We start from the raw sequence: 72,089 nt of genomic DNA, 5'->3' as shown, positions 1-72,089 counted from the left end.
GTTACTCTCTCAAACTGAACAAATAACTCAACAGTATTATATGTTGGTACGTTGCTCAAATTATCGTAAATGAATTCAACATCGTCGTCGCTCGAAATAAGCATATGAGAAAACGATAGTGAAGCTTGGCCAAAGATAGGATACTTGTACACGATTCGGGTTATTCTGTCACCACTGTTTAGTTCAATAGCTGCTCGGATCTTAGATACAAGATTGTTATATGATGGTCTCCTTCTCAACTTAAGTCGTTTATTCCTAGCCAATGCACTAGACCAATCATATTCAAAACTGGCGCCAATAAAACTCATCTCCCCTCCCCAACTTATGATGTAATTAGTATATTCGGTCATTCTAAAATACCTACATAATATACAAATTAAAATAATATAAAAAAATGATCAAATATTGTCAAATATTCTTATAAGCTTAAAAAATCCACTCTACATTTTTATTTTATTATATTCATTACAATTTTATGGGTAAGATTCTTATTTTATGGTTATTATGTATAGTATATTTTATGGATAGTATTATTTTAATTTAATGGGTAGTAATATTTTATGGATAGTATTATTTTATGATTATTATGTATAGTCATATTTTATGGATAGTATTATTTTAATTTAATGGGTAGTAATATTTTATGGATAGTATTATTTTATGATTATTATATATAGTCATATTTTATGGATGAGATATTATGTACACTTTATGTGTATTTTGTGTAGTATTTTTTTATAGTTATTATGTATGTGGTTATTTTATTGATCGTATCATTTTAATGTTATGGATGGTATTACGTTAATTTTATAAAATTGTATTAAATTAAATAATATATTGACTAGTAATATAAATAATACATACTAAATAATAACAATATGAATGATTTTAGTGACTACGCTACATTTATTAATTTTATGGGTGGTATTACTTTAATTTTATAAAATTATATTAAATTAAATAATATATTGACTAGTAATATACATAATACATACAAAATAATAACAATATGAATAATTTTATTGACTGCGTACATTTATTAATTTTATGGGTGGTATTACTTTAATTTTATACGATTATATTAAATTAAATAATATACTAACTAGTAATATACATAATACATACAAAATAATAATAATAATATGAATAATTTTATTAACTACCTATATTTATTAATTTTATGGATAATTTTATTATTAGTTATCTAGTTATATACTACTTGAATGAAAAACAAATTCTATTAATAGCACTAATACTATCTAATTACATAAAAAAAATTAATACTATCTAACTTTATAAAATATTGATTTAATCTAACTTTACAAAATACTGATTTAATCTAACAACATAACTAAATATAAATTAACTGTAAATAGACATACCTGTTTAAACTGTAAAAACAATAACACAAGTACATAAATTAAATCAATAACAACATTTTATACAAAATCAAATAAATTAAAATACATACCTTTAATATTTTTACGAAAGTAATTCTTCAAGATGGTGGAACGAAAAGTAGAGAATTTAATTGTGTATAAGATAATGAAATAAGAAGAAGAATGAAGAGGGAAGAGTTTTTTGAAGAAAAGAGGGAAGAGTTTTTTTGAAGAAAATAGGGAAGAGTTAAGTTTGAAGAGTGTAGAGTAGAAATTGAAGAGTAAGAAAGAGTGAGAGTGAAGTGTATATATAAATTGAATTTGAAAAGTGTGTTTTTTTTGTAATTTTCGGAATTGAATGGGCAAAACATAATTTTGCCCCTTCACGGACTCTGCTTCCCCAAAGGAGGAAGCAGAGTTGGCGTGCGAATCTCACTAAAGTGAGACTCGCACGCAATCATGAAACCGGTGAATGAATCACCGGTTTCATGAAACCGGTGAATCATTCACCGGTTTCATGACTGCCATGTCTGCTTTTGCCAGACATGGCAGTGAACCCGGTAAATGATTTACCGGGTTCTTTGTTATTTTGAAACCGGTGATTCGTTCACCGGTTTCCACTAACCATGTCAGGAAAAAAAGAGCATTACAGGGGTCTTTATTTTAAACCCAACATTTAACCGAGGATTATTTGGATATTTAGCATTATTTTAAGGAAAAATCCTATATATATATATATATATATATTTTAATATACAGATGGATTTGGACGGACGGGTTTGAGATTCATATTTTAGGCCCGAACCGAGCCCGAACCCGACTAATTTTTTTACGGGCTGGGCTGGGCTTGGATTCGTCAGGCTTTATTAAAAACCCGATAGATCCAACCCAACCCGGTCCATACCCAGGTATAATATATATATATTAAGATACGTTTGATTCACTTGCTGTTATTTACTATTCATTCAAAACACTATATAAAAAAAAGATAATGTGAAAAAATATTTCTAACGTTTACAATCAGGAGCAATTTTATTCCTAACGTCTAAAATGATGTAATTTTATTCCTAACATTGGCAGTCATAATTGTTTTTTACTCCTAACGTTAACAACTTGGATCAAAGTGAGAAATAATTATCATATTGTTTTCTCAGTCATGAATCTTGTCATTTATACTTCATATGTGCGTCAGTTTATCACTAATTAGTAACATATTACAAAGATATAATTAGACGTGCAAAAAAATTAAAAAGAAAATATATTGTACTTTGTACGAGTTGAACAAAAAATATTTAAATATTTCACCGAATTTAAAAATATTAATCTCTAATTCAATTATTAAATTACAAAAAATATAAAATCTTTTTAGAATTAACATATACACAAATGGTACACAAATTGCTCCTAACTATAAGCATTAGGGGTATTTTTGCACCTTATCTCTAACAAAAATAAATGAAATAGTCGTGTATATATATACATGTGCCGTTTAATTTTCATTTTTATAGTTTATTTTGAATATTTTATTTTAATAGTAGATATAAAATATTTAATTAATATTAAAAATAATTATTAATAGCTTTTTATAGCTTTGCTCATATTTATAGGGAGCAAAATCGCGTAGCGGACCGTCTTGCGGTGGAAGGGCATTCTAGAATGTTGGGTCCCTCTATCTTTTCTTCTCCTTCGGTATTCATTTCTTCTATGATCTTGGAGGATGTGGTGGGGTCAGTTTTCCTAGGCTGATCCCGGGTTGAGCGGCTTTTGTTGTTTGTTTTCTTTTCCTATCCTACCAAAAAATAAAAAATATGCAAAAATGCCTCTAACGTTTATAGATATGAGTAATTTTACACTTAACGTCCAACATGATGCAATTTTACCTCTAACGTTGGTAGCAAAGAGCCAATTTACCCCCAAGATTGACAAGTTGGGTCAATTTTAGACATTATTATAAAACACATATATTTTATTCTTTTTTTGACAACCGATGAAGCATATATTAAGAATCAAGAAGAAGCATATTACAAATAAAATCAGGGGTACAGAAAACCACTCACCCCGATGTAAAGGTAAAATACTACTTCTAGCTAACAAATGAGCAACCGAGTTTGCAGAACGACAGACAAAACGAATAGAGCAATTAAAAGACTCGTTCAATGAAAAATGACAATCATTGGCTAAGGCGTTAAAAGGAGATGAAACCTCTAACGGGCGAGCCATATTTAAAAAAATCATATTTTTTATGATTTAATAATAGAATAAGATTAATATTTTTAAATTCGGTGAAATATTTGAATTTTTTTATCCAACTCATACAAAATATAATATATTTTTTTTAAAATTCACGTTTAATCATGTGTTTGTGATTTGTTACTAATGAGTGATAAAAATGATGCACATGTGAAATGTAGATGACAAGATTCATAACCGAGAAGATAATTTGATGAATAATTTTTTCAATTGACTCAACTTGTCAACGGTAGGAGTAAAATTACTCTTGACTGTCAACTTTAAGGGGTAAATTACACTCATGGCCACTAAACTTTACCCATTTTCATATTATGGCCATTGAACTTCATTTCTTCCCAATATGGCCACTGAACTTTACACTTTTTAACACCGGTGGTCACTCAATTTTAACTAACTTCTCAAAATGACAGTTAACGATTGTTAACGACCTCAAAATGAAAATATTCAAGAATTAAAGTTGTTCAGAACGACATTTACCATGAACCCACATTTTTTATTTTCGAAAATCACATTTTTTGGAGCTTTCTCTCTCTAAAAAAATCACTTTCTCGCTCCTACCTAAACAACACCTAAATGACCTCAAAATAAAAAATTTCAAGAATTAAAGTTCCTTAGAATATTATTAATGCTTTGGATTTTTTATTTTTAGCCATCAACGGTCGTTTTGAGGTGTTGAGTGGCCACCGATGTTAAAAAGTGTAAAGTTCAATGGCCATACCGGGAAGAAATGAAGTTCAATGGCCATAACGTGAAAATGGGTAAAGTTCAGTGGTCATGGGTATAATTTACCCCAACTTTAAGAGTAAAATCATATCATTTTAGACATTAAAGATAAAATTGCTCCTATATGTAAATAACAAATACTAATATTTATTTGTTAATAACAAATACTAAATACCAACAACTAAACTAAACAGGTTTTAGTATAAATTATACTTGTTGTATTTGCTTCTAAGTCTGGTAACAATTTTAAATAGTATTTGTAATAATACAGTTTAGAGTGGATGATGTCAAGGTAGAAGGATTGAGCAATAATCACTTATAAGAATAATGTTGAAATAGAAATGAACTAAATTTTATATCGAAAATTGAGAGAGATTGACAGGGGCTTATCAACGAGATCAATTTCTAATATTGTACACACAAGCGGACAATATTTACATAGTATTTGACGAGACTATTACAATTGGTATAAGGTTTGACTCTCCAAGTATGATATGTTGGTTCAGGGACAAACCAAAAAGAAGTTGGTGGACCTGAAACAACTTATATATATATATATATATATATAGAGGAGGGCTCTTGTGAGAACTCTTTCTTAGGTGAGGACACTTGCTTAGGTGAGAACCACCTAAAACTACGTATTTTTGAGTCTAAAAATTAAAAAAAAAAATGCTACTGCCATAGGGGTTTGAACTTTGGATCCTTTGTTTACAAACCTTATTACTTACCACTGAGCTAATTACTTTTCTTGTGTGTTATGTCACGCGCTGATTAATATACCACTGCACTTCTAGCTTCTATTGTTTAATATTTGACGCATGCACTTATTAATATCGATTAAATGTGCATTATAATGAATTATTAATAGAAAAAAAAGAAACGTGCATAATAATTAATTATTAATAGAAAAAAATCCAAGAACATGCTCTAATTTCTTATTTATTTAATTCCTCCATATTTTTGTAATTTATGTTTTAAAATGTTAAGGACGATGTTCTAAATATTGTTTAATATTTGACGCATTCACTTATTAATATCGATTAAATATGCATAATAATGAATTATTAATAGAAAAAAAAGAAATATGCATAATAATGAATTATTAATAGAAAAAAATACAAGAACATGCTCTAATTTTTTATTTAATTCCTCTATATTTTTGTAATTTATGTTATATAAGAAAATATACGTTATGTTTTTTCGAACATGAGTTATAAATTATATTATAAAACAAACACGAACTATAAAGTTTAGAACGTACGATATATTTTTTAGAACATACGTCATGTTTTTTTAGAACATGTGTTATGTTTTTTCGAACATGAGTTATAAATTATATTATAGAACAAATGAAAAAACGATCCAGATATCTACTGATTTTTTTAAAACATTATACTTAATTTTTGGAACATAAACTATAAACTTTAGAACATGTGTTACGTTTTTTCGAACATGAGTTATAAATTATATTATAGACCAAATGCAAAAATGATCGAGATATTTACTGATTTTTTAAAACATTATACTTAATTTGGAGAACATAAATTATAAAGTTTAGAATTATGTAACATTATTTAGAACATCGTCCTTAACATTTAAAAACATAAATTACAAAAAATATAGAGGAATTAAATAAATAAAAAATTAGAGCATGTTTTTGGATTTTTTTTGTTCTATTAATAATTCGTTATTATGCATATTTCTTTTTTTTTCTATTAATAATTTATTATTATGCACATTTAATCGATATTTAATAAGTGCATATGTCTAATATTAAACAATAGAAGCTACATGGATAATGGTATATTAATCAGCGCGCTCCATAATGGATAAGGAAAACAATTGTTGTTTAAAAAAACAGTAAATATATGGACCATTTTTGCATTTGTTCTATAATATAATTTATAACTCATATTCTACATAACATAACGTATGTTCTAAAGTTTATAGTTTGTGCTCCAAAAATTAAGTATAATGTTCTAAAAAAATAAGTAGATATCTGGATTGTTTTTTCATTTGTTCCAAAAATATAATTTATAACTCATGTTCGAAAAAACATAACACATGTTCTAAAAAACATAACGTATGTTCTAAAGTTTGTAGTTTGTGTTCCAAAAATTAAGTATAATGTTCTAAAAAAATCAGTAGATATTTGGATCGTTTTTTCATTTTTTCCAAAAATATAATTTATAACTCATGTTCGAAAAAACATAACACATGTTCTAAAAAACATAACGTATGTTCTAAAAAATATGTCGTACGTTCTAAACTTCATAGTTCGCGTTTTAAAAGTTAAAATATATGTTGTTTCAAAAAAAAAGTTAAATTATATGTTATAACGTATGTTTAAAAAAATATATTTTCTTATATAACATAAATTACAAAATATAAAGGAATTAAATAAATAAGAAATTAGAGCATGTTCTTGAATTTTTTCTATTAATAATTCATTATTATGCACATTTTTTTCTATTAATAATTCATTATTATGCATATTTAATCAATATTAATAAGTGCATGCGTCAAATATTAAACAATGAAAGTTACAGTGCGATGGTATATTAATCAGCGCGGCACATATTACACAAGGAAAGTAATTGGCTCAGTGGTAAGTAATTTGGAGTGTAAACAAATGGTCCAAGGTTCGAACCCCCATGGCAGCAGCGTTTTTTGTTTAATTTTTAGACTCAAAACTACGTAGTTTTAGTGGTTCTCATCTAAGAAAGTGTCCTCACCTAAGAGGAGGTTCTCACTTGATCCCTCCCCTATATATATATATATATATATATATATATAAATTAACATTAAGGTTCAAAAAAATATTAACATCATATTAGTAGTAAATATATTATGTGGGAACCCATTTTCATAACATTTTTTATTATTGGGGTTGGATCTTCTCTAAACCGGTGGAGCTTGTTGAGCTTGTAGCGGTTTTATGGTGGATTATTTGGTGTTATAGAAACGACATGGTGTGGAATCGGAAGGATTCACAAGCCTCGATCCTGTACCATTCGATCGGTTCCTTTCTGCATGCCTGGAAGAGAGCGTAGGCGTCGGTTTCTCCTTCAGGCAGTCCGGCTGTGCCAAGCCCGACGGTGTGGCAGCGTCCTCCAGTACGTTTTCTAAAACTGAATGTGGATGGTGCTTCATTTGCGGATGAGAATGTGGCTGGGTTTGGGTGTATCGTTCGGGACGAATTGGGCCGGTTTGTTGCAGCTAAAAATGGTATCTTGCAGAATTATCAAGATGCATCGTTCATTGAAGCGCTATCGGTCCGTGAAGCTCTTAGTTGGATCAAAGACCGTGGATGGAAGGATGTAATCATTGAATCAGATTCTTTGATCGTGGTACAGTCTATGGCTCGTCCGTTAGAGGTTTCATCTCCTTTTAACTCCTTAGCCAATGATTGTCAGTTTTCATTGAACGAGTTTTTTAATTGCTCTATTCGATTTGTCTGTCGTTCCGCAAATTCTATTGCTCATTTGTTAGCTAGAAGTAGTATTTTACCTTTATATCGGAGTGAGTGGTTTTCTGTACCCTGATTTTATTTGTAATATGCTTCTTCTTGATTCTTAATATATGTTCATTGGCAAAAAAAAAAAAAAAAAAAAAACTAAGTAAAATCATAAAAGTGTAATAAATGTTATATACACATATAAAAAAATATTGTTATATTATATACATAATTTCAGTTATGTTTTGCATTACACCAAAATTTTTTAATAACAGAAAACCAAACTACAACATTTTTAAAACCAAACAAAATTACAATTTCCATTCTGTTTTGGTTCAGTTATTCTCAAATCACTAAGAGCTTCCACGGTCTTTCTATTATTGAGGAGCCTTTTCTACTCCCAGTTTTCGTATTTCATTTTTATTAATAATTTATTATTGAGAAGTAATCTTTTATAAAATGATTCATACACATGGCAGAGTCGTAGTCCTCTAATTAAACGCCACATGTAACAAATTGAGCCTTCGGATCAGTTAGAAGCTTCTATGGAATGTTTCCCTATGGGAGAAACACTCATACGACTAAAGTATTACAAAAGGACTTGTCCTAGAACCAGATTCCTAATGGAAGAAGGAATCCTAATACATAAAGGATTCCTAAAAGATAAGGGAGTTGGCTCAACCTATAAATACACAGATATAGCCACATCATATGATACGTTAACTCAACAACTCACACTTAGTCCTTATTCTTCAACCCTTCATAAGCACATACTGACTTAGGCATTGGAGCGGGTTCGTCGGACTCCGGACCCCTCTAACCTTTCGGTTCTATTTTACAGGTTTGTCTAGTAAAATTCATCAAGAGGTTCAGACTTCGGCCCTCTCAGACTTCATAAACACAGTTATCAAGAAATCTCTCTCCTCTCACTATTTACATATAACAATACTTAATAATTTTAATGATAAAATAATAAATAAAGAGTGAATATGAGGAGTATTGCTGGAGATCATACAATAATAGGTATTAGTCACTCATTAGATTGGTAAAGTACATACGTGGTGTACAACATTTTCCCTATTTCACAATTTGATGTACAACCTTCAATTTTGCACACATAACTGTACAATCTTTTGGTGACTTCTCACTAAAGTGTACATCCGGTAATTGTGGCCGGTCAACGCGAAGTCAATGCGCCACTTCAGCAATTTGACCTCTCTAAAAGTTGACGGGTCAACGCGCCATGTCGGTAATTTTGACTTTTAGAGAGGTCAAATTTTTCACGTGGTACGTTGACCGATCATAATTACCGGATGTACACTTTAGTGAGAGGTCACCAAAAGGTTGTACAGTTTTGTGTATAAAATTAAAGTTTGTAAACCAGAGTGTGAAAAATGATAAATGTTGTACACCACGTATGTAATTTATCCCTTCTTAGATCACTAAGAATCAATTGTTTATATTATTTTTAAATAACGGATTAAGAGTCTCTTGGAGATGTTTGTAGTCCTTTATTTTAGGCATAATACCCATTTGGCTCCCCAAATTAAGGCTTCAAAGTTAATTAGAACCTTAAACTATCAAAATCATCAATCAGGCCCCTGAACTAAGCAAAAGTCATCAATTGAGTCTCATTCTAAACAAAAATCATCAATTGAGACCTCATCAAAAATCATTCAGTCGAATAGTTTCAGACCCTCCTCCTTAAACCCATTTTGAACCAACACAAAGATTATTATAGTCTATTCAAATAGTCACAATTTCTGATTTTAAAATAGAATAGAGACCCAATTGATGATTTTTGTTTAGTTCAGGGATCTGATTGATGATTTTGATAGTTTAGTGTCCTAATTGATTTCAAAGCCTTAATTTGGAAAGCCAAATGGGTGTAATGCTTTTATTTTAGGGATAAGGTACCAAAAATAGGTCTATGGTTTTTGGCAAAGTATCAATTTAGGCTAAACTTACAAAATAGTACCAATATAGGCTTAACGTTTAAAAATAGTACCAATTTAGGCCTCAATAACGGAACCAGACACCTAATTGATATTACCCCGTTAAGTTCTATCAATTGTACATGGAGGGACAAATCAGAACTTAATGGAGTAATAGAAATAACGTGTCCAATCCGTTCTCGATGCCTAAATTGATATCATTTTTTAAACGTTCAGCCTATATTGGTATTATTTTGTACGTGGAATCTAAATTGATACTTCTCCAAAAACCATAGATCTATTTTGATACTTTGTCCCTTTATTTTATTTATAATAGAGAGGCATTCTTGTAAATTGTTCCAACCCAATGTATGGTAATGGTATGTGTTCAATTAAAAAATAATCTTCTTCCATAATTTTCTTTTTTTGGTGATAAAGAAGAATTTATACTATCTTTATAATAATTTTGTTGATAAAGAAGAATTTAATTTAGCTTGTTCATAAAAGAGAAAGTGGGTAGGAAATGTAGGAAATGATGGGTATATGTTCCCACTTTACTTAGTGCCTATCTACTCTACCCCAAAATCATACAACTCAAATAAAATAATTTTTTGTTTTTGTATAATTTATGTTTGTCTCAAATTAGGTAATATTTTTCTAGAAAAAAAATTGTTTTCTTCCATTTGGTTCCTTTTATTGGTTAAGGTGCAAAAATACCCCTAACGTTTTGGATCAGGAGCAATTTTACCCCTAACGTCTAAAATGGTGCAATTTTGCCCCTAATGTTTGTAGCCAAGAGCAATTTTACCCCTAACGTTGGTAATTTGGGTCAATTTTAGACACTATTATAAAACACACATATTTTTATTCATTATTTTGCACAAATTGCATATCAATTCATTCTAAAAAAAAGGATTTCATGTTTTTTATAATTTAATAATAGAATTTGAGATTAATATTTATAAATTCGGTGAATTTTTTGAATTTTTTTTGTCTAATTCGTACAAAAGATAGTATATTTTTTTTACTATTTTTTTATTATTTTTTTCACATCCCAACATATGTTTATGATTTGTTACTGATAAAATGACGTACATGTGAAGTGTAGATAATAAAATTCATGACCGAGAAGACAGCTGGATGAATTATTTCTGAAATTGACCCAATTTATCAACGTTAGGGGTAAAATTGCTCTTGGCTATAAACGTTAGGGGTAAAATTGCACCATTTTAGACGTTAGGGGTAAAATTGCTCCTGGCCCAAAACGTTAGGGGTATTTTTACACCTTAACCCTAAATAAAACTACATTTTTCCATTTTTAAAACTGCAACGAACCTCCGAGTCTCGAAGCGGGGTAGGGGCCTTACTCCGCTCCTCCGACGGTTCATTCATAGCATGTCGTAGCCATCTCCTCCCACTAATTGAAGAAATCAGGGAAATTGAGGTGATTGCTCTACGCAAAGCTATATTATGGTGTGTTCACTTGAACTGTATTAATGTCTGTTTTGAAAGTGATTCCTTGATTGTGGTTAACAGTATTAGTTCTGTTGGTTTAGATTTCTCAGTTTTTGGTTCAATTATTCAGGATTGTAAGTTACTCTTAAGTAGTCGATACGATTATACAGTGTCTTTTTCTCCGCGCCTAGCAAACAGGGGGGCCCATGCCGTTGCACGGCATGCCCTGTCCAATGCTAGCGAGTTTGTATCTTTTTCTGCTCCATCCTGGTTACAGGAAATTATTTCTTCTGATTTGGTTTAATGAATGTGTTTTTCTTCAAAAAAAAAAAAACTGCAACGAACCAAACAAAATAAATAACCGAATCAAATCATAATTTTAGCTACCGATTATTGCTCAGACCTTCTACTCTAACTCTGCAACGAACCAAACAAAATAAATAACCGAATCAAATCATAATTTTAGCTACCGATTATTGCTCAGACCTTCTACTCTAACTCTACCCACTCCGGACCAGATCGTTATATATATATAAATCTTTTAAAATTGATTTTATGGAAATATATTCTCTTGGTCTAGTCCCCACCTCTCACTCTCCATGTTTGTCTTCAAATAACAAATGCCTACTATTTGCTAAGAATCTTTCTTTCTGATCTGAAAAGCTATGGTGCCAAAGAATTTGGAGGCTTATTTTTTTTTCATAAACTATTCTTTCTATTATTATTATTTTTAGAGAAAAATACAAGAATAACTCATGTGATTTATTCGATTTGTAAAAATAGTTATCGTGATTTAAAAGTTTGTAATCAGAGATCCGAGTTTTGTGAAATTTATAGTTAAAAGATATGTGAGTCGCTTTTTCGGACAAAAAATACTTGTGATTTAGTTAATTTGTAAAATTAGACCTTGTATTTTAAATAATCTGTAAAGTCATTCTTTTTAATTGCTACAAATAGCTCCATTTTGGGGTAAATAGTCGGGATAATAATTTTTTACAATGATATCGTATCAAATGAATCAGATATGTGACAATATAGGGGCCCTGAGATCAGCTGCCACGTGTTGCAAGTTGGACCTTCGGATCAATCAGGAAAGCTTCCATGGAACATTTCTTCTCTAATGGAAACCCCCATGCGGCTAGGTTAAAGACTCCGCATTACAGAGGGCTTTTTCTAAAACCAGGCTCCTAACATGATAATGAATCTTAATATAAAAAGGATTTCTAGAAAAAGAGGGGGTTCGATCTAACCTTATAAATAGACAGGTATGGTCACATCTAATGGTACGTTAAAACACATGTCCATGGGCCGGACCTATCGGGGTTTTATGTAAAAATCCTCAGTCCAAGTCCAGTCCAGCCCGCTATTAATTTAGGCGGGATCGGATCAGGTTCGAACTTAAAAATCAAATCTCAAGCCCAACTCATATAAGCCCACCTATATATATATATACATTTACTAAGTAATATTAATAGGCGGGTCGGGCTGGACCGGCCCGTGTTATTTTTACTAATCCCAAACCCGCCCAAAAAATAGGAGGGCTTTAGCAGGACTGGACCTACGAACAATTTTTATTGTTCAAGTCTGGTTCAAGAGACACAGGCCAGGCGGGTACCCAGACCCATGGACAGATCTAGTTAACAATATTATCTCACAACTAGTTCTTACTCTTCTAACCTTCCAAATCACCTACTGACTTAGGCATTAGAGCGGGTTTGTCGGACTTTGGCCCATTTCTAACCTTTGATTCTGTTTTACAGATTGACTCGGGAAGACGACAAGATATTCGGAATCTCAACCACAAATTCAAATACACAATTATCATAAAATAACTGAGTTTAGTACAAAGCACATCCTCCTATTTAAACTTTTAAATATAAAAAAGTTACAAAGTTTGTTTTTGTACTTTTTATTTTATTGTTATTTGCTATCAAATATTCTTTATGGCATGTTCCACTAATTCAAGGATCCTTTTATTTAAAATAATAATAATAATTGTTCCAATTGGGGGTCAAAATTGTCATTTCAAGTGGGGGGACCTTTGAGAACAAAAATTATGGACCATTTCTTCTCCATAAGCTGAAAATAGTTCATACCAATTTAAATGGCTACTGTGAGTAGCAACATGAACCTTCCTTTCCTTCAAAGGACATGTTTTTTTTTTTTTAAAAAAAAAATTGCGCACAATGCGCTTACATTAAGAAGAAAGAAAAATCTCCACCAGACCCGGATGTGATTTAAACCCATGACCTCCTAAGGCATAGGTAAGCTCTCAACCACTAGGTTAAAAGCTTCACCACAAGACATAGCTATATTTTTTGTTGCTAGCTGTTTACATACTGTTATTGCTAACTGTTTATTATTGTTATTAATAGATATTAATTAATTTTTCTTCCAAAATAGCTATTGTAAATTATTTTTTAAATCTAATCAAATATTTTATAGGAAAAAAATAAAAAAAAATCTTGTGGTATTTTTTAATATAAATTATCTCTCATTTTTTAAAGAAAAAAAGGTTAAGGTGCAAAAATGCCCCTAACGTTTTGAGTCAGGAGCAATTTTATCCCTAACGTCTAAAATAGTGCAATTTTATCTCTAATGTTGATAAATTGGATCAATTTGAGAAATAATTAATCAAACTGTCTTCTCGGTCATGAATCTTGTCATCTACACTTCACACATGCGTCATTTTATTAGTAACAAATCACACATATATATTAGGATGTGAAAAAATAAATAAAAATATATTATCTTTTATACAAATTGGATAAAAAAATTCAAAAAATTCACCGAATTTATAAATATTCATCTCCAATTCTGTTATTATAAATTATAAGAAACATGAAATCCATTTTTTTAGAACGAATTGATATGCAATTGGTGCAGAATAAAGAATAAAAATATTTGTGTTTTATAATAGGGGTAAAATTGCTCTTAGCTACCAACGTTAGGGGTAAAATTGCACCATTTTAGATGTTAGGGGTAAAATTGCTCCTAACCCAAAACGTTAGTGGTATTTTTTGCACCTTAACCCAAGAAAAAATTATCTTCAAATTTATAGGGATAAAATATAAAAATACCTTAACAATGACAATTATGAACAATTTTACTTCTAACATCTAAAGAGATATCATTCTATCTCTAATGTTGGCACGCAAAAGCAATTTTACATCTAACGTTGACAGGTTGTGTCAATTTGAAAAATAATCCATTAAATTGTATATGCATATACATAAAAAAAAATTGAAATTAAAAGTAAAAAATTATATTGTATTTTGTATACGTTGGACAAAAAAAATTAAAAATCTAAATATTTCGTCAAAATTTTAAAATATATTAATCTCAAATTCTGTTATAAAATTATAAAAGCAAAATCATTTTTAAGATATACACTGAGGTAGAATATGGAAACAAAATATTTGTATTTTTTTTAATAATTGTGAAATTGATCCAACATGCTAATATTAGGGGTGGTAATCGAGTATCTAAACTTCGCACACGTGTTCAAACATCTTGGTGATCTTTCTTGGTGTCAATTGTAAAACAGAATCGGAGGTCAGACGGGGGAGTCCGCGAACCCGCTCTGATGCCTAAGTCAGTTGACAATTTAGGAAGGGTTGAAGAGTATGAACTAGTTGTAAGATAATAGTTAACGTACCGTATCTTGTGACTATATCTATCTTTATATAGGCCCTGTTTGGGAATTAGTTGTTAGCTGTTAGCTGTTAGCTGATTACATTAGCTGATTTGACTAGCTGTTTGTGTAGACCTGTTTGGTAAAAATTAGCTGATTGATAATAGCGGTTTGTGCAAAAAGACGAATAAGAGCATTTCTTTTTTTAATACATAAAAATATACATAAAATAATTAGGGTTAAAGAAGTCCATTAATTTTAATATTGCAAAACGCTAATTGAAAAAGCTCCTTTTAGGAGCTTTTTCTAAATTAGCGTTTTCATCCCAAAACTCTCTTCCAAACCTTTCTCCACCAAACACTCCAATCAGCGGTTTCAGTGGTCAAACCGCTAAAATTGGTCAAAACCGCTCTTTTTATCCCAAAACGCTCTTTACCAAACAGGGTCATAGGTTTTTAGGCCGAGACCTTTACTAACTAGGAATCCTTATGAGTTGAGTATTTCCGTGTCCCATAAAGAATTTTTATCCTATGATGAATCCTTTATCATGTGGAACTCTAATGTTTCTCAAATGTTTGTTTGTTTATAGGAGACTGAAGCTTCTGAGACCGCCCTTAGGCAGGCTTCGCTGCACGTGACGTATTTGCCTAAAGGGGCGGTGCTGATGTCACGTGTGTGATGTCATTTTGCATGATATCAAGGGGTAAAATTATACTCCCTCCATTTTGAAATATATGTCATTTAAGTAAAATTCTATAAATTAAGAAGTCATTAAATAATGCTTAAAAGAGACAATATTATCCTATAATCTCCTCTTTAATGACTATTTCTCACACTATATTCACAATCTTCTCATTAATTACAATACAATTAAAATAGATAAATTTATAAAGTGACGTAATCTTCTCTTTATTCTCACCCGATATTCTCTCGTAAACTTTCTATATTCTTGGAAAGATACGTTATTACAGGAAAATTTTTAGTAAGAGAAAATTTGAAAAAATGAATAAAATTGAGTAAAAACGATTTATAATTCAGAATTTTTATTCATACTTTAACGTATAATTCAGAACGGAATGAATATTATTTTAGATGTTAATGTTAAAAGTATTTGTACACTTTATCCTAAATTTATATACTTGCTTTGATTTGAAAATCTAATCATTGTTTTTTTTTTCGAAAAGAAACTAATCATTATTTTAAGTATTATCAGGAAGAAATTATAAATAATATTATTCGAATTCGTATAAATCCATTTTAAGTAAATTAATAATTTTTTTCCTAATTTAAATTAGATGTAATTCTAAGGGATTCTTCATTATCTTTTCCTAATGTCCAGTGAATGAAAATATCCTAGTCAAACTTCCACACTCTATTAATTAATTAATTAATTAATTAAATGTTTTATAAAAAGAATTAATTAATTAAATGGATTTGATTAATCTTGATTGTACGTTTTTGTACGGTCTTTAATTTAATTTGGACTATATAATATACAAAATCTTTAGCATCTCATGGTGACAAAGTAAAGAACTAATGTCCATTTATTTTTCTTTTTCAGAATTACCTTTTCGGTTTTAATTCTAAACAGTGGAAAAAAATATTTGGTAAAATCGAAAGATTTCAACTGTTTGCGATTGTTATTAGTTGTTTAATTATTAATATTTAGTAAAATTATATTGAATTGATGTTGTTAGTATTTAAAAGGTCTTGAAAGATACAGGAGGTGTTTAGTTGTCAGGTTTTACTCAGAATCTGAGTTTGGGCTCTTCTTTTATTGCTGAGTTCTGATGTATCTTTTCTGGGTTTAGGGTGGTAGAGGATCTAGAGATTAGGAGGCTGCTCGTGGAGTCGGACAATCTCGAAGCAGTCAAGATGATTTCTGATAAAAGGATCATATGTTTAGGAAGCCAGAATTTAGCTAAAGCAATTAGAAGGATTTGCTCCTCCTTCGATTCTATCAACTTTTGTCATGTTTTCAGGAAGCAGAATCGGGTGGCAGATCGGCTTGTTGCAGAGGGCCATGAGAGGGCTTTGAGTGTCTTTGTTTTCTCTTCTCCTCCTGATTTCCGTCACTCCGTCGAAGTTCCGTTCCATCCTCCTCCACCAAACTCGAGAAGTTCCACCTCCAAGACCTAAGAGACGGCTTTGAGTCCGGTTAGCTAGTTCCAAGGGCCGATTCTTCCCTTTCTACTTGCTAATTAGCTTGCACTCTTCCTATGTACTAGGCTTGGTTGTATTCACATTTTTCCACTCCACATTTATAATATATGATTTGAAATTCCCGTTTCTCTATACGTGTTGGTGTTTACTACTTGTTTTGATATTTGTAATTGATTATTGTGTAGGGGGAGTTCGATACCCGGCGCCCTTTGTACAGGTCATCTTTAGGGAACCATATAGGCGCTACCCTACCGGGAGTAACATTCTGGAAATCGTAGGAATTGACAAGCCACGGAACTTACGGGCCCTAGTTTCTGATCCCTCGCATTAGACACGCCTTGACTAGGAACCACGTAGTCTAAGTACTTCACGGGGTCCACCGAACTACACGTAGTCGTCTTTGCAAGAGTAAACCACCAATCGTATATGTTCGGAGTCTTTGCTTATTTAATTTATATCTTATCATAACCCGTAGAGTTTTGGTTATATAAGTCTGTCTCACCATAGTTTAGGAGTAGTTTGTAGTTGTCACCAAAACCAACCTAAAGTATTCACCGCCTAGATAACGAATAGAACCGAGTAGTTTAATACTTGTAGATATAAATCCCGTGGATTCGATACCCGGTCTTAACCGGATTATTACTTGATACGACGGGGTACACTTGCCCCTACGTAGTAGCGTCTAGTAGAGTTTTTCATCAACGCACACATCACATTTATCATCACCCATATAGCATCCACACATCCCATTGTTACACATTATACTACTAGGCGCCGCCCATCACATGCGGCTAGGTTAATGACTCCGCATTACGGGGGACTTTTTCTAAAGCCAGACTCATAACAGAAGAATTAATCCTAATACAAAAAGGATTCCTAGAAGAAGAGGAGTTCGACCCAACTTTATAAATAGACAGGTATGGTCACACATAATGGTACGTTAACACTAATATCTCACAGCTAGTCCTTACTCTTCAACCCTTCCAAAACACTTACTAATTTAGGCCCATTGTTCAAAATCAAGGCCACCTCGACTACCTAGGTGCTCGAAATCGAGAATCCGCTTCGATTTTCTCCGATTAATCCGTCCAAGCGTTTTTTTCCTAGGTGATTTTTAGCCGTCTGGGTTCTGCCTAGGCCACCTCGACGCCGCCTGAATTGCCTAGCCACCGTCTAAGCAACGATGAAAAATATATATTTTTATTGTGAATTTATTGTTCGCTTTATGATAATTCACTTTTGAGTTGTTTCAATGATATTGTTATTGAAATGTTGATGTTTGCACATTTTTTAAAATACATGTCTAAATATATACATTTTTAAAAATATATGTTCCAAATGTATATGTTTTTCTATATTAAATAATTTTATACTATCATTTTTAGATAGTAATACATATTTTAATTGAATTTATATAACAATTTATTGATTAACAAATAAAAAAATACGAAAGTCCGATTGATCTCCAATTAATTCATGAAGACCATGTTCGCCCAACTAGCACCTAACATTTTTTACAACCTTGCTTAAGCCTTAGAGCAGGTTTGTCGGACTCCAATCCCTCTCTAACCTCTTTTACACATTGATTTAAAAAAAACTTGACAAGTCATTTGGACTCCTAGACACAAATTCATATACACAATTATCACGGAATGATTGAGTTTATAAACTTGAGTTTATAAACTTCCGAAAGTGTTCCACAACATTTGTTTTTGTACTTTTTATTTTATTGTTATTTGCTATCAAATATTCTTTATGGCATGTTCCACTAATTCAAGGATCCTTTTATTTAAAAAATAATAATAATGGTTCCAATTGGGGGTCAAAATTGTCATTTCAAGTGGGGGACCTTTGAGAACAAAAATTATGGACCATTTCTTCTCCATAAGCTGAAAATAGTTCATGCCAATTTAAATGGCTATTGTGAGTAGTAACATGAATCCCTCCTTTCCTTCAAAGGACATGTTTGGTCAGCTATGTTTCTACTTACTGTTATTGTTGCTAGCTATTTACAGTGATGAATATAGGATTGTTCGGTTTGAGGGCAAATTTTACATATGGTGCGTAAAAAAGAATTGCTTAAATCGAATTTGTTCAGTTTTTTTTTTTTGGTATATATACGTGTTATAATTAGAGAGTCAAGTACCAATTTTTAAGTATCAATATAAAACTTTTCAAAATTATAAAATTCTTAACATAAAAGAAAATTGTATCTAATAGAAAAAAATCGGATTTAGATAAAAAAAATTAGAAATTTAGATTTAAGAAGGGTCTAAGATACCAAAAAAATTAGAAATTTGGATTTAATGGAGGCCTAATAGGGGAAAAAATGGAATTTTGGATTTATAGTCTAACAGGACCTGAACGAATTTTGGGGTGGTAATTCAGCATCCGATCTAAATTTCTCGGAAACAGGGGACCGGAACCCCTACAACCTCAAATTTTATGGGGATAGGGGGGCCAAAACTACTAATGGTCATGGTTCCGACGATCCGGACCCCATTATCTCCGCCCCTAGTTGTTTGTATACCGTTATTGCTAACTGCTTTTATTGTTATTAGTAGATATCAATCGATTCTTCTTCCAAAATAACTATCATTAATCTATATATAATATAAAACAGTAACGATGGAGCTGAGGTGTCACTTCCTCCTTTTTTACTGATAAAAAATATAATAAAAAAATATAATATATTAACTTTAGTTATATTATTATATTTATTTATAAAAAGATTATTTTATCCGTACTATATCTAAGAGTTCTACAGAATTTAAATTAATCCCTAAAATCTCTCTAATTCTTTGCATATCTATATCTAAAAGTTCTACATAATTTAAATTAGTCCCTAAAATCTCTCTAATTCTCTGCATATCTATCTATATATAATATAAAACAGTAACGATGGAGCTGAAGTGTCACTTCCTCCTTTTTTACTGATAAAAAATATAATATAAAATATAATATATTAACTTTAGTTATATTATTATATTTATTTATAAAAAGATTATTTTATCCGTACTATATCTAAGAGATCTACAGAATTTAAATTAATCCCTAAAATCTCTCTAATTCTCTGCATATCTATATCTAAAAGTTCTACATAATTTAAATTAATCCTTAAAATCTCTCTAAGTCTCTGCATATCTATATCTAAAAGTTCTACATAATTTAAATTAATCCCTAAAATCCCTCTAATTCTCTGCATATCTATATATATAATATAAAACAGTAACGACGGAGCTGAGGTGTCACTTCCTCCTTTTTTACTGATAAAAAATATAATAGAAAATATAATATATTAACTTTAGTTATATTATTATATTTATTTATAAAAAGATTATTTTATCCGTACTATATCTAAGAGTTCTACAGAATTTAAATTAATCCCTAAAATCTCTCTAATTCTCTGCATATTTATATCTAAAAGTTCTATATAATTTAAATTAGTCCCTAAAATCTCTCTAATTCTCTGCATATCTATATATAATATAAAACAGTAACGATGGAGCTGAAGTGTCACTTCCTCCTTTTTTACTGATAAAAAATATAATATAAAATATAATATATTAACTTTAGTTATATTATTATATTTATTTATAAAAAGATTATTTTATCCGTATTATATCTAAGAGTTATATATAATTTAAATTAATCCCTAAAATATCTCTAATTCCCTGCATATCTATATCTAAAAGTTCTACATAATTTAAGTGGGTGTTTGTTTCAGCTTTTCGGAAGAGCGTTTAGCGTTTCATTCCAAACCGCAGAAAATATAGCGTTTGGTTAGGTTTATATAACCGCAGCGTTTAGCATTTTCTCTGGAAACTACAGCGTTTTGGAGCGTTTCACGAAAAGCTCCTATTTGGAGCTTTTCATAAACAACTGTTTGTAGTTAGTTGTTATTGACAGAATTATCCTTCTTATTTCCACAAAATATGTTTGTTCTTTAACATTATTTATATTTCTACAACATAATTACCAGAAAAACAAGGTTTTGTTGCGTTCAATAAATTTTTTATTTTTTTATATAGATTATTTTTATTAATATGTGTAACACATTTTTTATTTTATAATAGAATAAGATGCAAAAATACTCTCAATATTTATAGCTAGGAACAATTTTACCCTTAATGTCTAAAATGGTGCAATTATATTTATACCCCTAATTTTGGCAGCAAAAAGCAATTTTACCCATAACATTGACAAGTTTGGTCAATTTGAGAAATAATCTATCAAACTGTCTTCTTGGTCATGAATATTGTCATCTACACTTCACATGTGCACGATTTTATCATTGTTAGTAACAGATCACAAACATATGATTAGACGTGAATTTTTTTTGTCTTTTGTACGAGTTGGACAAAAAAGTTTCCAATATTTCATCGATTTAATAAATATTAATTTTCAATTTTATTATTAAATCACAAAAAATATATAATCTCTTTTTTAGAACCATTGGTATGTGCAATTGGTGTATAATAAGAAATAAAATATCTATGTTTTCTAATAATTTTTGAAATCGACTCAACTTGCCAATGTTAAGGGTAAAATTGCTCTTAGCTGCCAGCGTTATAGGTAAAATTGCATAATTTTAGACATTAAGAGTAAAATTATTCCTAGTTGTAAACGTTATGAACATTTTTTCACATTTTTCCTTTTATAATTTCATCGTTGATTAATTTAAAACATGTCCATTTTATACATTTTAAATCCGAACAGCAACAGTTCAATATAATTTTACCAAACACTAGTAATTAAACAACTAATAACAAATAAATAACAGCAACAGCTAACAGCTTACTGCAACTGCAAACAGCTAACAGCAACCGCAACAGCTATTAGCTAACAGCTGAACCAAACAGGCCCTAAATTAATCCCTAAAATCCCTCTAATTCTCTGCATATCTATATTCTATATAAAACAGTAACGGTGGAGCTGAGGTGTCACTTCCTCCTTTTTTACTGATAAAAAATATAATAAAAAATATGATATATTAACTTTAGTTATATTATTATATTTATTTATAAAAAGATTATTTTATCCGTATTATATCTAAGAGTTCTACAGAATTTAAATTAATCCCTAAAATCTCTCTAATTCTCTGCATATCTATATATAATATAAAACAGTAACGATGGAGCTGAGGTGTCACTCCCTCCTTTTTTACTGATAAAAAATATAATATAAAATATAATATATTAACTTGAGTTATATTATTATATTTATTTATAAAAAGATTATTTTATCTGTACTATATCTAAGAGTTCTACAGAATTTAAATTAATCCCTAAAATCTCTCTAATTCTCTGCATATCTATATCTAAAAGTTCTACATAATTTAAATTAATCCCTAAAATCTCTCTAATTTTCTGTATATCTATATCTAAAAGTTCTGCATAATTTAAATTAATCCCTAAAATCCTTCTAATTCTCTGCATATCTATTTTCTATATATAATATAAAACAGTAACGATGGAGCTGAGGTGTCACTTCCTCATTTTTTACTAATAAAAAATATAATAAAAAATATAATATATTAACTTTAGTTATATTATTATATTTATTTATAAAAAGATTATTTTATCCGTACTATATCTAAGAGTTCTACAGAATTTAAATTAATCTCTAAAATATCTCTAATTCTCTGCATATCTATATCTAAAAGTTCTACATAATTTAAATTAGTCCCTAAAATCTCTCTATTTCTTTGCATATCTATATATAATATAAAACAGTAACGATGGAGCTGAGGTGTCACTTCCTCCTTTTTTATATCATTAATTGTAATTATTAATTATATTTTTGTTAAGATTTATATATTAAGATGAATCCGTGCATCGCACGGGTATAAAACTAGTTGTTTTTTTAAAATCTAATCAAATATCTTTTAGGAAAAAAATAAAAAAAATAATCTTGTGATAATTTTTTTATATAAATTCGAGGTTCGTCAAGTATTTTTTTATATAAATTATCTCTCGTCTTTTTAAGAAAAAATCATCTCCAAATTTATAGGGATAAGATGTAAAATGATGCAATTTTGCCTTTAACGTTAGTAGGTTGGCTCAATTTGAAAAATAATTCGTCAAATTATCTTCTCAGTCATGAATTTTGTCATCTTTACTGCACATATGCGTCATCAGTAACAGATCATCAAACATATGTATACACATAAAAAGTTAAAAAATTATATTATGTTTTGTACGAGTTGGATAAAAAAAATTAAAAATCTAAATATTTTATCAAATTTAAAAATATATTAATCTCAAATCCTATTATAAAACAAAATCTTTTTTTAAGATATACAACTGAAGCTCAAAATATTTGTATCTTTTTAATAATTGTGAAATTTATTAAATATGCTAAAATCAGGGGTAAAATTATACTCTCTCGTTCTTAAATATATGTCGTTTAAAATCAAATTTTATAATTTAAGAAGTCATTAAATAAGACTTAAAAAGACAATAGTACCTTATAATCTACTTTTTATTGGCTAATTCCCACACAAAATTCCATCTCTTCTCATTAATTACAATACAGTTAAAATAGATAATTTGTAAAGTGACGCGACAACTAATCCAATAGAGATTTGGGTTCGGACATACCTAAATGTAGAACCAAATAATCAAAGGAAAATTTTAGCAAGGACAAAATTAAGAAAATGAATAAAAACGATTTATAATTCAGAATTTTTCTTCTTTTAAATGTCATATAATTCAAAACGGAGGGAATCATTTTAGACGTTAAGATAAAATTGTTACTAGCAGTCATTATTAAAGTATTTTTATGCCTTATCCAAATTTATATTTGCTTTGATTTGATAATCTAATCATTGTTTTTTTTCAAAGAAACTAATCATTATATTAAGTATTATCAGGAAGAAATTATAAATAATATTATTCGAATTCGAATAAATCCATTTTAAGTAAATTAATACTAATTTTTTTCCTAATTTAAATTAGATCTAATTCTAAGGGATTCTTCATTATCTTTTCCTAATGTCCAGTGAATGAAAATATCCTAGTCAAACTTCCACACTCTATTAATTAATTAATTAATTAATTAAATGTTTTATAAAAAGAATTAATTAATTAAATGGATTTGATTAATCTTCTAATAGCAATTTAGATCCCATAATAACAAAAATTAATTAAGAAAATGATTGTACGTTTTTGTACGGTCTTTAATTTAATTTGTACTATATAATATACAAAATCTTTAGCATCTGATGGTGACAAAGTGAAGAACCAATGTCCATTTCTTTCCCTTTTTCAGAATTACCTTTTCTCTTTTAATGTTAAACAGTGAAAAAAAACAGTATTTGGTAAAATTGAAAGATTTTAGTTGTTTACAGTTACTGTTAGCTGTTTAATTGGGTTAAATATATCATTGGTTACTGAATTTATATAGTTATCTCAAAATGGTCACTCAACTTCAATTTGTCTCAATAAAATTATTTAACTTTGAGTTTTGTCTCAATTAAATCTCTATAATGATTTTAATGATTAAAAACTATCAAAATGATGACATAAGTGATACGTCAATATGAGACAACTCATATTTCTAACCGAAATGACACATGACATTCATATATGCGCCACATGGCTATCATGTGTCTATTATTTTTATGGGAAAACAACTAAAATTTAGTTTTTTTCATAAAAACACCCGACATGCGGCTGTCACATTTTGTTCCGCTCAGAAATTTGAGTTAACTCATATTGACGTGTCATCCATGTGATTATTTCGATGCATTTTAACCACTAAAATCGAATGGGTGACCTAATTGAGACAAAACTCAAAGTTTGGTGATTTTATTGAGACAAATTGAAGTTGAGTGACCATTTTGAGACAACCATGTAAATTCAGTGACCAATTGTGCATTTAACCCTTGTTTAATTATTAGTGTTTGGTAAAATTATATTGAACTGCTGCTATTAGTATTTAAAATGTCTAATATGAACATGTTTTAAATTAATCAACAAATAAATTACAAAAGAAAAATATATTATACAAATTAATGAAAAAAATTCAAATAAGAAAAATAAAAAAAATTATAACGCAACAAAATCTTGTTTTTCGGTAATTATGTTTTAGGAATAGAAATAATGTTACAGAATTATATAAAAAAAGAAATAATGTTAAAGAAGAAACATATTTTATCAAAATAAGAAGGATAATTTAGTCAATAACAAATAACTACAAACAGTTGTTCACGGAAAGCTCAAAAAATGAGCTTTTCGTGAAAAGCTCCAAAGCGTTGTAGTTTTCAGAGAAAATACTAAATGATGCGGTTATATAAACCTAACCAAACGTTATATTTCCTGCGGTTTTGAGTGAAACGCTAAACGCTCCTCCTGACTGAAAATGACGCACATGTGAAGTGTAGATGACAAGATTCGTGACTGAAAATACAGTTTGATGAATTATTTCTCAAATTGACCCAACCTGCTAATGTTAAGGGTAAATTTACACTTTGCTGTAAAAATTGGAGTAAAATTGCATTATTTTAGATATTAGGGGTAAAATTGCTTCGGACTGTCAACATTAAAGGTATTTTTATTTAAATTAGATATAATTCTAAGGCATTCTTTGGGGTAAATTAAACCATGGCCGCTGAATTTTACTCATTTTCACGGTATGGTCACTAAACTTCAAAAGTAACATAAAAGTCAATCAACTTTACACGTTTTAACATTATGGGCATTAAACTTTAACTTACGCCTCTCTCAAAATGAAAATGTTCAAGAACTAAAGTTCTTTAAAACAATATTTACCATGCAAATAATTTTTATAATTTTCAAAATCACTATTTGTGGAGCTTTCTCTCTCTAAAATTCACTTTCATCTCCTAATCAAACAACACCTAAACAATCTCAAAATGAAAAGTTTAAAAAGTAAATTACACCCATGGCCACTGAACTTTACCCATTTTCACATTATGGCCACTGAACTTTACCCAGTTTCACATTATGGCCACTGAACTTCATTTCTTCCCAGTATGGCCACTGAACTTTACACTTTTTAACACCGGTGGCCACTCAACGTCTCAAAACGACCGTTGACGGCTAAAAATAAAAAATCCAACGCATTAATAATATTTTAAGGAACTTTAATTCCTGAAAATTTTCGTTTTGAGGTCATTTAGGTGTTGTTTGGTTAGGAGAGAGAAAATGAATTTTTAGAGAGAGAAAGCTCCAAAAAATGTGATTTTCGAAAATAAAAAATGTGGTTTCATGGTAAATTTCGTTCTGAACAACTTTAATTCTTGAATATTTTCATTTTGAGGTTGTTAACGATCGTTAACGGTCATTTTGAGAAGTTAGTTAAAATTGAGTGGCCACCGGTGTTAAAAAGTGTAAAGTTCAGTGGCCATACTGGGAAGAAATGAAATTCAGTGGTCATAATGTGAAAATGGATAAAATCCAGGGGCTACGTGTGTAATTTACCCAAAGAATTAAAATTTTTTAGAATGTAATAAATTCTTAGAAATTTTTATTGTGAGGATTGAAGTTTAGTGATCATAATGTTAGAAAATGTAAAGTTGGGTGGCTCTTATATTACGTTTAAACCTTAATAGTCATACTGTGAAAATGAAAAAAGTTTAGTGACCATGGATGTAATTTACTCTGATTCTTTTATCTTTTCCTAATGTCCATTGAATGAAAATATCCTAGTCAAACTTCCACACTCTATTAATTAATTAATTAATTAAATGGATTTGATTTGAAAAACTCTTCTAACAGCAATTTAGAGTCCTTAAGAAGAAAAATTAATTAATTAAAAAATTGAGTGTACGTTTTTGTACGGTCTTTAAATTGGACTATATAATATACAAAATCTATAGGATGTGATTGTGACAAATTAAAAGTTTAATGCCTTACAAAGACCGCAAAATTGAAAAAACGATAGAAATTTTTGGCACTTGTGATTAGTGATTTCAAAGCAAGAAAGCAACAACAACTTCTCTTCTCTCCTATAAATGTGGATTTCCTTTTGCTCTTTCAAATTTTGAAAGGTCTTCCAAATTAAAGTTCAAAAATTTGTCCTTCCAGGCGCGGGTAGAGTATCCGTGGATAGTGTCAATTTCAAACTCTTATTTGTTTACTTGTTAATTACCTGTATCCGTTACATTACCCTAACGGATATATATTTTACATCTTATATATTTGTCCCATTTAATTCGCGGGTACCCTTACCAGTTAAGAATCAATATATAAAACAAAAAATATTGCAAATTTAATAAAGCATGAATTTAATAAATTATTCATCTAAAAATTGAACTTTAATCAGTAAGAATAAAATAGCTTAGTTGTATCACTCAATGGTTGAAGAATAAAAGGTTGGGGTTTGAATCCCACATCATATATCTAAAAAAAACAATAATTTTTTAACATATAAAATAATGGAAAAAGTACGAAAAAAATACATATGGTTTGTCCGATTTACAAACAGAGGTCTGTGGTTTAAAAGTTTACAAATAAAGGTTTGTGGTATATTTTATATACAAAGTATTACAATTACACAGTTAAGTTCAGATTACATACCACATACTTCTATTTGTTAAAATTTTAATTTTAAATACTTTGTTTTGTAAAAAAAAAAAAAAACATACCACATACCTCTATTTGCAAACTTTTAAACCACGGACCTCTATTTGCAAATAAGGCAAACCACGAGCATTTTTTTGCAGATGGATTAATTCCAAAAGAACTCCATGTGGTTACACTATTTTGCAGATAGATGACTGTGGTATTTTTTTTTTATCAAAATGAGGACCTTGCTTGTCGACATTTGCAAATCGAAATTTTTTGTATTAATATTGCAAATTTGGCCGTTAACGACATCAAAATAAAAAAAACAAGAATTTAATGGTATTTTAATTAAGCAGCTTTAATTCTTAAGTTTTTAGTTTTGTTTGAGGTCATTTAAGTGTTGTTTGGTGCGGAGAGAAAAAGTTTATGTTTAGAGAGAGAAAGCTCAAAAAATATGATTTTGGAAAACAAAAAATCTGATTTCATAAATGTAATACTAAACAACTCTAATTCTTGAAATTTTTCAATTTGACATCCTTATAATATCAACTTAAAAGTTCTCAATTTGCATATGGGTGGGTATTGTGGTTTTTTTTTTTTGTGTGTGTGTGTTAAAACACATGACTGGGATTTTTTTATTTCATTTATAAGTTAAGAACTTTTAAGATGACAATATCAATTTGACCGTTGATGAACCTCAAAATAGAAAATTTCAAGAATCGATGATATTCTAAACAACTTTATTCTTCAATATTTTAGTTTTAATGTCATTTAAGTAGTGTTCGATTAGGAGAGAGAAAACTAAAAAAATGATTTTCAATAATAAAAAAACTTGATTCTATAATAAATATGCTAAACAAATTTAATTCTTAAAATTTTCAATTTTGAGGTATTAATGAGTAAATTATACTCATTGTCACTAAACTTTACCCATTTTAAATTATACTCAGATTTAACTAACTCCTTAAAATGATCGTTAACAACCTCAAAATGAAAATATTCAAGAATTAAAGTTGTTCAGGATGATATTTACCATGAAACCACATTTTTATTTTCCAAAATTATCTTTTTTAGATTTATCTATCTAAAAATTCATTATCTCTCCTAACCAAACAACACCTAAATGACCTCAAAAATTAAAGTTCCTTAAAATGTCATTAACTCTTCGAATTTTTATTTTGAAACCGTCAACAGTCGTTTTGAGACGTTGAGTGGTCACCAATGTTTAAAAAATGTAAAGTTCAGAATTTACCCGGTCACCAACTGTTAAATTAAAAATATCAATCTAAACGTTTTTTATTTATAAATAAAAAAATCTAAGTCCTTTTTTTTGAACCATTTTATGGGGCACCAGCCGGGAATCGAACCCGGTATGTGCAATCCTTTATTTTTTTTAGGGTTAAGGTGCAAAAATACCCCTAATGTTTTGGCTCAGGAGCAATTTTACCCTTAACGTCTAAAATGGTGCAATTTTACCCCTAACGTTGGAAGCTAAGAGCAATTTTACCCTTAACGTTGATAAATTGGGTCAATTTCAGACATTATTATAAAACACAGATATTTTTGTTCATTATTCTGCACCAATTGCATAATAATTCGTTCTAAAAAAAGAGTTTCATGTTTTTTATAATTTAATAATAGAATTTGAGATTAATATTTATAAATTCGGTGGATTTTTTAATTTTTTTTTGTCTAATCCGTACAAAAAGACAGTATATTTTTTTATTTTATTTTTATTTTTTTCACATCCCAACGAATGTTTGTGATTTGTTACTGATAAAATGACACATGTATGAAGTGTAGATAACAAGATTCATGACCGAGAAGACAATTTGATGAATTATTCTCAAATTGACACAATTTATTAACGTTAGGGGTAAAATTGCTCTTGGCTTCCAACGTTAGGGGTAAAATTGCACCATTTTAGACATTAGGGGTATTTTTGCATCTTAACCATTTTTTTTTTAAAAACTCAATCACAAATGTTTTTTTTTTAATTAAACCTATAAATAAACATATGAAATAAACAAACCTAAATATACATTTTGTGAAAGTTAAAGGTGGAAAAAGATTGTTGTATACAATAATTAAGCGCATCGGATGCGATTTGGATTGATATTAAAAAAACGTTTAATTGATAGGTATGGTAGGTATTAGTGGAATGACTACGGAAGAAAAATATCTACAATAAAGTCTTTAAATAATATTTTCACATTTAATATTTCAAAGAATTTTCTCCTAATTTAGTTGAAAATTGACATATATAATATTCTAAACCCGTTTTAATGATTAATTGACCACTTAAAATATGGGTTATTGTGAAGTTGAGGTTAGCATTTTGATATTGGGTGAGTGTTTGTTTCAGCTTTTCTGATGAGCGTTTAGTGTTTCACTTCAAATCGTAGGAAATATAACGTTTGGTTAAATTTATATAACCGTAGCGTTTAGCATTTTATCTGGAAACTGCATCGTTCTGGAGCGTTTCACGAAAAGCTTCTATTTGGAGCTTTTCATAAACAGCTGTTTGTAGTTATTTGTTATTTACAAAATTATCCTTTTTATTTCCACAAAATATGTTTATTTTTTAACATTATTTATATTTCTATAACATAATTACTGGAAGAACAAAATTTTGTTACATTCAATAATTTTTTTATTTTTTATATAGATTATTTTTATTAATTTATGTAACACATTTTTTTATTTTATAATAGGATAGCGTGCAAAAATACCCCAATATTGTCTTTTGTACAAGTTGGACAAAAAAATTCTGATATTTCATCGAATTTATAAATATTAATTTTCAATTTTATTATTAAATCATAAAAAAAATATGAAATATCTTTTTTAGAACTACTGGTATGTGCAATTGGTGTATAATAAGAAATAAAATATTTATGTTTTCTAATAATATCTTAAATCGAGCCAACTTGCCAATGTTAGAGGTAAAATTGCTCTTAACTGCCAGCGTTATGGGTAAAATTGCACCATTTTAGACATTAAGAGTAAAATTATTTCTAGTTGTAAACGTTATGTGCATTTTTTCACATTTTTTCTTTTATAATTTCATCGTTGATTAATTTAAAACATGTCCATTTTAGACATTTTAAATCCGAACAACAACAGTTCAATATAATTTTATCAAACACTAGTAATTAAACAGCTAATAACAAACAGCTAGCAGTAACAGCTTACTGCAAACAGTTAACAGCAATCGCAACAGCTATTAGCTAACAGCTGAACCAAACATGCCCTAAATAGAAGACAAAAAGTGTTCGGTAAAAATTCGAAACAGCTGCTTTTTATACACAAATCAACTAATATATACTACCTATCAATAACAGCAAACATGAAACAGTTAACCATAGCATCAAACATTAAACACGAGCAGGTGAAACAAACAGGCTCTTAGGATCGGTCATATGACATTTTATGATTTTTTGGCGAAATGAGAGATAAGGACTATTTTGATGAAAAAAAAATATTGTACTTAAAGTTTAAAGGCCTAATATATCTCCAACCCTTTCAAGTTATCCAAAAACTGCAACGGATCTATAACATCAAAATGTTACAACTAATCCTCTCAACTTGTTTATTTGGAACAAATAACTCCTCAAATAGATTAATATTTATGATTTTGAGAGTTTTTTTGCCTTTTCAATGTATGAGTAGATTGGTTAGATGTAGCAACCGATATTTGGACATCTTTTTATTTCTGATGTAGTATTATGTTGGATGTTTTTTTAGATTTATGGGTTATTTGTTCCAAGTAAGCAACTTGAGGGGATTTTATTCCAAATAAGCAAATTAAGGAGGTTCGTTTTAACCTTTTGAAGTTGAGGGGGTTAGTTGCAGTTTTTGGACAACTTCGAAAGGCTGTGAATGTATTAGGCTAAGTTTAAAATAGAAATTTAGGCTCATGTTATGCTTGCATATCATATTGCTGTCGTCTTTTAATCCTGAATGGATATTATATATATATATATATATATATATATATATATATATATATATATATATATATATATATATATAAAAGAGATCAGGTGTGACACATTTCTTATGATATGACAAGCCTTATTGTGTGATAAAGACCAATTTTGCAATTAATCAAAAGGAGGTGACAAATTTGTAAATAAAAGGAAAGAGAAAATTGTTTTATTTTTTTTCTTTAAAATGCATTTTTCTAACTTTTCCAACCTCGTTTTTCAAACAATTTTATACCGTTGGACTCGTCTTAATTAAACGGTCATTTTAAGATCCATGAAGCTCAAGTAAAAAAAATTCTGGTGAACAGAATCAGGGTGGGCGTTTTCCGGCAAGCAAAAAAGTGTCCAGAAAATTCTCAAAAAATTCCAGAAAATGTAAAACATTATTCTAAGAAACTTTAATTCTTGGGTCGAAGCGAGATTTTTTATGATTTAGTTCCAATAAAACTTTTTCCTTAATTTTATCCATTTTACATGCTTCAATAATTTGTTGGGTAAAAGCTGTAAGGAATCTCGTTTTGAGCCAAGAATTAAAGTTTCTTAAAATAATGTTTTACATGTTTTGGAATTTTTTGATAATTTTCTGGACACGTTTTTTTATCCTACTTACGTTGTTCCAAATCAATGTACCATTTGTTCCAACATATTACATTTCTAACCTCGTTTTTCGAAAAATTTTATACTATTAGACTCGTCTAAATTAGATAGTCATTTTATGATCCCTGAAGCTGAAGTAAAAAAAATTCCGGTGAACGAATTCGAGTGGGCATTTTCTGACAAGAAAAAAAGTGCCCAGAAAATTCTAAAAAAATTCTAAAAAATGTAAAACATTATTCTAAAAAACTTTAATTCTTGGGTCGAAGCGGGATTTCTTACGGTTTAGTCCCAATAAAACTTTTTCCTTAATTTTATCCATTTTACATGCTTCAACAATTTATTGGGTCAAAACTGTAAGGAATTTCGCTTTGAGCCAAGAATTAAAGTTTCTTAAAATGATGTTTTACATGTTTTCGAATTTTTTGATAATTTTCTGGGCACGTTTTTTGTCCTACTTACATTGTTCCAAATCAGTGTACCATTTGTTCCAAATCAGTGTACCATTTGTTCCAACATAATACTTGTATTGTTCCAACAGAAAAATGTTTTATTTCTTTTCTTTAAAATATATTTTCCCGACATTTCTAACCTTGTTTTTCGAAAAATTTTATACTATTAGACTCGTCTAAATTAGACGGTCATTTTAAGATCCCTGAAGCTCAAGTAAAAAAAATTCCGGTGAACGGAATCCGGGTGAGCGTTTTCTGGTGAGAAACAAAGTGCTCAGAAAATTCCAGAGAATGTAAAACATTATTCTAAGAAACTTTAATTCTTGGGTCGAAGCGGGATTTCTTACCGTATAGTCCCAACAAATTGTTGAAGCATGTAAAATGGATAAAATTAAGAAAAAAGTTTTATTAGGACTAAGCCGTAAGAAATCCTGTTTCGACCCAAGAATTAAAGTTTCTTAGAATAATGTTTTACATTTTCTGGAATTTTTTGAGAATTTTCTGGGCACTTTTTTTCTTGCCGGAAAACGCCCATCCGGATTCCGTTCACCGGAATTTTTTTTACTTGAGCTTCAGGGATCTTAAAATGACCGTCTAATTTAGACGAGTCTAATAGTATAAAAATTTTCGAAAAACGATGTTAGAGATGTCGGGAAAATGTATTTTAAAGAAAAGAAATAAAACAATTTTCTCTATCCTCTCTTTCATTTTATTTACCAATTTACCACCTTGCCCTTTTTAATTATCATCAAAACTACGTAGTTTTGTTATGTCACACAATAAGCTCATTGTCACGCTGGATCTCACCCATATATATATATATATATATATATATATATAGCCTTGGGCATTAGGCGGTCACACTCATGGTCTATGTCCAGGGTCGTCCCTGATAAATACATGTGGACCAATGAAATATCTTCTCCTTCAATATTAACCGTTGGAGCCATGTGAACTAGTAAAAAGAAGCCTTAACGTCAGATACATTCTCATCTGCAACCAGCACCGTGATTAGCGGAATCATAAGTTCATGTGTTGTAACTGTTACTGACCTCCTTAAAATATGGGTTATTGTGAAGTTGATGTTATACTCATATTTAGCGTACACAGTCTACATAAACACAAGGTATACATTCATTCATTCATTGCTCACCTAAATTTATATATTACTCAGTATCATCTCTCATCACTGACTTAGACATCGGAGCAGAATTGTCGGTTCCTAACCCATCTTTCACCGCTTTTATATCTTACCTCGGGCACCCTGATGATCCATCAAGCTCAGTTTAGATTCCTTCACATCTAGGACAAAGATTGAATTCTTTTAGCATATTCACCATCCCATCAGAAAGGGGAAAGCAAAGATAACATCTGGAAAAAAAGCCCCAAGTATTTCTAGCGAGGTTCACATGCCCTTTGCTTCTTAATTAGAAGTTGGCCATCCATCTCATTCAACTCGGGGAAAGAATTTACAATCTTTATGAGATACCTTACCATCAAAGGTGTCGAGGGTTGATCATAAACCAAGGGGTTTGCTTGTTTTTAGGAATCGACTTTCTCAAATGATTGGTCTTGGGTTTTCTCACCAGCTTTGGTAGATTTAGATTTTTTATGAGCCATGACAGTATTCCGTATGTTTACAAAAGAGATGCAATCTTCAACACTCTAAAAAATAGATGTCATATTCGAGTTCTTCCGTCTCAAACCTTCCATACAACGAAAATAAAACAAAGAAAAAGAAGTAAAAACTCTGAGGAAGGGAAGAGAAATGTAAAAAAGAGCAGAAAAAATTTTCAAAAGGTCATTCTCCACTTTTTATAGTCTCCTAAGAAAGATGAAGAAGTGGCATAATTAATTAAAGGGATCATAATAATCGCACCTTATCCCAAAATATCCATAAAGATCTAAAAGAGGGCAATAATGACATTGATTAATGAAAAATAGTACGACAAACTGAAACATGTTAGAAATTCAAAAGTGAAAATTGGTTTAATTGAATTTAGGAAATTTGTTTAATTGAATTTGTGAACTTGAGTATTTGAAAATGCTGGAATAAGATTTTATATTTAGAATAAATCGATTGTTAGAAAGGTCTTCTGATTTTAAGGATGAATTTTACAAAACAGGAACATTTAGAACTTTTTAGAAAAACGAATGAATTTATTCATTTGCATTAAGCAAAGAAAACAACTTAAACTTTGTATCAATTATGATGATGAAATAAATGACGGAACCTCTAATTAATTGGCTTTGAACGCGACAAAACCCTTTCGGGATAGTTGCCCTTACTCAAATTAAAACTCTTTCGAGATGATAATTTGCCTAAGTGTTCAACAAAGTTTCCTTGTAATGATTTTGAATTCAAGTGCATATTAATGAAAACACCATCCTCACTTATATTGGATTGGTTACCATAAGTGCTGCATAACGATTTGTCGAATAGAACGGACTTTATTAGATGAAATATAAATTGATACAAGTTTACAGAGAACAAGGAGCATCGAGTTCTTCGAGGGCGTGCAAGTGAAGGGCTTGATCGGTTCCGCTTCTTTGGGTTTCCTAAGAGGTTGTCAGGCTCAGGGGCGAACACTCTACTCAATCTTCTCGCTGTAACTTCGTAATAGGGATTCGGTCGGCCACTACCATGATGCAAACTAAAACTGGAACAATGTCTAAACGCTACTGAGTTGTAATTAAACTATAAACAATATGTGTACCTCATCTTGTTTTGTACAGAATCTAATTTCTAACTCTCGAAATGTGTTTACTTAGAACTTCGACATAAGTTCTACGCTCTGATTCTATATCTATATTATAACATTTCACTGCTACTTTTTCTCAACATCAACTCTTTATTTATAGATGTTGAAGGGTTGTGTTTGAAGTGATGTATCCGTTGGTTAAGAGTCGTGTCCGTTGTGAAAGGACGTCTTTATCCACTTGAACGAACGCGTTTCTTGGATTTTCAGCATGTGTTAAATGCTCTTTGTAAATTTTCTGCACTTACCGAGGATGGTAATCCGCGGCCGTGAATGACGTAGCATTGAGTTGAGCTTCGGACGAAGGGGAGAAATAGCTATACCACGCGTGTCGCGGCCGCGGGTTGAGGATCCACTGTCGCGGCCCGGTGATTTTTCTCACTTCTTAGCTTTCATTCGTGTCTTCGACTTGGCGCTTTCGATTTACGTCGTCTTTGACTCCTTTTGTAGGGTTTTTCTTCTGTTTTAGATCCTTTTTCGTTCCTATTTGGATTTTACCAAATATTTAGGTACCTTGCAAGAAAGAAAGATATTCGAGAGTAAAAGTAATCTAAACAGATATAAATAACACGAATTTGTAATAAAAATGATGTAAATGTTAATGATATTTTAGGTATATTTTGGGCTTAACAAACGCCATAATTAGAAAAATCACAGATGCAAGTATTGAAAGCGTTATTGATATCTCTATTGAATGACTGTCATATGATCCTCGATTCACATTTAGGATGCCCCAATCTAGATATTTTATAAATACAAGGTACACTGATACAATCCTGCTTAGAAATTGCACAATAAGGATTGTCTTGGATGAAAACAATCAAAAATAACTTTACACTTTTCTAACAAGTGTTTTCCGAATTTTTTAATTATTTTGAATGCAAGAAGAAAAAAACATCAAAGCCTTTAAATAGAAGAATAAATATTCCTACTAAAACAAGTATAATCTCATCTTTTTTTTTATTAAAGATGAGGCCAAGCCTACCCCAAGGATCCCAGCAAGACTGGCACCCCCGGGAACAGCAAAGCCCAAAGTAACATAAATAAAGAATTAATAAATGTTTACAAATAAAGCCAAAGAATTAAATGAATCAAAATTGGTCCCTCCCAATTACATTATCCCGAACCAGAAGTGAACAAAAGTCAGAGCAATCATCCCACCAATGCATCTCAGAAGATATTCGTCCAAAATTAGCGAACGCATCGGCAACTCGGTTGCCTTCACGAAAGATGTGAGAGGCCACAATATGGATGTGCATCATTGATGTTAAGCAGGTCTACCAGTCTGCCCTCATAGTCCATGGCACATCAAGAGAGCGTGTTCGGAAAGTGTGGACCACATAAGTCGAATCACTTTTGATCCAGAGTTGCGTCCAACCTTTGGAGAGAGCAATAGAGACTGATGTCATCGCCGCTTGTAGCTCGGCCATATGAACCATCGAACACTCTTATGGGTAGGCAAAAGAACCATTCACACGGCCATTGTTATCAGGGAAAATACCTCCACATCTCGCAACCTGCAAAACCACGGAGACATCGGTATTAGCTTTTAACCAATCATGTGGAGGTGTCTGTCAGTGGATAGTGAGAATGCACAGAGCACGGTTGAGGCGAGGCCGTAAGTTCAACGACTTAAGGATCCTATTTTCCACGAAGGAGTTTCAAATTATTCCCTTTTGTAGTGAATCCGCATTCCGAATAAGGTTCCATAGCCTCCGGAGGGAAAGATGAATGTTAGGCCATCTCCAACCCATTACGCTATCTCTATTTCTATTTTCTATTTTCTATACATCAAATCCTATTTTTTCTCCAACCCACTACACTATTTATAACATCAAAAAGAATATTCCCTACTTTATTTCATTCTATATAACACTTTTATTAATATTTTATTATTTTTTTACGCATTATTATTATCATCAATAATCTATAATAAAATTTAATTCGAGAGCTAATTAAAAAATACCACAGGACGGGATACATTTCCCCATCCCGCCCCAATCCTACCACGGGAGACAAAATTATTTCCATCCCTGTCCGATAGGAATTTTTATCGCGGATTTTCTATCTCGCAGTGGGTCACCAACGAGGATGGGGAATTCCCGTTCCATTTACATCCCTAGCCAAAATTGATATTACAAAAGCCTAAAATAAAACGAAGCTAATAAATTAAAACCATAAAAATTCAGTGTAACAACAATGTAAAAAACAAATTTTATAAACGGTTACCCTTACACAGATTTTATAAAAAAAAATAATATATTTAGCATTTGGTGTAAGCCAACTTTAACTATTTTTAGTTGAAGTTGGCACTCCACGCCAGTTAGGCGTGGAGTTTTGGCGGTGGTTGGCAGTGGTTGGAGTGCCAACCACCGCCAATTTACATCTCCAACCCTCAAATTGGTGAGGGTTGGAGATGCCCTTAGGAGAAATATCTAAAAAAATGTAATCATTCCTGGCCGACCAAATGATCCAAATTGCATTGACGATGGCGCAGCGCCAGAGCGAGAGCAATTGTGAGCTAAACCGATGTGAAAACGCATGTTGCAGAAGAGACAACAGAGTTGATAACGTACTAAGAGTTCTACCAAAAAGTAAGGAAATGTTGTTCCAGATTTGCATAGCAAAATTGTAGCTAACCAGCAAGCGGTGTGAAGTTTCCAACGCACAGTGGCATAGCGCACATCTCGATACTAATATCAGTCCACGGGTTTGCAAGATATCTTGCGGTATAGAATTTACACCATTTATGAAGCTTCCTAATTCGAGTCGAATATCGAATCTCCTATTGTGAATCTGCCGAGTTTTCAAATGTACGTGACGACAATGCTACCGTTGGAATGGGCAAATTATTGTCATCCCCTACTAGCTCAAATGTCGTATCATACACGGTATCTAAAAGATATTCATATTCATTCATCCATTGTGTGAACATGAGACTCGTTTTGGCGTGTTATTTTAGAGATCCTCGCTTTCACTAATGTCCAAACATGGACTCTTTTCATCTTATTAATTTTGTATAAAATACATTTTGATAAAGTCATCATTCGGCCAACCGAAAAATTAATTGACTGGGTCGACTACTAAAAAAAATATTCTAAGTCGACGGATACAACCAATTAAGGTTGTCTTGGATGGTTAAGGGTCTCAAGTCGCTTAAGTTAGATCTCGAGTTCGATTCACAACGTACACATAAAGCTTTAATTGGTCAAAACCGCTCTTTTTATTCCAAAACGCTCTTTACCAAACAGGGCCGTTAAGCGCTAGTCGAACGGACAAGGGTCTCAAGGATTAATCGGATTTATATTCTTATATTTTTTTATTTGTTAATCAATAAATTTTTATATAAATTCAATTAAAATATGTATTATACTATCTAAAAATAATAATATAAAATTATTTAATATAGAAAAACACTTATATTTGCAATATATATCTTTAAAAATGTGCAAACATCAATATTTCAACACCAATATCAATGATACAACTCAAAAGCGAATTATAATAAAGCAAAAAATAAATTAATAATATAAATTTTTTTGGCTAAAAATCACCTACGGGCTAAAAAAACGTCAAAAAAAACTAATTAAAGAAAATCGAAGCGAATTCTGAATTTTAAATGTCTGGACAGTCTTGTTTTTTTAACCATGATTACATATGATCTTTATTTTAGGAAACATGATAGTTTTTATTTATTATATATTTGATACTTCTAAATTAAGAAAAAGATATGCTCAATTCTACAAATATATATATATATATATATATATATATATATATAAAATAAAACCTCAAAACAAAATATATTCACACTTGGAAAAAAGAATTATTAACTAAGAAAATTCTTCTCAACAAAGGATGGTACGGAGAATAAAATAGCTTTAAATTAATAGCGACGAAATGAAGTGTGTATAAGTGCAAAATTGCTGCCACCGTCCGTAACTATTTCGTGGGGCCTTTAAATCCGTTAGTAATTAGTCAAATTTATTGACCAATTTCAATATTATAATATATAAAATCAACACCTACCATCCTATACAAATTGTTCGAGTATCTTTATTTATTATTATTTTTAGGCCTAATGCTGCTCCAGTCTTTTTAGCTTGTGCAAATTAATTATTTTACCCTTTAAACTCATCGAATGTCCTATTTATCCACTGAACTCTATAAAAATGATATTTCTCACCCCAACTTATCCAATTACCCCCTCCTCCAACTTATCGAATGTCCTATTTATTCCCTCAACTTCATAAAAGTGGTATTTTTCACTCCATTTTTATTCTCGAAGGTTAGAATTGACCCGTATAAGGGACGCGCTTGAAGTCTGACTTCTCAAATGCCACGTGTCAAATTCGGTCAATAGCATACCTTTAGATCGGTCATTTCACCATAATAGCATACCTTATCGCTTGTCATGACAGGATTTGGAGCTGGAATTTCCAAATTAATGGAAAAGATTAGAATTGCAGATGAAGAACAAAACACTTAACCAATAAATCGAGTAATGAAAGAGATAGAACATGAATGGAGAAGATTATATTCAACATGAATAAAGAAGAAAGAAGAGGAATCGGGAAGGAATGGGAACTAGGGATTTGGATGTTGGATTTTAGGAATTTTTATAATTTTTTATTACCGTTAGTGTCTAATTTTCTACATCCACGCGCTTCATGCATTTGTTGCACACACACAAAAAGTTACTGCCACGTAGGATCATAAGGGGTGAGAAATACCACTTTTATGGAGTTAATGGGGTAAATAGAACATTCGATGAGTTGGGGTACAATGACCAATTTAAACAAGTTAAGGGGGTGAGAAATACCACTTTTATGGAGTTAAGGGGGTAAATAGGACATTCGATGAGTTGAGGGTAAAATGATCAATTTGGACAAGTTAAGGGGCTGGGAGAGCATTAAGCTTTTTTTTTTAAGGGTAATACATATATGCCTTTATATTTATATATTTTGTCATATGTATGTCCACATATCAAATAAATAGTCAAACATATTGTCGTAATTATTAATGACTGAGAAATATACTTTTATTTGAATGGTAAGCATATGATATAATTTTGTTAGTCTAACCATTGCATTAATAAGAGTATATTTGTCTGTTGTTAACAATTACAAGTGCATATTTGACTGTTTATTTGATATAGATGAAGTAGCAGGTGAAGTAGAGGTGGTGTGGAGGCATTTTTGGTGTGATTTGAAAAATGTGAGAACATATTTAACTATTTATTTGACGTAAGTGAACCAAAATCCTTAAAAAAAATTAAAAATGATGATAGGACTGTAAAATGATATAAATGGATTAGCATTGGAACGGACATTACGAGCGAGTTTATGGATTACACTATTCGATAATCTAACAATAAACGACATTGAAAAATCAGAGCGATATTGAAGGGCCACTTTGATGTCATTGATGTCGCAACCATATTCCAACAGGTCACTCATACAATTAACAACACTATCAATGACACCTTTCGCATTAATTAAAATGTTCTAATAACCCCATCAAGTTACTTGAAATGTAGTTAAGTAATCACCATCATATTTCAGTCTGATTATAATAAATTCCGTATTAAACTATTAGTATTTCAAAATTAAGCTTTTTATTATCTAGGTAGAAAAAAAAAGCTAAATTATGAAAGTTACGAGACTTGAAATCTAAAGTTTCAAAAAATAATGATTTGTTTACCTTTTTATTTTTTAATTAATTAATTAAATAAAAGGGATCCCCTCATGTCCCAGTTTGATTCACACGACTGATCACAATAATATTTTTTTAGTAGAGGATAACTCTAAAACGACATAGTTTCTATACTTTCTTTAATCTCTGGCGAAATACGAAATATGATTGAAATGGCTAATTGAAATCCCTCCATTTCTTAAGGGCGGAGACGGGGGATGTCACCCCCACTCCCTCCCTCGGAATCACCCACGTCACCAATGGGTTTAACCTTTTGTCTCCAATAAATTGAGGGTTTATGATGCAAGACGGTCCTCTAAAATTATCTGTTGAAAAGGATTTGCTTCAGAAAGATGTAAAATGAGATTGAAGAAAAAATTGATATCAGTGTAGAATTAGCCCTTCAGTAGAATAATCATGTACTTGTCACTACTTGTTTAACAAACTCAACATAACCCAGATTGAAAATCTAAACGATTCTTGATTTGATTGGTCAGTTCGGTTCGGGTATGATAACATTGATGATAGGTATATAGTGATTTATAATTATAATTCATATTTGTTGAAATTACAAACCTTTACGCTAGCTTGAGTAGACTAACATTCATGTCAATGAAAAGCAAAGTCAAACAACCTGAAAAAGAGGAAAAAGAAAGAAACTGCCGTACATCATTCATATATAATCATGAAAGGAGATCCAACGGCTATTATTGAAAGTCAACTAACATTGCAAAGTGAGATTGGAAAGAAGAGTACAAGTAGTGGAGAATTGGAAGACTTACTAAGGTTAGAAATCTCTTATAAAAACATAACATGTCCTTTACTTGTGCCCATTCACATTGCTATTTGACCATTTTTTATTAAATAAGGACTAAGACATAAAAATATTGATATCGTAACTGTAACACCCTGATCCAATACCATGTAGATATTGTCTGCTCTAGCCAAAATCCAACACTTTGGGCCTCACGGCTTTAAAACGAGTCTGCATGTATTGGATTCACACTTTACTAATAAGTCCAAATCAATCCCTCTATATTTCCGATGTGGGATTCAGTTCATTCCTGCCCCATCGTCATCCCTTAGGGTCGTTCCTGCCCCATTGTAACTGTAACACCCTAGTCCAATACTATGTAGATATTGTCCGCTCTGGCCCAAATCCAACACCTTAGGTCTCACGGCTTTAAAACGAGTCTGCATGTATTGGATTCACACTTTACTAATAAGCCACAATCACTCTCTCTTCATTTCCGATGTGGGATTCAGTTCATTCCTGCCCCATCGTCATCCCTTAGGGCTGCTCCTTGCTCAGGCCTTCTATTTCGGCGACACCCACTCCGGACCGGATCGTTACAGTAACCATTCGGTCCGAAGTAGGTGGTATCGAGGTAGAAGGTTTGAGCAAGGAACGGTCCTAACGGATGAGATAGAGATAGAAATGAAATGAATCTTACATCAGAAATGGAGAGATAGTGATTATAGCTTATTAGTAAAGTGGAAACTCAATATATGTAGACGCGTTTTAAAATCGTGATGCCAAAGATGTTGGATTTGAACCAAAGCAGATAGATGTACAGAGTATTGGGCCAGACTGTTACAGATAATGTTGGTGGTAAAAAAGTAATTTTAATTTAAACATCATAAATAGTATTGCAAACGATGCGGGATTCTTAATTCCCATCGGGGATTTGCCTCGTTGGAGATGGGGAATTCCGATTAGAATTACCATGAGACGGGGATGAGGATTGTTTTTCCTCCTGCAAGCGGGAATGGGGCGGGACGGGAATAGGTAGCTTTGTCCTGTAGGGATCTCTGTACCAGTATCTGATATGCCTCCACGAGGATCTCCGATTCTTTTTAAAGTTATGAATAGGTTAGGTCAGTTTTATTCTTTCTTTCTACCACTTGACTCAAACTTAGCATTATTCGCTTTCGTTATACTATGTCAAATGTCAAAAAAATGAAAAAAATAAAAATTTTGTATATAAAAAAACAAAATGAAACGGAGAATGGAAATCTCTGCAAGGACGGAGAGAAAAAAAATTCCGTTTGAAAATTCGGAGATGGGGATGAGAAATTCCCGATGGCTCAAGGAACAGCGATGGAGAATATAATCCCTGACCCGCCCCTTTAATTAAAGACAAGATGTATAATTTTGTATGTCAAAATTTAAAGTTCAAGACTATAAAAAAAAAAGTTGGCCAAATGCATCTGCTACCTCTGATATTTCAATCAAAACTTTCAACTAGCACCTGAACTTTCAACATTTACAAATTACTCCTTATTCTTATTCAATTGCATATGCATTCAATAACCTTTTATTTCTCAATAGAATTGGTTGGATATAGAAAATGAGAGACATGTTCCGCCGCGTGTCAAAGTATTTGCCACATGTCAAAAAAGAAAATGTTAAATAAATAAATAATTAGAAACTTTTAAAAGCTCGCAAGACAATTGATGATTTTGGGTTATTGAATGCAATTCGATAAAAACATGGAGTTATTGAAAGAAATTGATCAAAAATATGAGTTATTAAATTCAATTGAACAAGAATAAAGGGATAAAGTGCAAAAATACCTCTAACGTTTACAGACAGGAGTAATTTTACCCTTAACGTCTAAAATGGTGCAATTTTACCTATAACGTTGTCAAGTTGGATCTATTTGAGAAATAATTCATCAAACTGTCTTCTCGGTCATGAACATTGTCATCTACACCTTACATGTGAATCATTTTATCAGTCATTGGTAACAGATCATAAACATATGATTTGACGTGGACAAAAATTAAAAAAAAAATTTTAAATATATATTGTCTATTGTACGAGTTAGACAAAAAAAAAATTCAAAAATTTTTGCCGAACTTATAAATATTAATCTCTAACTCTATTATTAAATCACAGAAAATATGATTTATTTTTTTAAAACGAACTGATATACAATTGGTGCAGAATAAAGAACAAAATATTTGTGTTTTATAATAATGTCTGAAATTGATCTAACTTGCTAATATTATGGATAAAATTACTCTTGAGCACGAATAAATTATCATTTCAACTTTTAAAGTTGGAAAGGTTAGTTGAAATTTTGAATCAAGTAATAAAAAACAAGTATTAAATTTAAAAGGGTAATTAATTTATTAGTCCCTATATTTTGATAAAACACATTATTTAGTCCCTGTATTTTCAAAAACACATGGTAAAGTCTCTAACCTTTTTCTCAGTGAACTGTTTAGTCCTTACATCTGTTTGTTAGATTTTGTACCGTTTATGAATTCGGAAATGACTAAATTACCCTTTACTATTTACCTTCAAATTTCAGAGAGGAAGTCAAATTTAGAAGAAGAAACTATTTTGATGATCCGCGAAGCCAAAACGGGCCGAATCATAAACACGGGCCCAATCTACACTTAGACCCATGGTCCAAGATCAAACGGGCTCCGAATAAAGGAAGCGGGTAAAGCGAATAACCACCCCGACATCCTAAACGGAGCATTAAAACTCCCACTCAAACACGTTTGTTGCCACATAAGGGACGTGGCCTAGAAGGAGTAACCGCCCTCGGCGGTTACTTCAGAACACTTATAAAAAGACATAAGGCCAGAGGGGGAGGTACGTTCATATTTTTCCAGCAATACTATTATCAATTTACCAACCCTCCTACAAAAACTGACTTGATCGTCGGAGAGTTTTCCCGGAGATCCTGTCTCCGGTTCTGTTTTGCAGGTAACTACGGTGGAGATCATCTAATCGGATCCAGCAAGTTATCATTGGTGTGGTGAAGGTGGACCTTTTTTACCAACATTTGGTTAAAGGTACACAAAGAACATGTCAGAACCATCACGACCGACCGGCGTTACAACCAGATCAACTAGTATGAACTCAAGGGGTCCACGGATTGTGAATTCGCAGCCTGCGAGTACACAACCTATGGTGCCTAGCTCGACGAACCCTTCGGGACAATTGAGTCCATTATTGGAAGTCCAAGTACAAACTGAGATGGAGATGTCCAATAGCGATTTTGTCCAAATGGAAGGACAAGTTTTGGCTTCAAATATGAGCCAAGCGGCGGGGGATCGAATGATTAGTTTGCTAACCGCAATCGCTGATTGCAATACCGCCGTGGCGGCTGCTCCTCAACAACCTGTTGTCATCTCCACACAACCATCGACTACTGCCACCATATTTGCGCTTCCGCAGCCATCTCGAGAGCCAAATCAGATAGGTCAGAGTAGTCGCATGAACCCACACAGCCACCCAGGCAACTACTCGAATTACGATCCTAGTATGACGATCCATCCATCCTGGCAAACATCCCAACCGACGTCGGGAATGCCAGGAATCCTTCCGCTACGACAAACGGAGCCCTTTGTTCACGGATATTCAGAGTTGATGACGCCTGGGGCGAATACATCTAGACAGGAGCACACTTGGAACTTTGATCCTATAACTAGACGGCGGCTAGAACCACGGCGGGAACAACTTTCAACACCAATTAGCGGGTGGATGCCACCTAGAGTTCACCAGCAGCGGGTGGAAGTGGATCAGCGAATACCCCATATTGAATTGGAAGATCAACTGCGGAGTATGATGGAGCGAATGGGGTACACACCAAGGGCGAGAGCAGAGGTGCAGAGCGATTCGCCCTTCGCTCCATCGTTGCGGGAATTTATTCCAGATCACAGGATAAAAGCGCCGGCGATACCTAAATACTATGGGGACCCAAATTCTGATCCTGAAGCACATGTCAGGAACTATAGAGAATTAATGGATGTTGCAGGAGCGAGTGAAAGCATAATTTGCAGATTATTCTCGACCACTTTGGGCGGAGCGGCATCTGATTGGTTTCGGTCTTTACCTACTGAATCCATTCACAACTGGAATCAATACAGTCGTGATTTCTGTGCAAAGTTCGTGGGCTGTAAAGCAGCAGATGTGACGGATAGGCAGCTAAAGGAGATCAAACAGAAAAATTATAATTCCCTAAGGGAATTTGTTGTCGCATTTAATGATATTTTGGTACGGTTACAGAACCCGGATATAGTGAGCATTCGCAACATCATGGCGGATCGAACCACGGATTGGAGCATGCGGGAGGAAATCATCCGGAATAAGCCACGCACCGTGGCTGAACTCATGAAGATAGCAAAAGAATTCATGGAAGTGGACGACGTTAACAGGGAGCATAGAGCTCAAACAAGGCGAGAAAGGGAGGCGGCTAGATACACTTCAGATGGTCGACGGCATCAAAACCAAACACATTACAAGGATAATTTTGTTCGAAAGGGCAATCGTTCCTTTCAAGGGGGGATACCAAACACCATTGAACACGACTCGTCATGAGGTGCTACTTTGGATTGAGAAAAGCCCCCTGAAAAAGGATGTGCAGTTTCCTGAGGCCAAGGGACGAACCAATTTGGGGAGATATCCTAACAAATATTGCAGGTTCCACAGATTGAATGGCCATGACACAAACGATTGCTATGAATTGAAGAAGGAGATTGAAAAGCTGATCGAGAGAGGCAAACTGAGTCAATTCGTAAGAAAAGAGGCGAGTGACGAGAAAACAACGCTCCCGCATGAAGTGGATCCAAGGCCAGAAAAGAAGCAGAAAAAAGGGGTAATAAACGTGATAGCAGGCGGGATCTATGAGCCTCTAACAAAAAGGGCTCTCCGTGAGCAGCGAAAAAGCAACACACATAGGGGGGATGCCCTCAATTACTCATTTGCGCGAATCACGGAGCCACATGCGGATGCTTTGGTGATTACAATGGCCGTAGAAGGATGGGACGTTAAGCGGGTCCTTATTGATACGGGCAATTCTTGTAATGTTATTACTCGGACTGCATTCAACAAGCTGGGAATTAATGACGAACGAGTGGAACATACGTTCATGGATGTAACTGGTTTTGGAGGTCAATCATCTCAAACAAGTGGACAGGTGGTGCTGGAGGCAGAAATGGGTGATAAGAATCTAAAATGGCGAGGTGATCTAGAATTCGCAATTATCGATCTCCCATTGGCCTACAACATAATTCTGGGGCGTCCGTTCCTATCGGAAACGGAATCGCTCATCTCAATGAAGCATTTGACGTTACATTTGCCAACACACCAAGGGCGAGTCATAGTGGAAGGTGATCAACTTGTATCTCAACAAGCCTATACATTGTCACTTGAACCAAGACCAGAGGAAGAGGATAAAGTTGATGAGAAGTTGCCGGCGGAAGCATTGGGAGAAACGGAACTATTCGCCATCTCAAATGACAAGAACGTACGAATAGCGGCAGGACTCCCAGAAGAAACGAAGAAAGCCATTACCGAGGTGTTGATCCAATGCGAGTCGGCCTTCGCAGCTCCAAATGAAGTGCTGAAGGGAATAAGTCCAGACATAGCAACCCATCGTTTGAATGTGGACAAAGGTGCAACCCCAGTGCGATAAAAAAAAAGAGGACACACTCCGGAGAGGCAGAAGGCGATTGAAAAAGCTGTGGCGGATTTGCTAAAATCAGATGCAATTCGAGAAGTCACCTATCCGGAGTGGCTAGCCAATGTGGTGCTAGTCAAAAAGCCAAATGGAACATATCGAATGTGCGTCGACTTCAAAGATCTGAATAAAGCTTGTCCGAAGGATATGTATCCGCTACCTAACATTGATATATTGGTAGATGGGACGGCCGGATTTGAAGCTTTATCGTTCACCGACGTGAAATCCAGTTACCATCAGATACCCATGGAGAAGGCGGATGAAATCAAGACATCATTTATAACTCATCAGGCAACTTATTGCTTCAAGGTGATGCCCTTTGGACTGAAAAACGCGGGAGCAACATATCAGCGGATGATGAACAAGATATTTTCAGACAAGTCAGGCGAGAAATTCTCGATCTACGTAGATGATATGATCATTAAAAGCAAGAAGATGCAAGACCACCCACAGGATATTAAAGAAATCCTGGAAGTGCTGATCAAATATGGCCTCAAATTGAACCCAGAAAAATGCACGTTTGGAGCAACAGCAGGAAAATTCCTAGTTTTCATTGTTAGCGGCAAGGGAGTTGAGGCGAATCCGGAGAAAGTAAAAGCGGTGATGGAGATGAAAACACCGAGGAACGTAAGAGAAGTACAGAGACTGAATGGGCGGTTGGTGGCATTAGGGCGATTCATATCATGCTCAGCTAGGAGATGTCTACCTTTCTACAATGCCATCAAAAAATCTAAGTCCTTTGAATGGACGCCGGATTGTCAAGAGGCATTTGAAGGTATAAAACGATTACTATGTTATCCGCCCTTAATGAGCAGGCCGGAGGATGGAGAAGATTTATTTCTTTATGTATCTGTCACCAGTATGGCGATATGCACTGTGATGGTGCGAGAAGAAGAAGGACAACAATATCCAGTGTACTATGTGAGCAAAGTCTTGAAGGATGCAGAACTCCGGTATTCGAAGTTGGACAAAATGGCCCTCGCGGTGATAACCACGGCGGCTAGATTAAAGCCATACTTTCAGGTGCATACTATCATTGTGAGAACTGGTATTCCAATGCGAAAGGTACTGCAGAAACCTCACGCATCCGGCCGATTGATGGAATGGTCAATTCGCTTAGGAGAATTCGATATTCGCTATGAAGGAAGACCAGCACTAAAGAGTCAAGTACTCGCCGATTTCGTGAATGAGTTCACGTGGGATGATGACGAATGTCCAAAGGCACAAAAAGAAGAGTGGAGCATGTTCACACATGGGGCATTATCCACAGAGGGAGCTGGACTGGGAGTCGTCATCAAAGGCCCGGAGGTTATTCGCCTGTATTATGCGGCAAAGTTAACTTTCGAAACTACCAATAACGCCGCAGAGTATGAGGCAATGATATGCGGATTGAAGTTGCTTAATGAACTTACGCCGGAAAGAGTGGTAATCTACAGCGATTCTAAACTCATGATAAATCAGATCACAAAAAATTATCTGGTGAAACAGGAGGATCTAGTAAAATACCATAAAGAGGTCGGCAGATTGACGCAGGAGTTAACACGCAAGGGAGTCGTTTGGGAAATGGTGCATGTTCCGCGGGGCCAAAACACAAAGGCTGACGAATTGGCAAAAGCAGCGGCGAGTAGAGAACCATGGAGTAAAAAAGCATGCGATTTGGAGATAAGATCGGCACCAGCGTTCGAAGTCGATCAGATTATGGTCATCGAAGAACTGGTAGATGATGAAGATTGGCGGATGCCCATTTGCCAATATTTGGAACAGGGAGATTTGCCGGTTGATAAAAGCTTAGCCAGAAAGCTAATTGGGCAGTCAGCGAGATACTCAATTCGAGATGGAACTTTGTATCGGAAATCATATACATGTCCATGGTTGAAATGCATTAGCCGCAATGAAGGAGACTACGTGCTGCGAGAACTACATGAAGGAATTTGTGGCGCACATGAAGCCTCGGCGGCGTTGGCAAGAAAGGTTAAGTTGATGGGATATTACTGGCCCAAGGTGGTGGATGATTCCCAGAAGATGGTTGCGGAATGTCGCAGCTGTCAAATCCATGCGAATGAAAAGCATGTTCCCGGAGCCGAACAAATCACTATAATGACGGCATGGCCATTCGCAACATGGGGAATCGATATAATGGGCCCATTCCTAGAAACGATAAAGAAAAGGAAGTACTTGATAGTCGCAGTTGACCACTTCAGCAAATGGGTAGAAGCAGAGGCAGTAACCACTCAAACACCTGAGCGAATGATCGAGTTCTTACGAGAGAACATTATCATGCGATTTGGAATCCCACAAAAGCTTATAACCGACAATGGCACCCAGTTCAACTGTGTCAAATTCAAAACATACTGCGAAAGCATGGGAATCAAGAATCATTTTTCTTCTGTAAATCATCCTCAATCGAATGGTATGACAGAGGTTACCAACAGGGCCATGATTCAGGGAATCAAGAAGCGGCTAGGTGATAAAAAAACAGGTTGGGCGGATGAGATACCCCATATGCTATAGGCATACAGAACTTCTGTAAAAGCAGCAACGGGCGAAACACCTTTCTCGCTGATTTATGGAGCTGAAGCGGTCCTGCCTGTTGAAATCAAGTCGCCTACAGATCGGATAATTTATTATTGTGACACACAAAATCCTATCAATATTAGGGATGCATTGGATTCTGTTGAAGAACGAAGGGAAAAAGCTTACATGCAAATGGCAGTGTACCGCAATAGAATCAAGAAATATCATGACAGAAGGGTGCGAAAAGTGATAATCAATGAGAACGACTTGGTCTTGAAAAAAGCGAATAAAATACAATCCAGAGAAGGCAGAGGCAAATTAGGCGTCAACTGGATCGGACCATACAAAGTATCCAAGATGCTAGGACCATCAACTTTTAAAATAGAAGAAATGAGCGGCAAAAAGCTCCCGCGCACCTGGAATCTAGAGAATCTACGCCTATATAAACAGGCCGAGTAGTTCAAGGAAATGACGAGTACTCTTTTTCCTTTTATGAGTTTTTCCCAATGGGTTTTCTGATAAAAGGTTTTAATGAGGCTTTGATCCCACGCAGTTTATGTACCCATGTAATAAGAAGCCTTTTTTCTTTATCAATAAAGGTATTCAATTATTACATTTATTCAATATACTACGTCCGAATGCGGATCCTTTTCAACATGATCACAAAAACACATAAATGTGTTTCCTATTAAAGAAAGGCGGAAGCACGATTGCGCATCACTCGCAAAACCTTATGGTTAATCTTAAAAACACATAAATGTGTTGCCTATTAAAGAAAGGCGGATGCATGATTACGCATCACTCGCAAAACCTTATGATTAACCTTATGATTATTTTCGAAAGAAAAATCATAAGATAAGGCATAAAATTAAGCGAATAAACGAGTACTCAAAAAATTGCAAAAAGGGTCTGGCCACCCTAGCGAAAATGAAACTAACTACAAAGAATTACAAGGATGAAGTCGACAAAAGACAAGGGTAACATATGAAAATAAGGGGCAACAAGGAATAAAACGACAATCGCACATGTAGGTAAAGCGGCAAGTAAAAGAAAATTAATATATGCGGGCAGTTTGTTACATACAACAGTTCAAAATATAAATCGAACTACGCTACAGCTTCCTCTCCTTCACCCCTATTGCCCTTCTCGCCCTCAGCGGCTCCCTCATCTCCTCCAGTGGGCGGATTTGCTTCAAGCGAATCCTCAACCCTCGAATCAGTAACCGCTTCAGAGAGAGGTACCTCTTGCTCAGACTGAGAAACGCCTTGTGGTACCTCTTCTTCCGTGTTCTGATTAGGGATCTCGCAGCTAATTGGAGAGGCCTGAAAACTCTGCCAATCTAAGAGGATTACCTCATCTATATCAGCATCCTCGGCTTCCAGCTTGTCCCACTTCTCAGTTAAATCCTTTTCAGGGATGGGAACCTTGGGGCGGTTAAGTATTCGATCTGGATGTCCATGCTCATAAGCGGCATGAATTCGCTCCCCATACCAATAGATGCGAGCACCATCTTCAGCTAGAATCTCCTCAGCCCTCTTCTTTTGCATCTCCAGAGCCTCTTTGGATGAATTTAGATCATCAAGGACCTTTTGCAGCTCGTCGGACTTAGCCTGGAGGGATTTGAGAGCTTCCTCCTTCTCGCTCATAGCCTTCTGACAAGCGCCTTCAAGAGCCTTTACCTTCCCTTGGACATCATCATAAAGCGACTTCTGAGTCGCCAATTCAGTACCAAGGTTCTCCAACTCTTTGGCTCGTTCAGCATCCCTTCGGAGAGCGCCCTCCGCGAAATTGATAATCTGCATATAAGACGGCTCGCGAATAAAAGGGGCGAATAAAAACATGCGATTACTATGGACACAAAATCCTTGAAAAGGAATGACAAGCTTCTACCCCCAAAACAATAATATACCTCTATGGCGCGCTTCTCGATCCCCTCCATAGCAGTAGGAAGCGGTACTTGTTCTCGCACGCGGGAAGTAGAGGGGAGTCGCCCAAGGACATTGCATATGGAAGAAACAATGTCCTTACAGGAGAAACTCACGGCCATGCCAAAGGTCCTAGTCCACCACCCGCTAATATCGGGAATAGGCTGCGAACGCATGAGGAAAGAGATCAGAAGAACAGCAGATAGCTTATAAAGAACAATAAACATTACAATAAATCAAGATACCTCGTGAATTGGTGTACTGCTCTTTCCTTTTGATGAAGCAGATATGGGTGTACCACCAACAGTAGGAGATACAGATGCGTTCTTCTTCCTGGGACGAGAAGACTCCGTATCTGCATTATTCTTTCGCTTCCTAGTTAAAGGAAGGTCCTCAGAAACAGAAGTGGGGCCTTATGAAACGGAAGCGATTAGAAGGGAAGCCGCCTCAATAGAAGGAGCCGCACCCACAGGAGAATTCGCCCCGGCAACAGAAGTTGTTCCCTCCATCCGCTTCTTCCTTCTTGCTAGAGCTTTCGCCTCCCGATCTGCAGCGAGTTGAGATAAAGGATCACCCCTGCAAAGGGTTAAAAGAAATCATCAACTTGGAAATGAAAAAAAAGAAAAGTACCTTGAACAAAAACGCGATAAGGGATATAGACAACGCGATCTCCCTCGCGGTAGGCAATCGCCACTCGACTTCTTAACATGTGGAAGGCCTGGTCATACGTCCATACAAAAGGAGGCGTACTCTTCAAGAACTTTATAACAGCGGATTCTTCCTCACTGGGGTAACCGAAGTTCAAACTCTTTACATTGGGCCGGCCCCAGCAGCGAAGGAAGTTTGGATTCCCTTCATTAAACTTGATAAAGAAGTAAGATCGGTCCCACTCGCGGATCTTGTTCAGCTTCTCGTCGAAACCATAGTAACCGCTCTGACGGATGAAAGTGAAATACCCCGCCGAACTCTTGAAATGATGAAGCTTGGAGAAAATTTTGAGCGAGAAGGGAACCTCCAAACAATCCGCCAGAAATTTATCCAGAGTTAAGTCGGCCCATCCATTGGGATGCAATTGACCGGGTGCGATTCCGTAACCGCCCAGGACGGAAGCAATCTCATCCGCCAGCGGATACGTGAAACCGCAGATAATCTGGGCGATGAAAATGGTGAAATACCCCTTTGGGTAGTCGCCCGGTCCTCTATCCTCCCCGGGAATGATGGTCTCGAGACCTTGAAGCCAAGGATACTGCTCCCGCAAATCATCAATTGTCTCGCGACAAACTAGGCTTCTTGACCGGTCCTTCTTCGGTAATAAACGTGGGGTTGGGACAGGTGGCGGAATCAACTTCTTAGGGTCAAAACCTAGACCCTTATCGGTTGTATTCGCTAGGTGGAGGAAGTCGGCGAGATGGGAATCAAACCCAGGAGAGCTGGTTGAAGCTTCATCAACTATCTCATCGACCTCATGAGACACCTCGCAGACGTAATTTTCGTCGAACGGTGCGAAATCGAGGTCAGGGTTCGACATATTGATGAAGAAAAATGAACAGAAGTAAAGAGCCGAATGAATTATAAGTAACGGAAAGAAAAACTTACATGTGGGAAAGAATACAGAGAAGAACGAACACTAAGGGGTTGACGCCGGAGAAGAAATGACAGGAGAAGGAAAGAACAACTTTCGAATTTTGAAAGAACAACTTTCGAATATCCAGACAAAGACGAAGAGTCCCCTATAACATGTGAAAAGACCCTAAAGGGCTCTTGCCAAACTAAAGGGGGGGCATGTGATGATCCGCAAAGCCAAAACGGGCCGAATCATAAACACGGGCCCAATCTACACTTAGACCCATGGTCCAAGATCAAACGGGCTCCGAATAAAGGAAGCGGGTAAAGCGAATAACCACCCCGACATCCTAAATGGAGCATTAAAACTCCCACTCAAACACGTTTGTTGCCACGTAAGGGACGTGACCTAGAAGGAGTAACCGCCCTCGGCGGTTACTTCAGAACACTTATAAAAAGACATAAGGCCAGAGGGGGAGGTACGTTCATATTTTTCCAGCAATACTATTATCAATTTACCAACCCTCCTACAAAAACTGACTTGATCGTCGGAGAGTTTTCCCGGAGATCATGTCTCCGGTTCTGTTTTGCAGGTAACTACGGTGGAGATCATCTAATCGGATCCAGCAAGTTATCATATTTGTATGGAAAACAAGAAAAAGAACAGACCCAATGCTTGCGAATTTGAACGATTAAGAAGAAAATCAAGAAGAAGAACACTCAAAGTTGATTTCAGATGCAGTAGAGTTTAAAGGAAATGAAAATAAAGGAAAAGAAGAACGCAAATCCAAATTGACTAACAAAATCTTCATGAGAGTCTAACGACAGGGACTAAACAGTTCACCGAGAAAAACGTTGGGGACTAAACAGTTCATCGAGAAAAAGGTTAGGGACTTTACCGTGTGTTTTTTAAAATATAGGGATTAAACAGTATATTTTATCAAAATATATGGACTAATAAACTAATTACTCAATTTAAAAAGAAAAGTGAGATAAAAAAAAAGGTTGAGAGACCATGAGTACAATATACCCAAAATAGAAGAGGATCTAAATTTTGTTGAATAATCTTTGATTTTCAACAATCTCTCCTAATTATTATATTTACCTAATTGATATTTTCTTTTATTAATGATTGCCTCTAATTGATATTAAACCTTTTTTTTTTGGTATTTAGTTGATATAGAACTTCTAACTAATTGAATGAGATATGTACCACACTAATTTGAATTAAATACATGTGATTATCATTGCATTCTAGATATTTATCTTTTAGTTAACAAAAAAAACTTAATACATTAGGTTTTTGAACTTTGGCAATATATATATATATTAAAATTAAGGGTAATTAATTTATTAGTCCCTATATTTTGACAAAACACACTGTTTAGTCCTTGTATTTTCAAAAACACATGATAAAGTCCTTAATCTTTTTTTCAATGAACTGTTTAGTCCCTAATGTTTTTCTCAGTGAACTGTTTAGTCCCTGCCGTTAGACTCTCATGAAGATTTTGTTAGTCAATTTGGATTTGCGTTCTTCTTTTCCTTTATTTTCATTTCCTTTAAACTCAAATGCATCTGAAATCAATTTTGAGTGTTCTTCTTCTTGATTTTCTTCTTAATCGTTCAAATTCGTAAGCATTGGGTCTGTTCTTTTTCTTGTTCTCCATACAAATAACTTCTTCTTCTAAATTGGATTTCATCTTTTAAAGTTTGAAGGTAAATAGTAAAGTGTAATTTAGTCATTTCCGAAGTCATAAACGGTAAAAAAAATCTAACAAACAGACGGAAGGACTAAACAGTTCACTGAGAAAAAGGTTAGAGACCTTACCATGTGTTTTTAAAAATACAGGGACTAAACAGTGTGTTTTGGAAAAATATAGGGACTAATAAATTAATTACCCTAAAATTAAATGCATCGTTGATCACTGAACTTTTATAATTATCTCGAATCACTCAACTTTAACTTGTTTCAATATCAAGTTTGAATTTTGTCTCAATAAAGTCATTTCGACAATTTCAAAAGCAAAAAGACACTGAAAAATTGATGTGACTACTACATCAGTAGTAGTAGTAGTAGTCAACTTTCACAATTGATTGAAACGACACGTAGTTGCTACTTAGATGACTTGTGGCTACCATCTAACTGACCGAAATGACACATGTCAGCTAGGTGGTAGCCAAGTGTCATTTCGATCAAGTATGTGGCAACCACGTGTCTTTTCAGTTAGTGGTAAAAGTTGACTAGTGCTGATATGGAAGCCATATCATATTCTCAGTGTCTTTTTGCTCTTGAAGTCAGGTGAAGTGACTTTATTGAGACAAAATTTAAACTTGAATGATTTTATTGACACAAATTGAAATTGAGTAACCAAAATAACCATGAAAGTTCAGTGACCAATGATGCATTTAACTCAAGTATATTGCCCCCCTTGAAATTACAGGGTGTTTGGTTAGTAACTTGAACTTGTTTAAAACGATATAGTCGCCACCTGATTTTGTATAAGGTAATACACATTGACTATCTGAACTTGCTTCCAGTGATATATTAATTTTATAAACTTGTTTAAAATGATATAAATTTCAATTTGTTAAAAAATTTCTTACTCTACCATGTGGATTTTGAGAGATTAACAATATTAATTTAAACAAATTCGGAAGGCTAATAGGCACTTTATAAGTTCAAGAGATTAATCGGTTTTATAAACTAATGATATTTGTTCATATTTATTGTTTGATGTTATTGTTAGCTATTTATTGATACATAGGCCCTGTTTGGGAATTAGCTGTTAGCTGTTAGCTGATTACATTAGCTGTTAGCTGATTACATTAGCTGATTTGACTAGCTGTTTGTGTAGACCTGTTTGGTAAAAATTAGCTGATTGATAATAGCGGTTTGCAAAAAGACGAATAAGGGCATTAATTTTGGCGCAGGAAAAGAGTGAGTCTATCTATTAGGGTTAAAGAAGTCCATTAATTTTAATATTGCAAAACGCTAATTGAAAAAGCTCCTTTTAAGAGCCTTTTCTAAATTAGAGTTTTCATCCCAAAACTCTCTCCCAAACCTCTCTCCACCAAACAGGGTCATAGTATAAAGCGCAACCCGGTGCACTATACGTGCACCCGCTAAGTGAGGGTCCAATCCAAGGAGAGATCCCAAGGCTCGAACCCGTGACCTCTCGATCACACGACAACAATGTTTACCGTTGCGCCAAGGCTCGCTCCTAATTAAATTTTCTGCTAAAAGTAGATATTCCAGAATTTTAACAAATAACTTTCCTCTTTTATTTAGGATCCGTTTGGTCTATGTACTGTTTGTTGTTGGAAAAAACTGATTTTTAAAAAAAGCAGTGACTTCCTACTTTTATAAATGTTACTTTTAATGTGTAAAAGACAAATAAAAGATCATTGACCAAGCACCTAAAATTCTCTATTTTGAAATAAAAATGCAAAAAAGGAAGACGAAAAGAACCGTTAAAATTTAAAAGCAACTAATTTTGAAAAATGGAATCAAATAATCACTAAATTTTATTTAAGGAATTCTTAATTCTTAGTACATATTTTTGTTGGAAATTGAAGCATTATCCAAAATGTTGGTGGAAATTTTCGGGTAGTCCGTGGTTGAAAGGTCGTGACATAATTACAAATGCTCCGAGTTTGTTGATTATTTATATTATATGGTTGAAATTGAAAGTCAATTTCATCTAATCCACACCAATTTGTGAATGTACCCCTAAACAATTCACATTTTACATATCTTACCATTATGATTTATGTCTTATCATATGTGTACATGTTTTACTAAGGCTTAATACATCATTTGCCCCCTGAACTTGTCCAAAATGGTTGATTGGTCCCTGAACTTTCAAAATATCTCTATAGCTCCCTGAACTTGCATAAAATGTTCAGTTAGCTCCCTAAACTTGCATAAAATGTAATCAATTAATCACTCGGTTGTAAAAAAGTAAGTTAAATGCGGAAGATATGTTGCACGTATCTTAAAAAAGTAAAACGACCAAGATCGGGATATGCGATTATAATATTAGAGAAGAAAATGTTTTATAGTTGAATAAGTAAGAAATTCTTTGTTAACATTTTTTAATCTATTTTGTAAAGTATGTAATAACATTCTAAAGGTACGTGTAACATATCTTCCGCATTTGATTTACTTTTTTTACAACCGAATGATTAATTGATTATATTTTACACAAGTTCAGGGGGTCAATCAACCATTTTGGACAAGTTCAGGAGTCAAATGATGTATTAAACCTTTTATTAAAGTTAATGATATAAATTACTGTTCAGTAAAATTTCGAAAGAATTGTTTTTGTCCTATTTGGTAAAGAATTTTTTAAGATAAAATTAGAGGTTAATAGAGAAATTAAAATGTCCTCGGTCATGAATTTTGTGATCTACTAGGTTGTAAAAAACGCTAGGCGCTAGTCGGTCGGGCAGGGCCCTCGGGGATTAGTCGGAGATTAATCGGCGATTAATCAGATTTGTTTTTTTTTTTGTATTTTTATTTATTAATCAACGAATCATTGTATAAATTCAATTAAAATATGTATTATACTATCTAAAATAATAATATAGAAAAATAGGTATATTTGTAACATATATCTTTACAATTATGCAAATATCAACATTTCAACAACAATATCGTTGAAACAACTTAAAAGTGAATTATAATAAAACAAAAAAACAAATTCACAATTAAAAATGCTTTATTCATTATCGTTTAGACGGTACCTAGGCGGTCTAGGTGGTGTCGAGGCGGCCTAGGCAGAACCCAAGCGGTTGAAAATCGCATAGGAGTCAATAAAACGCCTAGAGGGACTAATTGTAGAAAATTGGGGCAGATTCTCGATTTCGAGCGCTTAGGCGGTCCAGACGGCCTTCGTTTCGAACTGTTTCTACACTTCATATGTGCGTCATTTTATCACTTATTAGTAACAGATCACAAACATATGATTAAACATGAATTTTTTTTTTAAAAAAATTGTATTTTGTATGAGTTTGATAAAAAAAATTCAAAATTTTCACCAAATTTAAAAATATTAATCTTCAATTCTATTATTCAATCACAAAAAATACGATTTTTTTTAGAATCAACTTACGTGCAATTAGTGCAGAATAATGAACAAAATATATGTGTTTTATAATATTGTCTAAAATTGACCTAACTTGTCTATGTTAGAGGTAAAATTGCTTTTGACTGGTAACTTTAAGGATAAAATTACGCTATTTGAGACGTTAAGAGTGAAATTGTTCATACATATAAACGTTAAGGGGTTTAAATACACCATTGGTCACTGAACTTACATAGTTATCTCAAAATGGTCACTCAACTTCAATTTGTCTCAATAAAATCACTCAACTTTGAGTTTTGTCTCAATTAAGTCATTATAACGATTGTAATGATTAAAAATCATTGGAATAATGACATATAAGTGATCCGTCAATATGAGACAACTCATATTTCTAACCGAAATGACACAGAACATTCACATATGCGCCACATGGTTATCACGTGTCGATTATTTTTATGGAAAAAACTAAAATTTATTTTTTTCCTAAAAATACCTGACATGCGGCTGTCATATTTCGTTCCGATCAGGGAATTGAGTTAACTCATGTTGACGTGTCATCTATGTCATTATTTCGATGCATTTTAACCACTAAAATTGACGGAGTGACCTAATTTGAGTGATTTTATTGAGACAAATTAAAATTGAATTACCATTTTAAGATAACCATATAAGTTCAGTAACCAATGATGTATTTAACGCAATGTTAAAGATATTTTTACTTTTTGAACAATTTATAAATGCGGAAACGCGAATACAATATCACCTCATAAATTAAATAATGATATAGTAAAATTGTACGGCTGATGACATAGAACAGCCTTGATCACATGCACCTTAATGAGCAAGTGAATTTGCTCATTCACCGTTAGATTTAGGCTTATTAAATCTAAGCCCCAAGATGCTTTGAATCTCCACCTTAAAATTCTAATAAGCCTAGATCTAACGGTGAATGAGCAAATTCTACATGCTCATTAAGGTGCATGTGATCAAGACTGTGACATAGAATTGTACTTTGCATCAATTGAGTAAATCGCCACATGTGCTAAATGTTAAAATATTAATTAAGGTTAAGGTGTAAAAATACTTCTAATATTTTGGACCAGGAGCAATTTTACTCCTAACGTTTAAAATGGTGCAATTTTACCTCTAATATTGGAAGCCATGAGCAATTTTACCCCTAACGTTAATAAATTGGGTTAATTTGAGAAATAATTCATCAAACTGTCTTCTCGGTCATGAATCTTGTCATCTACACTTCATACGTGTGTCATTTTATCAGTAACAAATCACAAACATTCGTTGGGATGTGAAAAAAAAATATACTGTCTTTTTTTACAAATTAGGCAAAAAAATTCAAAAAATTCACCGAATTTATAAATATTAATCTCAAATTCTATTATTAAATTATCAAAAACATAAAATCTTTTTTTAGAACGACCTATTATGCAATTGGTGCAGAATAATGAATAAAAATATATGTGTTTTATAATAGTGTTTGAAATTGATCCAATTTATCAACGTTATGGGTAAAATTGCTCTTGGCTTCCAACGTTAGGGGTAAAATTGCATCATTTTAGACGTTAGGGGTAAAATTGCTCCTAACCCAAAACGTTAAGGGTATTTTTGCATCTTAACCCTATTAATTAATTGTACTTAATTTTGTTTAGAAGATCTTAGGAGTTTTATCCCTATAAATGTCTAATTCTATTATTCAACAAACATTTATATTTAGTTTGAAACAAAGTATTGCAAAAGTTGTTATATGTTTAAGATTAAACAAAGGCAAAAAGCATCCTGAGGCCCCTGATTTTTCATTGTTTGGTGCATTAAGCCCTCGATCTTTTATTTAGACACATTGAGCCCCTGATCTTTCACCATTTGGTGCATTAAGCCCTCGATCTTTCATTTAGACACATTGAGCCCTTGATCTTTCATATATGAGTGTATTAGGTCTTTCCATAAATCAATTAATATATAGGTTTATTAAGGGCATGTTTGGTGTGACAACAAATGATGTTCTAAAAATAACAAATTCTAAAATAAAAAATATATTATACAAATTAATAAAAATAATTTAAATAAAAAATAAAAATTTTATTGAACACAATAAAACCTTGTTTTTCGATAATTATGTTCTAAAATTAAAAATAATGTTAAAATTGAAGCACATTTTGTGGAAATAAGAAGGGTAATTTTATCAATAACAAGTAACTACAAACAACTGTTCATGAAAAGAGCTTTTCGTGAAAAGCTCCAAAATATTGCAGTGTCCAGAGAAAATGCGAAACGCTGCAGTTATATAAACCTAACCAAACATGCCCTTAATAAACCTATATATTAATTGATTTACGGAAGGGCCTAATACACCCATATATGAAAGATCAAGGGCCCAATGTGTCTAAATGAAAGATTGAGGGCTTAATGCACCAAATGGTGAAAGATCAAGGGCTCAATGTGTCTAAATAAAAGATCGAGGGCTTAATGCACCAAACAATGAAAGATCAAGGGCCTCAGGATGCTTTTTGCCTTAAACAAAAAAGTACTATATGCTATAATAAAATAAAATATAATTAAAATGAATAGAAAAGGCATTACATCCATTTGGATCCCCAAACTAAAGCTTTAAATTCAATTATGACTCTAAACTATCAAAATCATCAATCAAATCTCTGAATTAAGCAAAAATCATCAATTGAGTCTCTATCCTATCCTAAAATCATAAACCGTGACTATTTGATATAGACTGTAATCATCTCTGTGTTGGTTCAAAATGAGTTTGAGAAAGATGGTCTGAAATTGTTCAACCGAATGATTTTCGATGATGCTTCAATTGATGATTTTTGTTTAGAATGAGGACTCAATTGGTGATTTTTGCTTAGTTCAAGGAACTGATTGATGATTTTAATAGTTTCAGATCCTAATTGACTTTGAAACCTTAGTTTGGAGAGCCAAATGGGTATTATACCAATAGAAAAGCACAATTTAAAATAAAAAATGATGAGGTATTGATAATTCTCGGTTCCAAGTGAGTTTGATTTGTATTGCCAATGGTTTGCTGATTATACTCGGACGATCAAATTAGCAAGACGTATAAAAGATTATATATTTTAGATATAATTGATATTTGAAAGATTCGATGTGATACTTAAATAACAGTCAAATAGTTTTTTGAAATTTTTGCAATGAGCACTATTAAAAAAAAAGACCGCTTAGACCATCTATCTAGACGCTCGAGATTGAAAATCCACCATGATTTTCTCTAATTAGTGTCTTTGGGTTTTTTTTCTTACCATTGTGTGACTTTTAGCCGCCTGACCTCCACCTAGGCAGCCTGACCTCCACCTAGGCAACATCGACGATGCCTAAACCACTTAAGTGACGAAGAACCAAAAATATTTTTTTTATTGTAAATTTATTTTTTACTCACTTTTGAATTGTATCAATGATATTATTATAAAAATATTGATGTTTGTATATTTTTAAATATATATATTATAAATATCCGTATTTTTTGTATTAAATAATTTTATACTATTATTTTTAAATAATATAATACATTAAATTTATATAATAAGTTTTTGATTAATAAATAAAAAATATAAAAATAAAAACCTGATTAATTTTTTATTAATCCCTGATTAATCTTTTGAGGAATCTATGTCCGATTAACGTCTATTATTTTTTATAACTTTAATAATGAGGTTTGAATATTTTATATGTTAAAATTAAATTTCCCTTTTAAAAAAAAAAAGTTTAATATATTTTGAAGAAACTCCAAATAATCCTATTAAAAGAAAGAAAATACGAAATTGGTCGACCCGTGCGTACGGTTTCAAACACAACAAAATTAAAGGTTTCAAAACAAATTAAAGCGACTTCCAATCATTGAACGACACGTATTGTGATTAAGTACGAAGTTAAGCAAGATATTTCGGTGATTGATTTCTATTTAGATTGTCTTCTTAAACATTTTCCACGTGCACAATTGGTAATTTGAAGTACACACTCTACTTATTTATATAAGGTAAATAATTTATTCTTCCTTACATTTATCACCTCCAAATTATTTAACACCGCTTTTATTGGAATAATTTTATCTTTTTCATAAATAAAATTCAAAACTATTTTTTTTTAAAGAATCGACCAAAATTTGGCCTAGGCAGATGCTGCATCCGCCCGTATCATGGGCGGGGTAGATGCTGCATCCGCTCGGCTCATGGCGGGGCGGATGCTGATACAGATCGGTTTCGAGACGTGTTAGTTTTAATCGTAAACTAATAAAGATATTTCTTTTCTAGCTAAACTAGAAGGAGTTAATCCCAGTTTTATGGACTAAATCGATAGGAATAATGAAATCCCCATTGTTTTTTTTTTTTTTTGATAAAAATGAAATCCCCATTGTTGAAGGTTAAAACCTTAACAAAGCTTCACAAAGATTGATAAAAAAAATTTCTATTACAATGGAAAGAGATGTATTTATATTATCTCAAAAAAACTAATTGCCAAATTACATAAAAGGGTAAATTACATAACTAATTAAAATGTAAAGATAAGGGTAAATTGGGTTAATGGTGAAAGGGGTGGCATGATTGTAATTAATGGATGGCAGAAATTGTTCCAAGCAGCCAGAACTTGGAGAGGAAGTAATCTTCGGCCAGGTACGCTCCGCGTCCTTAAGGGCACACTCCGCGTCCTTGAGGGCACGCCCCGCGTAATCGACCTCCTGGAACTCACTCGCTTCGAAGGCTCGATCCAAGCTCCGCGTAACTGAGGGTGCGCCCCACATGGATGACCTTCTGGACTCTCTTTCCGGATTGGGCTCTTCACGCTCCGCCTAATGGCAGACATGCTCCGCGTGTCTTGATGACTACCGCTGCTTCCTTCCTCCTTGGATGGCTCTCCATAGCCCTCACTAGCTTTGACACTAAGCTCCTCGTCTCTTGACTTCGGGTCATTGTTATGGGAGGGATGTCCCGCATCAATGCCACATTCACCTAGGCCAAATTTTGACCGGTGTAAAATCATAAAAATTTTAGTGACGAAAAATACTAAATCGTTCAATTTTTTGTGATGAAAAATGCAAAATTCTCTAATTTTTTATGGCGAAAAATACAAAATCGTCATAAACAATATGCATCATTTTTTTCATAGTATCTCAAAATTGATTTGCTTTTTCATCAATTACATCCTGAAATATTGAAGTATTATTTCTATCACATCTGCAATTCCTTTATATCATCGATGATTATCGTGTGTAAAAATGAAGTATGGGTATCAAAGTGCGAAATAATATAAAATTTAGATGCCATAATCATAATTTACTCATATTTTTTAATGGTTAACATTTGTAGCACGTCATAGGTACTATATTGTCATGTGAACTAAAGTTCATGTATTTTTTGTGACAAAAATGAAATCTAAGTACTAAATTGTAAAAGAGAAAAAATTTAGGTACCATTACTATAATTCACCAGCAATGACATTTTTTAGATAACTCCAAATTTGTGTTACCATCTATGCAACTAACCCATTTTTATTGCAATTTTTTTTAGTAAAAGTGATAAAAGATGCAGCAATCATTAAATGAATGAGAATTACCACAAATACGTTTTGATTTGAATTCTATTTTTTTTATTAAAAATATATATTTAATGATTTATTTTTACTCTAGTTGACCATTAACTTTAAAAATATTATATTCACCTTTTATATTGATTTAAAGTGAACAGCTAACCTCCTAAAAAAAATAAAAGATGTAGCAATCATTAAATGAATGAGAATCACCACAGATGCGTTTTGATTTGAATTCTATTTTTTTTTACCAAAAATATATATTTAATGATTTATTTTTATTCTAACCATTAACTTTAAAAATATTATATTCACATTTTATATTTATATTTATTTAAAGTGAACAATTAACCTCTTAAAAAAAATAAAAGATATAACAATCATTAAATGAATAAGAATTCCTACCAAAAAAAAAATTAAATGAATGAGAATCACCACAAATGTGTTTTGATTTGAATTCTATTTATTTTATCAAAAATATATATTTAATGATTTATTTTTACTCTAACTGACCATTAACTTTAAAAATATTATATTCACCTTTTATATTTATTTAAAGTGAACAACTAACCTCCTTAAAAAAAATAAAAGACGTAGCAATCATTAAATGAATGAGAATCACCACAGATACGTTTTGATTTGAATTCTATTTTTTTACTAGAAATATATATTTAATGATTTATTTTTACTCTAACTGACCATTAACTTTAAAAATATTATATTCACCTTTTATATTTATTTAAAGTGAACATCTAACCTCTTAAAAAAATAAAAGATGTAGCAATCATTAAATGAATGAGAATCACCACAAATGCGTTTTGATTTGAATTCTATTTTTTTTACCAAAAATTATATTTAATGATTTATTTTTACTCTAACTGACCATTAACTTTAATAAAATTATATTCACCTTTTATATTTATTTAAAGTGAACGGCTAATCTTCTATAAAAAAATGTAGCAATTATCAAATGAATGAGAATCACCACAGATGTATTTTGATTTGAATTCTATTTTTTTTTTACCAAAAATATATATTTAATGATTTATTTTTACTCTAACTGACCATTAACTTTAAAAATATTATATTCATCTTTTATATTTATTTAAAGTGAACATCTAACTTCCTAAAAATTTACGTGGAAAATAAGAAGAGATTTTAAAAAAGTTGAAATGTGTACAGTTTAAACAAGTTCAGGAGCTAATAAATAGTACTGCAAATGAGCCGCTCATGAGTGGCTCGGTTTTCGGTTCGATAAAAATTCGACTGTGTTCAGCTCACTTATAAACTAACCGAGCTTGAGCACGATGAAACACAATTCGAAAGCTCGTGAGTAGGCTCGATTATAGGTTCATGAACCAACTTATGAGTAAACTTGATTATAATGTTTATGAACACGCTCGTGAGCAAACTTGATTTGATTTTTTTTAATAATAACATTTTTTTATAAAGAAAATTGTAAAACAACGTAGTTTTTGCTTGAAATTTAATTTTATAGGTTTCTATGTAGTTTTGTATTAAACAAATTTCAAATCAATATAATTAATGAATTGTTAGCGAAGGAAGTTCAACTGAATTAATGAGCTGCTTGCGATGAGCAAAGCTCGTGAGCTTAAGCTCGTCAATTTTCTAAGGAGCCGAGTCTGAGTAGGCCAAAGCTCGACTCGATTACAACCCTACTAATAAATCACTTTAAGAAAATTTAGGGGGCTAATAAATATATTTTAGAGAATCAATATGTCACTTTAAGCAAATTTATGAGGTAAATAGAACATTTTTAAAGTACAAAAAGGACAGTTGTCTTTTTTGGACAAGTACAAGGAGCTAAAGATGTATTAACCCTTTCAGCTTTTTTTGGTTATTTAAGCCATTAATCTTTTGTTTGGACTCATGAAACCTTGATAAATTTACTTGCGAAATTAATTAGTTGTTAATATTTAATTCAGTTAAAAATATGTTATTAATTTAATGTGTTTGAAATTATATTTTTTACAATTTAAATAAGATTTTATATTTTTCCTATAATCACATTACACGTATTAAAATTTATTTTCAATTACTTTCACAATTGAAAAGAAGAAATATCAGAGACAAGTGAAATAAAAAACACTATGTTAATCGAGTTTTAAGTTGGAAATTATTTTTTTAGTTATCACTAAATAAAAGATTTAATATAATCACACTTTGATGTACCACCAAAATAAAAAATTTAATAAATAAAAGAATAAAATATAATGCTTTTTTCCTTAAATAATTGCATAGTTGAAATGGGCTTTCTTAAGCTAGCAGACGTTGGTGATTCCGCGAAAGACCACAAAGGCCAGCTAGGTACGATGTAGATTCTCCTGCATGGCTTGCGTTGTCTGGGGACCTTCCTTTCACCAAACATTGACAACAGAATTGAGTTCTGACCTTTGCCCTATCCCCTTGAACCAATGCCAGCAATAACCCACAACTGATTCAATATCAATCGTCTTTCAATAGCAGTTGATTCAAGGGAAATTCTTTCTAGAGCAGTAAGAGCCTATTATATCCTGCTTTCTTCTGTCTTAGAACGAGCGTAAAAGCACCTTTAACAAGCAAGTAGCTAGCTTCCACCGTACTTAACAGCAAGGCGCGAAAGTCTTCGCCTATCGGCTTGGCAGGCAAGCTGCCTTGATCCGTCTTGATGGAACTTGCATAACCCCTTTGCTATCGTTTGTTGAGTTGGCTTCTCATCGCAGGGCTTGAAGTAAACCCTGCTTCTGAAGTCTTTCAAAGACTTTACTTTGGACAATGCTTGATTAAAAGTGGAAAACTTTCGCCTTTCGACTGCATTCACCTCTACTGTCTTTACAACTTCACTACTTCCAGCTCCCGCGGAACCACTGTAATTGCTTTTAGTCCACTTGGTATATGCCTTCTTAGGTTCATGGTCTACTTCGACCGTCAAACCAACTTCATACATTTCATTTAATCCAGGGAAATGCATGTACTTGATCTTCTCATTAATATACGGCTGGGCTTTTTTATCACCATCCGGATTTGTTCCTTCTCACTTGGTCGGTCTTCCATGGTAGCCACCTTTGATCTCCATCCTCTAACATAGTCAGAGAAAGTCTCACCCTGCTTCTGCTTGGTGTTCTCAAGCTCATTTACCATAACTTTAAGCATTGCCATAGGGAGAGAGTTACCCCCTGACATTAACGAATCTTAAGGTCCTAGGTAAGCAAGATCCGCTGAGGCAGCAGACGTGATAGAAAGCTTATAAGGCAAATGGAAAGTGAAAGTATGATGGACCGATAACGAAAATCAGTTCTTTCGCCAGGTGAAGAGTTAGCACAGTCTCAAAGAGGTAGACCTTAGCGGATTGAACTACATCGAAGAATGGTAGGCGTACGGCTTCTCCGATGGGGAGGAGATAGATATCTAGACAGTCTGGAGTGAATGAATGGAACTGCGCTTCGGATTCCCCTAGCACGTAATCCGTAGCCCCTCCCGTATCCCATAGGCTACCCAATGAGATTCAGATTCCCTCGGGAAAGATGATATCAATGTCAGTCAATAAGATCTTTGGCTTTGGCATCTCACCCGAAGGGGGGTTCACTCCCTGCAAAGAAGATTACACATTTTCGAAAGAAGGAATGAAAGGCGGGTATTACCTAAGAGGCAGGGCCACTTACACGATCGAAGATCAAAGAAGAATGCACCGCTAGAGGACTATAGAATAGACAGTGTACGTGTACCATATGAAATTTCCTACGAGACGGACTAAGGGACTAGCGGACTAATTACATAGAAAGATAGCACCGATTACTAAAGGTTTTGGGACTAGGTGCATGCTTGAAAACAACATTAAAATCTTTTTGGATAAAAAAATCTTTTTTTATTTTTTTATTTTTTTATTTTTCCTTCTATTCTATATTATTTATAATTATTTTTTATATTTTGTAAAATACAGTTTAGATATAGATTGAATTGAGTTACAAGAACTAGGTTGAAAGATTTATAGTCAATTAATTGTACAAGTTTAAACACGGATTATAAGGTTACTTTTTGAAGCGCATATTAACATTAAGTTGAATTGACGACGAAAGAACTCGAATCACAAATTTGTATTACCGGTTACGTTGTTCCTGTTATAATAATGGAGGTTTGAGAGTGTAAAGTAATATATGTATATTCTCAATCAATCGTTTACGGATATAAAGAGTGTTTTAAGCCATTTTTTTAATAAAAAATAAAGGTATAATATCCAATTTTATCCTTTTCATTTTTTAAAAAGTGCAAAGTTACCTGTAACATATAAAATGATATCAATTTTACTCCTAATATTGCTAAACAAGATCAATTTGCTCCCTAATAAAAAATTTGAAAGAAATGATTTGAAAATTATTCAACTGCTACATCGGATTTTCTAAGCAAATTTATCGATAAACGAAAACATTTCCTTACATTTTGACATATAGTTTGTAATTATTTAAATAACATAATAATTATTTCACACAATCTTTTTTGAGATTAACTAATATCTTACACAAGAAATATAAATATTTTAAATTTTTCAAAAAAAATAATATTTTAACAAATTATTTAAAATATTATTAACAGAATAAATATTTTACTTCTTACCAAAAAAAAAAATAAATATTTTACCTATAATTAGTGTTTGAAATTTCGATATGACTATTTAATAATAAGTCAAATAATAGTAACACGTAATAAATTAAAATCGACCTTATTTAAAAACGGATACAGATAAATTTACATTTCGTCAAAAATGATATCTGCAAATTTAAATCTTACCAAAATTAACCAAAATTAAATAATCATGTTTGTTTGTGAAAATACTTTAAATTTAATTGAATTTCGATGCAATTTCGTTTAAAGAAAACATTAGCCTTATAAAATATTTTATCTATAAGGTGTTTAAAATTCCGATAAAATTCTGAATAAAAAATTACCACTAACGCAGATGGATTAGCAACGATTATTTTCGCCATTGATTATTTGGTCGTTTGTTATCTTTGACAGAACCGTTATCTCGTGACACATGGCGACGTTTTGATGCACATACTTTACATGTAGCATGTCCTAATGGAGACTAATACATGACCTAGATTTTCTAAGTAATGTTACACTAAGTCACGTTAAGTTACATTATGCTTAGTTACATTACGTGAAGTTACATTACGTGACATTGAGTTACGTTACGTTATGTTAAGTTGCATTAAGTTACACTAAGTTACGTTACGTGAATTTACATTACATTACGTTACACTGTATTAATTAAGTTACATTACGCTACATTACATTATGTTACATTAAGTTACATTATATTATGTTACTTTACATTAAGTTATGTTAAGTTGCATTAAGTTACACTACGTTACGGATACGATAAATCTACATTTCGCAAAAATGATATATGCAATTAAATCTTATCCCATAAATTAATACCATATTTATTTATAAAAAGACTTTAAATTTAATTAAATTCGATGTAATTTCCCCCTAAAGAAAAAAATAGTCTTCTAAAATGAAATTATTTATAATATCAATAATAGAATAAATATTTTACATATAATTAGTATTTAATATTTTGATATAAACTATTTAATAATAAGTCAAATAATAGTAACACGAAATAAATTAAAATCGACCTTATTTAAAAACGGATACGGATAAATCTACATTTCGCAAAAATGATATCTGCATATTTAAATCTTATCCCAAAAATTAAATACCATATATATTCATGAAAAGACTTTAAATTTAATTGAATTTTGATGTAATTTTCCTTAAAAAAAATTTAGTCTTCTAAAATGAAATTATTTATAATATTAATAATAGAATAAATATTTTACATAAGTCAAATAATAGTAACACGAAACAAATTACAGTAAAATCTCTATAAATTAATAATATTGGGACTATTAAATTTTATTAATTTATATAGATATTAATTTATCGAATATAAAATTAGTGGTCCGACCTAAGTCGGCACCAGAAAAAATTATTATTTTAAAGATGTTATTAATTTATCGAGTATTAATTTATGAAGGTTTTATTGTAAAATCAATCTTATTTAAAAACAAATACAAATAAATCTACATTTTACAAAAGTGATATCCTCAAATTTAAATCTTATCCCAAAATTAACCAAAGTAAATATCATGATTATTTGTGAAAATACTTTAAATTTTTAATTGAATTTCTAAGTAATTTCCTTTAAAGAAAAAATAGTCTTCTAAAATGAAAAGGAAAGAAAAAGAGGGGGCAGTGATTATCTAGGGACGGTAGTATACTATTGAAAATGTTCCTTTATCATCACCACCCGTCTCCAATCAGAGCTAAGAAAAGATCGCGTGGCATATCAAATTTGACAAAAGGCATAAAAGCTACTCTTAGTAGACCCCACTTCCTTCGTATATATTACTACTTCCTTCCCCTCTTTCAAAGGACGCCATTGAAACAAACAAACAAACCAGAGGAAAATTTTACTGATTTCTCTCCCTTTTTCTCTCTGTGTGTGTTCTTCTGTTATGATTCTGTAGGATTCTCCTCTGTTCTCCGTCGTCGTGGTAGTCGTCTTCGCCGCCCTGTTCAACCATGTCTTCCAAGGGCGGTATCAGTCTCGAAGAGATTAAGAACGAGAACGTTGATCTGGTATTGTGTTTATCCTTCAATTCTCTTTATTTGCTTTTTGTGTTTGTGTGTGGTTTGATTTCAGTGTTTTAGTTCGGAAAATACAGCCGGAACTGGCTTTTTGGTTTCTGTTTATGCCGTGATTTTAGTTTTTCCTTTTAATTTCAGTGTTTTACCTAGATTCTGTTCGGAAAAAGCTGCAGTTAATGCATATTTGTAGATATACAGCGATAGGCGGCTTTTTAATTTCTGTTTTTCCTTTTCCTTTTGTGATTTTACTTTTTTTTTTCTTTTTCATATGTGCTCTGTTTGCTAGAGCTGTATGATAATATTGATGTGTAATGAATATTCTTCGTCACTAATATCGGAGATTTTCTCGTGCGGATTGCGTCTGTTTTTAATGAATTCTGCGTTGTCGAAACGCGAAGCCGTACAGAGTTTTTTTTTTTTTGCTTTTTGGAGAGGATTTTTCTTAAGTTTGATTCAGTTTTTCTAAATGATATTCTGAATTAATTTACATTTCTAGTTGTTTACGAATCTCATCATCGAGTTGAGTTGAGGCCGTGCATGTATATGATTTGGTTGAATTAATTGATGTGAACGGATATCGGCGGTGTAACTTTCGTGGCCGATAGTATATAAATGACTGACTATATGATTTATCATCGGCGAAAGACGTGATTCTGTTTTGGAAAAAGGAAAGACGTGATTCTGTTATTTCACGCTCCAAATCACAGGAAATCAGTGGAATTACAGCGCACGCATCTTCAAAGGAGAAGTTACGTAGCTGAATAGGAGAGTATTTGATTACGATCTACGCGAATCGTATTCATTATATACGCGGATCGTTTGCTTTCTCCTTCTTTTCTATTTTTTATTCCCACTCGCTTGTCAGGAGCGTGTGTTCCAAACATGTTTTTTTTTTTTATAATGTTACAGGAATATATGACTATTTGTTGCCATATTGATTCGCATATAATCTCTACTTTTCTTATTTGAGAATTTCAACATTTTGTTAAAAATCGTATCTGTGATAATCTCATGGCCATTTTAGTCGGTGTCGTTCTGAATACTACTCCGTATAAAGAATAAATGCTTTTTAATCAATGGCGCTTTTAGGAGGCTTTCGCGGACAAAATTTTAGAAGTCAAAGGTGATAATGGAAAATACTTGACTTTTTATGCTTGAGAAATTTCGGCTTTGACTATAGAATGTTTTGTTAATTGACTTAAAGACAGGCATATAGCATATAGCTCATACCAATGTAATAATTATTTTGCATTAAGATAAAAAAAAAAAAATTAT

General features: G+C 32.6%; 1 protein-coding gene across 1 annotated transcript in view; it reads left to right on the top strand.

Annotated features, from left to right (window-relative positions):
• The first annotated feature begins 70,595 nt into the window (after window positions 1-70,595).
• LOC136202320 (plasma membrane ATPase 4-like) overlaps window positions 70,596-72,089 on the top strand; it is a 7,749-nt gene continuing 6,255 nt past the window's right edge. The window contains exon 1 of the mRNA XM_065992864.1: window positions 70,596-70,805. Coding sequence (XP_065848936.1) covers window positions 70,749-70,805 — 57 coding nt within the window. The 5' untranslated portion in view covers window positions 70,596-70,748. The remainder of the gene's footprint in view (window positions 70,806-72,089) is intronic.

Source organism: Euphorbia lathyris, chromosome 8 (genome assembly GCF_963576675.1).
Source record: "Euphorbia lathyris chromosome 8, ddEupLath1.1, whole genome shotgun sequence".
Taxonomy (NCBI): Eukaryota; Viridiplantae; Streptophyta; class Magnoliopsida; order Malpighiales; family Euphorbiaceae; genus Euphorbia; species Euphorbia lathyris.
The sequence above is the reverse complement of the archived record's forward strand: the minus strand, read 5'-3'. Positions and strand labels throughout refer to the sequence as shown.